The sequence below is a fragment of the Coregonus lavaretus genome (genome assembly GCF_964263955.1).
Source record: "Coregonus lavaretus genome assembly, contig: HAP1_SCAFFOLD_160, whole genome shotgun sequence".
NCBI classification, from domain to species: Eukaryota; Metazoa; Chordata; class Actinopteri; order Salmoniformes; family Salmonidae; genus Coregonus; species Coregonus lavaretus.
The window spans coordinates 434,224-506,312 of record NW_028156184.1 but is presented as its reverse complement, the minus strand read 5'-3'; positions in this window follow the sequence as shown (position 1 = coordinate 506,312).

Here is a 72,089-nt window from a genome sequence, read left to right as displayed (position 1 = left end):
ACATAAATGAAAAGGTAAGTATAAAGAATTCCACTAAACAAAAAGTATGCTTACAGGTAGGTGTGAAAAAAAAGAGCTCCTTTTGATTCGTGCCTTTTTAAAAGCACATTGTGTTGAATAAAAAAAAAGTTAAATTGTCACTGTGGTGTCACTTTCATGTTTTCTAACATTATTCGCTGATTATAATTGTGTAATGGACCGACATCAGTATTTCAGTTTAGAATTAATTTTGATTGCATGTCCCACATTATGAGTTGAAGAATATTGAACATTTTGAGTGTATTTCACACATTATATGAGTTGAAGAATATTTAATATTTTGAGTGTATTTCCCACATTTATGAGTTGAAGAATATTGAAAGTTTTGAGTGTATTTCCCACATTATGAGTTGAAAAATATTGAAAATTTTGAGTGTATTTCCCACATTATATGAGTTGAAAAATATTGAAAATTTTGAGTGAATTACTCCCTAATTATAAGTTGAGGAATATCAATATTTATAAGATAACATTGAGATAATTTAAGGCAACTGTAAATGTAATTTTTATTTTATGTAAACTTAAAACATTTAAAAACATCACTAAAATATTTTTGTGTAATCTGTTACAAAATAATTTTTGAGTTATGTGAACTTATTAGGGTTTACAGTGAGTGACTGACTTCACCATCACTTTCAAGCCATCATTGACATTGAGATGAAGATGGTCAAACGTGAAAATATTAAATACATCGTGATCCTAATGGAATATAACAAAGCAATTCTGTTGTCTTTGCCTGCTTTATCTTTACAATGACAGGGGGTGCACCGTTCCTGGAGGTACTGCAATACCAGGTCGATGCGTGGAGTGGACGGAGCAAGCCCCTATTCCATCTCCCTGTTCCAAAAATCAATTTAATATATGGTCCCCAGATATTAAACTGATAAGAACCTACATTTTTTTTTTTTTTTTTTTTTGTGAAAAAAATAATATTTATTTTCATTTCACATTCAAATACAAGTACAAATTCAGTGCATAACGTTGTACATAACATGGATTTACAAAAACAGTACCTTAACCGTATAAAAATAGCAAAACTCCTAAAAAATGTGCTGTTCTGAGGAACCTGACCAGCTAAAAGGCCTACATTCAAGAGAAGCATGTAAACAATTGCCTCTAACAATCTCCCAAAGCTGATCTTTCAAAGGAATAAAAACTATTATAGAAATAAAAACATATATCAAAGGGAACTCTGAATAAACCTCAGTGTATATTGAATATTTACAAAGCCTACATTTCAATTTACATGACAGAATACAGTTATACATATGCCTATATATAGGCTATAAAAAACGTTTACAAAGAAGGGTATATCACTTTCCATCTATGTTTAACAGATGTGATGCCCCACTTATCTATTTCGAATTGTATTTTTTTCCAAATTTCTTGTTTTATAAATTTAACCAATCCCGTCGGTGACCACTTGAGGGTGTCATTGACCGCACCACATCTGGCCTCCCAAAGTTTGGTCTTGATAAGGGACACCAGAGTCACTCATTCTAATAATTGCACCTTTTCCACATTTTTTAGTTCAAATTTGGCTACCCCTTCATAATCTATGTTTTTTTAAATATAAAAATCCATTTTAATTTTCTTCCAAACTATTTGGGCAAAAGAGCATTCCCATATTTCATATATATTGTTTCAATTGCGAAACAGTTGTCCCTGGGACAAAATTTACTCAGGGTCAAATTATGATCATATAATGTTGAACGGACCGGAAGACGTCTGTGTAAAACAAGCCAATTAAAATCTTTCAGTCTGTTGTCTAAACCTTTTAATTGTGCCCGTAGCCAGGTGGAAGGTGATATAGGTAATCGGTCTCTAGGACAACAATTGTCTATCAATTTCACATATAGCAGTCTGTGGTTGATTACATTTTCTTTTACTTTGCAGACAGGGTTTTTCCTTGCCCATTCAACTATTTTCTTAAAATGTAATGGGATCATTTCAGCTTTTGGCTTACTATTATCCCACTCCACCATAAACCTTAACGGTATGGACAACCAGAATTTGATTAATATATGACATTTGTGTACAGAGGACGACAAAATACAACAAACGTTTGAGTAGAACAACGCATCTAGTTTGAGAGGAATATGAGGGAAATCCCTTCCACCAGCCTCTATAGGCTGGTACATCCGATCTCTCCGGATGTACTCATATCCCCCCCAAAAGAAATTAAACAGTACACGTATGAACATTTTCCTTAGAGACACCGGCATGGGAAACACATATGCAAGGTGGAGTAATGAAGGCAGAATGTCCGCCTTCAGCACTAACACCTTGCCACTAAAAGATAGTCGCCTCACTTTCCACAGTCCCAATCTTTTATTAAGCGAAAGTAGTTTTTCTTTCCAATTAACCATGTCATCTTTAATTTCATTTCCGAAAGATATCCCGAGCACTACCATATCCTGTGCACACAGTCAAACCACATAACTGATCAGATCTCCATTTCCACTGTCCCATATATTTTATTTCTGTTTTATTCTTGTTAATCTTAGACCCGGAGGCAACAGAGAACTCATCAATGACTTTGATAACCTCTTTCAAGCTCAGGTCGTCTTGTAAATATAAAATGGTGTCGTCCGCGTATTGTGAAATTTTTAGAATATCCCCTCCAGGTAATATAATGCCTTTGCTGTTCAATATATAAAACATACAATAGCGCAGAGAGAGGGTCCCCCTGTCTGACACCTCGTAATTGCTTGATTACATTTCCAATATTCCCATTAATATTTACTCTGCTTCCCACATTACTATAAATAATTTTTACCCATTTCATAAAATTATTTTCAAAACCACATTTTTTTCAGAACTCTAAACAAAAACTCATGGTTTACCATGTCAAAGGCTTTTTCCTGGTCCATATTTACAGTAATAGCTGGCAGGTGCCTTTCCTCTAAATATGCTTAAACGTTTCTGTGCAATTGCAAGTTCCAGGTTAACTTTCTCCCTACCACACCACATGTTTGGTCTAAACCAACAACATATGCCATGGCAGAAGACAGACGATTAGTTATAGCTTTACTTAATAATTTATAGTCTACACACAACATTGTTAAAGGTCTCCAATTTGCTAGTGTCTTGGGGTCTCCCTTTTTGTAAAGTAGCGAGATTACCCCCTGGCACATTGAACCTCCCATATGCTCCAAACCAAAAATAACTCTAAATACTTCCAAAAGATGACATCCAATTAAATCCCAAAAAACTATGTAAAACTCTTTAGAGAGCCCACCCACTCCTGGTACTTTTATCTTTCATGCTCTTCAGTGCCATATATATTTCATCTAAATTCAATTCCCCTTCTAATTGGTCTCTAATATCTAAAGGTATCTGCACATCCACACATTTAAAAAAAGTAAAAGCGCTTAATCCCTCATTACATGGCCGAGGGTCCCACAGTTTCTGCACCTTGTCTGGGTGCAGGCATCCGCGAGGTGCCCGTACGTGCTGCACTTCCTGCAAAAACGAGGCTGCCCAGCATACATGAGGTAACCCCTGTCTGCACCGATAGAAAAAGACGCGGGAGGATGGAGGTAGCCATCATGGCCGCTCTCGTCTTCCTTTAGCAGCACGCGAAACTGCCTCTTCCCTGTCCAGATGCCTAGGGCGTCCTTAATGTCTCTCACTCCTGGCAAGATGGTCACATACCGGCTGAGGTAGCACACTAGCGTTTCTTCAGTGACCCAGGGGTTGAACATGTGCACCGTTAGCACCCTCAGATTGTGCCTGCACAGGGACTCAACTTGAAAGCTACTGAGGGCGGGTGCTGTCGAGTTTGCTCGGAAGAGCCCTCTCACCTCCTCCAGCCTGGTGATGGTGTAGAACGACACATCATAACACTTCTCCGGTGTGTTTTGTTGCAGACAGTGCACATCGTCTGCTGTCAGGCGTAGAGGTCCAAAAAGAACGTCCTTTCCAAAATTAACTCTTTCCATCAACTTTTCTTTTCCAGTCCATTGAAAACGCAGCGTGTTCTTCAGTCCGGCGGCTGCCGACTGTGACGTGGACGACGACGACATCGCTCCACCTTCAGGATCTCCTTGGTACTGCACTTGATCTTGATCTTAGCCAAAAGGCCGAGAAGCGATACCGCAATGCTTTCGGGAGGAAGGTGCCGTTCTCGGGCACGTCATATTCGATGACGTTTACACAAAACGTAGCTCTGTAAACTGTCCGCCAAATATCAAAGATAATGATTTAAAGAAAATCGTGGCATAGATTGGGAGTTGATCAACGTTGGGAATAACCACTTTTGACTGTTTCAAAGTAACAAATTGGTAGGATCGGAAGTCACGTGGTCATCTGACCTCCAATCGGAAATGACAGAAAGCGTTTATAAATTAAATCCAGATTAACAGCTAAATCGGAATAATAATATATGAAATACGGGTGGGGGAATCAATTTAGAGATAATAATATATACATAACATTTGATCTTATATCACATATCTCTGGTAGCGTTGATGCCACAAGGGAACTGAAGCAATTGTCCACTTGGTGGCGCAAGTGTTCCACCGACCGTCGCGTTTTCCAAGCAGTCCTGTGTGGTCCATCCAACTACATTTGAATGTTGAACCACTTGACTTCAATACATCATCAACGCAAATAATATGAACAATAAAAATAGCCTGTCTTTATTTTATATGTCGGTAGAGCCTTGTACGATAAGACCACGGTGAAGAGGCCTTCATAAAGTTGCCCTCCTAAATTACTAGAGGCCAAACTTCAAAGATGTCCATGGCACTGGACTGCAGTAAGAGCTAGGCCTACAGTGCGGCCTACGGAGCGGTCCTGGTGTATGGTCCTGGCTGCCTAAATGTTTCCTCCACATAATAAACTGTACAAACATGGCACTTTAGAGGGTTACTTTTACAATTAGCCTTACTCAGTCACTACTTCATATCATGGACATAAAATACCATTAGGCCTAATGAAGATACCGTATATGTAAGTTACTTAGTTGGTGTCTTGTGAATCAACTGGTATGCGCAATAGGGTTTAATATTTCCCCGGTGTTTTACAAATGTTCCATCCCGAGAATAAATCACTTTTCTCCTGCTGTGTGAGACTGCTGTCTCCTGGCTATCAGCCCTGTCTCTGTGTTTGACCAAAACTGGCTCTCCTTCAGCGCCATGGAGTGCACAGGTATTACGGTTGCTGTCCTTTCAGCACCACAAGCCTTTCACATCTGATGTGACACTGTTGTTGTCTCTATTGGTGATAGTGTGATAGTGGTGCTGGCTACCATAAGCTGTGCAAACAGTGCATTATGTTCAAATCAAATTGTATTGGTCACATATACATATTTAGCAGATGCTATTGCGGGTGTAGCGAAATGCTTGTGTTTCTAGCGCCAACAGTGCAGTAATATCTAACAATTCACAACAATACACAAAATACACTCAAATCTAAAAGTAAAAGAATGGATTGAAGAAATATATAAATATTAGGATGAGCAAGGTCGGAGTGGCATAAAATAAAATACAGTAGAATAGAATACAGTATATATATATGTGATGAGCAAAGCAAAAATATGTAAACATTATTAAAGTGACTAGTGTTTCATTATTAAAGTGGCCATTGATTCCAAGTCTATATATGTAGGGCAGTAGCCTCTAAGCTGCAGGGTTGCGTAACCGGGTGGAAGCCAGCTAGTGATGGCAGGTGAGTTCCTGCCGCTCTGATATCCAAAAGTTATTTCCGGCTGTAATGTAATAACACAAAAACAATTCTGGCCAAATAATGTAAGAGATAACACACAAAAAACACAAAATACTGCAAAGTTGCTTAGGAGCTAGAAGCAGAGCTGCCATATCTGTCGGCGCCATCTTCAAAATTCTATGTGTCATGTTGTGTCCCATGCGGGTTCTGTCTGTGTCCGCGGCAGCCCGAAGCGCGACCTGTTTGATTAATTCATAATGTCATCAAAAAGCATTGCTCCTCCTTCACGAGAACTAGAATGGGCCGACTACAGAATATATAATGTCTGGCGTATTAAGTGATGCTATGTTTTCTGTTATTTTCATGACATTTTTTTTGATTCAACTTATTGTTAGATTTTTGGTCCCTCTGAAGGCCTTGGTCCTATAGTCACGGTTCGCCACTGGATCTAAGTGAAGGCTTAAATTAAACCTGGCCAGAGGCAGGTTTAACTTCAGATTAATGGATGTTGGCCCCCAGGTTGACCTTGGCAATGAGAGAAAATGGATTACCTGGACTATTTCAATGATCTCAGAACAACTAGTGTTTTATCTGCTATCTACTTCTTTTGATTATTTCTCAAGTGGATGTAAATTCTGGTGTAGGCAATCATTTGGAAAGGTGGAATTATTTAATATTATGTTATATTAGTAATACAAATAATAACAATGTATCAAAAGGAACAATGTATTTATACCTCTAGATTTTATATTTTATTATGAATTCGTTTTACTAGCCATTTACCAAACGTATTACTGTGTTGATAATTTATTTTAAATATTGATAATGCTTTTAATATATATACAGTACCAGTCAAAAGTTTGGACACACCTACTAATTCCAGGGTATGCAGAAGATAGCCTTATTTGGTAAAAGACCAAGTCCATATTATGGCAAGAACAGCTCAAATAATCAAAGAGAAACGACAGTCCATCATTACTTTAAGACATGAAGGTCAGTCAATCCTGAAAATATGAAGAACTTTGAAAGTTTCTTCAAGTGCAGTCGCAAAAACCATCAAGCGATATGTTGAAACTGGCTCTCATGAGTACCGCCACAGGAAAGGGGAAGACCCAGAGTTACCTCTGCTGCAGAGGATAAGTTCATTAGAGTTCCCAGCCTCAGAAATTGCAGCCCAAATAAATGCTTCACAGAGTTCAAGTAACAGACACACCTCAACATCAACTGTTCAGAGGAGAGTGCGTGAATCAGGCTGAGGAAGCTATTGTAGTGGATGCCCCTCAGCCTGTTGAGATACAAAATGTTGTTCGCTATTTTAGGGATACTGATACACTGATTGTAAAGAAGGTGGATTTTGTGACATTTATTGCGCAAGTGAGTATTTATACTGCCCAAACGAACAAGAAGTCTAAGAAACTGGACGTACTGTAATTGTATGTGCGGCTGAATGGTTTTTTGAGTCTTCAGGAATTAACAGCCGAAACGTTGCAGGGAATCCTGCCTGAAGATGTTCCCCCTCCCAGGCCCCTGAGTCGGGATGTGATTTGGATTGGACTGGGACTGAAGATGTTCCCCCTCCCAGGCCCCTGAGTCGGGATGTGATTTGGATTGGACTGGGACTGAAGATGTTCCCCCTCCCAGGCCCCTGAGTCGGGATGTGATTTGGATTGGACTGGGACTGAAGATGTTCCCCCTCCCAGGCCCCTGAGTCGGGATGTGATTTGGATTGGACTGGGACTGAAGATGTTCCCCCTCCCAGGCCCCTGAGTCGGGATGTGATTTGGATTGGACTGGGACTGAAGATGTTCCCCCTCCCAGGCCCCTGAGTCTGTGTAGGGATGTGATTTGGATTGGACTGGGACTGAAGGAGTCGGTTGTTTTTTTGTTGATCTGTTTTTGTATTTTGTGTGATGACGTGAGTCCCCCCCTTGTATTTTTTCTCCAGTTAACTAACCATACAGTAGGTTGTGGCAGACAGATGATGAATGATAAGAGGCCGTATGAGCTCTTATAAGGTCCTTACTACTGAATAGTGTCAGTTCACATTACATTTGTGTGAACGTCATTATACCAGAGAATAATAATTAATTAGTTAATCAGTCTCAATAGATGTTGCTGTGGTTACAGGTGCAAAGCTTATGGGCGTGTGGTAGCAGTGTGTTGGAGGGATATTCGTCCCGTGTAGCTCAGTTGGTAGAGCATGGCGCTTGCAACGCCAGGGTTGTGGGTTCGATTCCCACGGGGGACCAGTATGAAAAAATATATGCACTCACTAACTAAGTCGTTCTGGATAAGAGTGTCTGCTAAATGACTTAAATGTAAATATTCCTAGGTGTGAGAAGTGTGCAGAAGGGGCATGAGACAAATAACTGTGTCGTTTAGTAGTATCAGGAGAATAAGTGTTTTATTTGTACGGGTGCCCATGGTGCTGGGGATCAGAAGTGTCTGGTGCGAGAGAGAAGGGTTAGAGGAGTGCAGGGGGTGTAGTATGCTGAAGCAGTGAAGAAAGTAGAGGAGGACGGGTCAAGGGGGAGGGATCCTGAGAGGATCCGTGTGAGGTCTGTGCCAGCACAGAGGGATAGGCCAACGAGTGATGTAAGGTTGGCTTCTTAACGTTCATAGCAATGGTTATCAACTGTACTGCAGAGATGGAACGTAAATCACAGAATATAAATGTTGTGGTGGCAGCTGCAGAGAAGTATTTGGGTATACGAGATCTGATTTCAGAAGAGCTACAGGGTGTGTTGAGGGGTGGTGTCCCGCCTTCCCATTCCGTTGGCATGGTACAGGAGCAGATAGGGTCAAAGTAGTGGAATGGGTTAGTGGGTTTTTAATTAGTGTAGAGTTAGTTGGAAAGTTTTATTTTTTTGGGGGGGGGGATGGGTGTATATTTTCATTTTTTGTGTAGTCATTTTTTTCATTTTGTATTACAAAGTATAATTGATTTATATTATAGTCCAGCTGGGGGCGGTAATGCAACATATTTGATGCCAACCGCAGTTAAACTCCAAAGGAGAAGAAGAAGTAGTTCCGGGCAGGCGCACACCATTCTTCAGAATGTAGAAAGCGCCAGAACTGTGCTGTCAAGAGGATAACCTTTGTGTCTGTTTGTATTTATTACTAGAGGTATGTAATAGCACGTTTACACTTTATAATATCGAAAGAACATGTCATAACGTGCTAGTTAACAAATCGATCAAGATATTACCACGTTTGGTGATGGCTGCTATGTGTTGTTTTTGTGTCAAACCGAGTGATTGAAGAACGCGAACAAATATTTTACAAGTCACATAGCTAGAGATTTGGGGTTTGTCTTTTTGAAAGTACTGTACGTCAGTTGTATGTATGTAAGTATGCCATTTAGCAGACGCTTTTATCCAAAGCGACCTACAGTCATGCGTGCATACATTATTATTTAATTTTTTAACGTATGGGTGGTCCCGGGGAATATAAATACCTCTTACCAGTAGCGGTGCATGGGTAACATTACTGGGGAAGCCAAAAACACATTACAACCTATGTGTTGTGATAATTGGGTTGTTTGAGCTATAACCTGTTAGTTCATATGCCTTGCCACCGTGATATATAGGCTGAAGGCCGAGACGATAAGAAGACACAGTGGCAGAATCAATTCAACCACACATTTGTTTCATTACCAAACCGGAGAGCAACATCTGTCAGGTGAAGCCTACAAAACATATTACATGTAACAAACAGTTACATGACCTACAGCAGGGGTCAAGCAAGGTCATGTTTCCCACATTTTCAGACTACTAAACAACTATTGATTTAGAACCATGGAGAGTTACCACAAGTCACAAAGAAAACAGGAGCTGCCTCCACTATTCCAGCACCATTTCAATATTTACATTTTAGTCATTTAGCAGAAGCTCTTATCCAGAGCGACTTACAGGAGCAATTAGGGTTAAGTGCCTTGCTTAAGGGCACATCGACAGATTTTTCACCTAGTCGGCTCGGGGATTAGAACCAGCGACCTTTCGGTTACTGGCACAACGCTCTTACCCACTAAGCTACCTGCCGCCCTACAAATCAACATCATCTAATCATCTATGCTTGGTCTAATACAGTGACAACTAAAAGATACCAACAACTATTTAGTGCAATCAACATAAGCTAAATATGATGTGGCTGTCCATGGCACTGATTTCTGTTTGTGTGTGGATGCGTGCAAGTAGAACAATAATGTCTCCCCCTACTGGTAGAGAAACGCCAAGGCCATCCTCCTCTTTCATGTTGCCTAAACGGTCTATGAGGGTTTTAGTTTTTGTTGTCCTAGGCTACCTGGCTAAAATGCTTGCTCGCTAGCCTGACTTCCTTTCATTAAAATACGACAGTTCATTTGGAAAGTTTTCAGACCACTTCACTTTTTGCACATTTTGTTACGTTACAGCCTTACTCTAAAATTGATTAAATATTTCCCCCCCCCCTCATCAATCTGCCCACAATAGCCCATAATGACAAAGAGAAAACAGGTTTTTGGACATTTTTGGAAATTGCTTAAAAAAAAAAAAACGGATACCCTATTTACATAAGTATTCAGACCCTTTGCTATGAGACTTGAAATTGAGCTCAGGTGCATCCTGTTTCCATTGATCATCCTTGAGATGTTTCTACAACTTGTTGGAGCTGTGGTAAATTCAATATTAAGCACAAGTTTTAAATCCTCAAGGGATTCCTGCAGAGCTATAAAATCTGACTGTAGTTTGGATACAGCCAGATCAACAGTTGGGCCGATAACATGCATAGTAGTATAGATGAAGTTAACTTTTTTTTTACAGATTGACCAATGGTGTTTATATAAAGAGTGACGAGAACAGGTCCCGAAATCGATCGCTGTGGTACTTCAAGAAAATAACTTAACCCCATCAATCACGATGGCCTGAGTTCTGTCACTAAGACAGTCATGAAACCATGAACAGGCGTCAGAGCTCAGGCCTATCGAGGACAATTTATTCAACAAAATAGCATGATCAACAGTATCGAAAGCTTTTGACGGGTCCACAAACAAAGCAGCACATTTCATTTTAGTGTCTAAAGCATTGACAAGATCATTAACAACTAAAGTGGTTGCTTTTAATATTGCTATGCCCATGCCCTGATTGGTTTAAATTCAAAATGCATTTCTCAGAAAGAAAAAAAAGTTGTACATTTACCAAGGATTCAATGATCTTATCTAGACAAGGAAGCCTTTGAACTGGGGCGATAAATATTGAGATCACTACTAGCTGATTTCCATACTTTTTGAATATTTCCTGATAACAATGTTAAATAAAACATGTGGGTTATTGAGCCAACAATGATGGGCGCTGCACATTTAATAAGCAGACAGGGATCCAATTGGTCGCCCCCTGTGGATTTCTTGTTGTCTAAGCATCCAGGACTTATTTTTCTGTAAATAGCCTAAAAGAAAAGCTTTGGCTATAATTTTTCTGAACATTCAACCATTTTTCCCCTATCTGCATCCAGCCCAATATCATTGTGAATAGGCTTAGAAGTTCTTTCAAAGAGAGCCCTCTGAAATAAAATGGTGACTAAATGCATCAATGATGCCATTTTTTTTCTCGTCATGAGGCCAGTGTCTGAATTTATTTGTTGTGGAAGAGGGGAGGAATTAGAACCCTTCAGGTATTTGACAGTTTTCCAGAATTTAGCCGGGTTCCCATTACAATCCGAAAGAGCGGTTACATAATAATCAGATTTAGCCTTTCTGATTTGTCTTACACAGTGATTCCTCAGATGCCTAATAGCTTGCCAGTCCGGGCCTAAGCCTGTGTTCCTGGCCTTGACCCAAGCATCATCCCTTTTTATTAAATACTTCTGATAATTCTGAAGTGTACCAGGCATTCAATCTACCTTTAACCCTTCATTTTTTTGAAGGGAGCATGATTATCCACAATAGTATTGAAGACAACAGCAAAAAGGTTCAATGCTAAATCCGGTTCAGAGATAGCTAAAATACAATCAAGGTCACTAAAATCAAGGTCTTAAAAAGCCTGTTCACTGACATTTTTTAAGTTCATGATGATGACACGAGGAATAGAGTTTTGTATTCTCAGATCTGTAACACAAACAACTGGACAATGGTCACTATCTTGGGTGAAGACACCAGTAGAAACATTTCTCTGGTGTATTTGTTAAAATAAGATAAATCAGAGTTGACTCTCTTATGCGTGGGAATACTTGGGAACAGATTTCCACAATTAAAATCACTTGGAGCTGATTTCCTGGTGTTTTTACAGTCTTATGTCCAACAACAATTTACAAAATTATAAAAAATATATTTATATACACATTTTTGCTCAGAAAACTTGAGGCCAAATAAAACCTACTTCAGTCTATAAATAAATAAAATAATTCAAAATAGGCTACTACACCAGAAAGCATGATTTGGCCACCGAGGATCATTCACTTCTTTAAAAAAATGTAAAACCATTCATATTGCCTAGTCAGAAGGACCTGAAATTTGGGCAGCGCGCGGGAAATACCACATAGATGATTGAGTTGCGACTGTCAGTTAAATATCGCAATATTTCATCACAGTTTGGAAAGCAAATGGTTATTGCTGTGAAGAGAAGACAATGAATAGTCTCTAATCTGTCTTTATAGTTAGTCTATAAATTCACATCTTAATTGGTTGAACAGTGTAGCCTTTTGTCTTATTGGCTCCAGTGGAGAGCATCGGCCATATCCCCGGGGAGCGCATATTCACTCTATCATTGTTGGGTCAGTGCCACTTGAAAGTTAGTTTCCTCCTCCAGGTTAGATGGATGTCATATTGTAGGCTTTGTGCGTCCCCCCCTTCTCGTAGGCCTATTATAATGGAGACAGCGTCATTTTTATTGATCTGTTTGTCATTGTTAGCAGAGTAGGCTACGCTACCCTGTAATTTTTGTCGTCTTCAAAAAGATTCTGCTAATGTCTCCAGTCATTTAAAGTGTAGTAGAATTGCATGAAATGTGTTTATAAAAGGCCTAGAAACGTATCTGATATAGCCTGGGCCTATTCTACACAACTACGTGCTCAGCCATGCGTTGAACAGGATTTTTTTTTGCCCACAGTGATTGGTGTTATATTAGTATCCTAAATGATGCCTATCCAATCTACTCATCACATTAGGAATAGTAGGCTATTGGACAGAAGTCTGCGATGATGCATGGAATGCTTTATTATAGAGGTGCATTTTATGGTGAAAATGTGCTTCCCCAAACTGGAAACTCACGTGCCGCCTACGGCTACAGAAACACCACTAGTCAAACAGTCTGTCTGGTGCACAGCTGAAAAGGGTCCCGTGACGTAGTTGAAGCGTTGTTGTTGTGGACTTAGAACATACATGTAGTTGTTACTATATTTGTATTAAAAGTGTGATTTTGATAGAGAACCTGAAAACAACAGGGGGAAATCAGTCCTTCTCCCTGCTTTAATTTTTGCTGTGGTATCAAGTATGTTTTTTTCTTCTAATTCTGCCCTCTAATGGATTTAGCAGAAGAAAACACGTGGTTATTGTCTTTGCTGTTACAGTAAATCTATCAAAATCAATGTAAGAACACAAGGACATGCTAATTTAAAAAGATGTCTAGTCATTATTAGCCTGATTCTGTATGGATTGCAGGCATATTATGGGACACAAGCCAGGTCATTACCAATTATATTTTTGTTTTTATGTAAGAAAATTGGTGTGACCAAGTCATGTGCTAAATGCTGTAGCTTTATAGCTAGTTAACGTTAGCATAGAGGTAGTAAGCTAGATCTTTAACTTAGCATTGGTGTGACCGAATCATGTGCTAAATGCAGTAGCTTTATAGCTAGCTAACGTTAGCATAGAGGTAGTAAGCTAGCTCTTTAACTTACCTGGTGAAGTCATAATGCTCTGTCTCTGCTGCTGCTGCTGGCTGTTTGTGATACTTTATAACCACGTTGTTGGTAGGGGCACCATCCACTTTGAAAAGCAACGTTTTGCTGAAGCCCTCCTTCTATTGTTGATAGCGGTGGAAGTTCTCAAAGATGAAATGTCCCCCGCAGACTGACGAGTAGATGCCCAATTCACCCGCCTCATTCTCACAAATGTATCCCACTTTTTACGGTGTTTCATTTGCGTGGCCATAGAGGAATAGACACATTTGCATAGCAAGTGTTGCTACACCCTGCTAACCACACAAAGCTTGGCCATCTTGATTCATAAAAATGCAATTGTTGGCTAGCTCCATACTACTAACCCACAAGTTAGATTTTTTTTTTTTTACCCATGAGTATATGAAGGTAGTCAGTAGTTACCAAAGCCACAAAGTCATAAACCCTGCCGATTTTCTAGAATTTCTCATCTTAAAATGTGATTTCAAACCTAACACCAACCTTTACCCCAACCACGCTGCTAACCTTATGCCTAACCCAAACTTGAAATGAAGACCAAAAAGCTAGTTATTACGATTTTTTACGATATAGCCCATTTTGACTTTGTGGCTGTGATAACTAGTGGAAGTCGTACGTGAAGGTTGAGAATGGATTTTTTTTCTTCTCTCTGTGACTCTGACCTCTGGGCATTGTGGGATTGTTTGGGAAGTTAGAGCTGATTTGGAGAAAAACCCAAACCCAACTTTTAGAACAATATTACAGTATTATAAAAATGGATCTATGAGTTTGTAATTTGGGAATGTTTTCTGGGGGTGCTCTAAGTTACTATTATATGCGTTTCAAGCATTGAGAAATAGCTGCTATATGCCCTTTAACGGACTTCGGTGCCGGCAGTGCAGTAGCTCTCAAAATCCCTTCTCCGTATGTAGAGTTTTCAGCCATTACATTTGCCCACATTTGGCTCTGCGTAAACTACAATTCTGACGCTCTGTTTTAACATTGAGAAACGTCAATAATCATCGCTTTCACAAACGTATGCTAATATGCCCCTTAACTTTCATGTCAGCCAGAACTAATCTTTCAAATAAAGATAACACTTACTGTAGCAGTTTGACACAGATCCATACACTGTGTGTGCCTCCAGTTGACAAACTACACTACAAATCTCCAGAAACACCCCAAAACATCCTTTTTAGAAACGGCAAAGCTCTCAGTATAATGATGCAGGTCTTTAGACGTTGTACACATGACGTTGTTTCATTCCGAAATGTGTCTGCAATGTTATATTCCATATTGGTCGACTCGAGCCGTCTCGAGTGGTTCCATTTCCCATGTAGTCTGCAGGTAACTGCAGAAATAAAGGAAACGCCAACATATAGCGTCATAATTTTATTTATTTATTTTAGCCTTTATTTAACTAGGCAAGTCAGTTAAGAACAAATTCTTATTTACAACGACGGCCTACGAGCCGCCAGAACAGATTCTACAAGTGTCTGGAACTTCCTGTGTGGAAGCACCCCATTCTTTCAATATACTTTGTATCCCTCATTTACTCAGTGTTTCCTTTATTCTGGAAGTTACCTGTAAAATGGACAGAGAGTTATCGCTCGAGTCGCAACAAAATGGAATATAACGTTGCGGATAAAGTTCGGAATGACACAATTTCATTTGTACAACATCTAAAGACCTTCATCACTATACTGAGAGCTTTGCCGTTTCTAAAAGGACGTATTTGGGTGTTTTTTGTGGCGCCTTTGTTTTTTCGGGGTCCACATACTGCTAAACCATGATGAGGAAGTGATTCGCTGGTTGGGGTAAGGTTCTCAAAAGCATGTGAAATCACAAAAAAAGTGTCTGGACCGTTCTATAAAATAACATTTACATCAAAAATACAGATTTGATTGTAAAATAGGAAACTTCTCCTTTTAAGTATTTTTTTGGGGATGTCTGTAATTTACTATTTTATATTTCTGTCAACTTTTACTCCACTTCATTCCTAAAGAAAACTTTTTTTCTGTACTTTTTACTCCCATACAAGTTTCCCTGACACCCAAAAGTACTCGTTACATTTAGAATGCTCAGGCAGGACAGCATTATGGTCCAATTCACTCACCTATCAATATCACGCATTGTCACCCCTACTGCCCCTGATCTGGCGGACTCACTAAACACAAATACTGCGTTTGTAAATGATGCCTGGGTGTTGGAGTGTGCCCCTGGCTATCCATTTTTAAAAAATAAGAAGGAAAATCATGCCGTCTGGTTTGCTTAAAGATACGCTATGCAGAAATCCCTCCCCCATTTCCTGGTTGCAAAAAATGGAATAGTTTTCCTAATTTCAGGTTATGTATAAAAACAAGCAGTCATTGTGTAGAGAATCACTGTACCATCTAAACCGATGTGAAATAACTTTTACATAACCAAAAGTATTGTATATTCAGTTTTTTGAAGCTGGTGTACAAATCCGAAAGTAAAAGACTCAAAAACGAAACTTAAGAACAGAAAGCATAGAAATAGCGCACATAGAACAGATCTACCGCTTGTTAGACTTGCTATGTGCATTTAGTCGGACTGCCCAAAAAAGTTACATATTGGAGCTCAGTTGGTAGAGCATGGTGCTTGCAATGCCAGGGTTGTGGGTTTGATTCCCACGGGGGACCAGTACAAATATGTATGCACTCAATATTGTAAGTCGCTCTGGATAAAGAGCGTCTGCTAAATGACTAAAATGTAAAATGTAATTAATATAAGGAATTTGATGTAAAGCATTTACTTTTTACTTTTACTCAAGTATAACAATTGAGTACTTTTTCCATCACTGACCAATGGTTTTTGTGAGTGAAATAATACAGTGAAGACAAGGTTATTCAGTACAATAGTACATAGTGCAGCCTAAAACAAACTGCAACCTTGCACTAAATGGTTTGAGTCAAACAATGCATTTATATTAATTGAGGAAATCTACTATAGGTTACGTGCACTTATGTTGTGTAATTTAAAGTATGTACTTTGTCTAATGTGAATGAATGTATTTATGTTTTGTTGTCAATGCTTAGCTACCTGATTTATTGTCATGACATAATTGACTAAGAAAAAATATAATATATATTTTTAGAGAATAAAGAAAGTGCCAGAACTGTCAAGACAATAACTTTTTGTGTCTGTTTCTCATTGTTACTACAGGACGACTAGAATTCAATCTGAGGCCGGTAACATCAACAGTGAGGACAAACCCAGCCTGCCTCTCCTTCCAGTCCAAACCTACAGTCACTGGGTCCTGATTGTGACAGTGGAGCCCAGTTTACTGCAGGATCCAGAGATGGCATCAGTGAAGCTGGAAGACTGCAGTCAAACACTGGAGCTGAATGTCAACATTAAAGATGAAGAAGAGGAGGAGAAGATTGGGAAATCTGTTTCTCATGGTAAGAGCAGGTTTTATCTATCTGTAAGTTATCTTCATAATATCTTCATAAAACCTCCATATTTGGTTTACTTTCTCAATTGACTCGAATAGAAATGGAATTGACCCCAACCCTGGTAGCTGCTAACTTGTGATAGTGAGTGGAGGATGAATTGAAATGGAATCCTGGTGGTTGCTATGTGATGGTGAGTGGAGGATGAATTGAAATGGAATCCTGGTGGTTGCTATGTGATGGTGAGTGGAGGATGAATTGAAATGGAATACTGGTGGTTGCTAAGTGATGGTGAGTGGAGGATGAATTGAAATGGAATCCTGGTGGTTGCTAAGTGATGGTGAGTGGAGGATGAAATGAAATGGAATCCTGGTGGTTGCTAAGTGATGGTGAGTGGAGGATGAAATGAAATGGAATCCTGGTGGTTGCTTAGTGATGGTGAGTGGAGGATTAATTGAAATGGAATCCTGGTGGTTGCTACGTGATGGAGGATGAATTGAAATGGAATCCTGGTGGTTGCTAAGTGATGGTGAGTGGAGAATTTTCACTCCTTTTGCTCCTTTTTGCCGTCGACTGTTATCCACTTTTAGAATAGTTTTATTCCCCTTTTGTATTGAACAGCCTACTGATATGAAGTCATATGTATATCACACCAACTGACTGGTTCTTCTGATGTTGTTCACACAGGAGACCACGTTGAGACATTCAATACATCCAGAGAGCAACAGCAGGAAGATCACAGAGCTAAGAGGTCTCACCACTGCCCACATTGTGAGGAGATTTTCCCAATTCTATCAAAGCTAGAAATACACAGAAAAATACACACGGGAGAGAATCTGTATTCCTGTACTGACTGTGGAAAGAGCTTCAAAACATCAAGGTCTCTGACAGTTCATCAGAGAGTGCACACAGGAGATACGCCTTACTCCTGCTCTGACTGTGGGGAGAGTTTCTCTGGATTGGATACCTTAAAAACACACAAACGTATACATACAGGAGAGAAGCCCTATTCCTGCTCTGACTGTGGGAAGACATTTTCTCAACTGGTCCATTTAAAAGCACACCAACGTATACATACTGGAGAGAAGCCTTACTTCTGCTCTGACTGTGGGAAGAGTTTCTCTCAACAGAGCAGCTTAAAATCACACCAACGTATACACACAGGAGAGAAGCCTTACTCCTGCTCTGACTGTGGGAAGTGCTTCACAACATCATCTGAGCTAAAAGTTCATCAGAGAACACACACAGGAGAGAAGCCATACTCCTGCTCTGACTGTGGAAGGAGTTTTTCCCAACTGAATACCTTAAACTGTCACCAGCTAATACATACAGGACAGAAGCCTTACTTCTGCTCTGACTGTGGGAAGAATTTCTCTCTACAGAGCAGCTTAAAATCACACCAACATATACATACAGGAGAGAAGCCTTATTCCTGCTCTGACTGTGGAAAGAGTTTCTCTCGACAGGGCAGCTTAAAATCACACCAACGAATACACACAAGAGAGAAGCCTTACTCTTGCTCTGACTGTGGGAAACGCTTCAAAACATCAGCTGAGCTAAAGGTTCACCAGAGAACACACACAGGAGAGAAGCCTTACTCCTGCTCTGACTGTGGGAAGAGTTTCTCTCGACGGGGCAACTTAAAATCACACCAACGGATACACACAAGAGAGAAGACTTTTGCAGATTAAAACTTTACATTTTGGTGGATGGACAATGGATCCCTGTTTAAAGTATCCTCCTTTTTAAATTAAGTTATACAGAGTTGGCTACAATCTCATCCTCCAGATAAGGCAGATCTAATAATACAGCAAATAATATGACTAAACTCCAATGTACTGATAGAGAAAGAAAACGATTTTCTTGTAAAAGATGGGTATAATATTTATGAAGGACATTGTAAACAAGAATGGTAAAAAACTAACAACAGTGTATAGAGGTGTATACTCAATACAAAATTATAACCAACTCATCGTGGCTCTGCCACAAAATTGGAAGAGACAATTACTTAAAGAGGAAATTAAAGAATTAGTCTGGTTGCCTCCCATTAAATCAGAAATGGCTTAAAATGATTAGTATAAATAGAAAAATGTATCAGTTTCACTTAAAGTCATAAGGTTTGACAGCAACACCCTATACAATTCAAGTAATTTGGGAACAGGTTTTTGGTGTCCCAATACCTTGGCATCGGGTCTATGAACTGACAAATAAAACAACAATTGACACAGCAATCCGTTCATTTCGAAATAAGCTATTATACAAAATGCTCAATAAAGAATGCTCAATAGAACAGTCAGCCCTGTGCAGACACTGCCACAGGGAAACAGAATCAATAGAACAGTCAGCCCTGTGCAGACACTGCCACGAGGAAACAGAATCAATAGAACAATCAGCCCTGTGCAGACACTGCCACGAGGAAACAGAATCAATAGAACAGTCAGCCCTGTGCAGACACTGCCACGAGGAAACAGAATCAATAGAACAGTCAGCCCTGTGCAGACACTGCCACAGGGAAACAGAATCAATAGAACAGTCAGCCCTGTGCAGACACTGCCACGAGGAAACAGAATCAATAGAACAGTCAGCCCTGTGCAGACACTGCCACAGGGAAACAGAATCAATAGAACAGTCAGCCCTGTGCAGACACTGCCACGAGGAAACAGAATCAATAGAACAGTCAGCCCTGTGCAGACACTGCCACGGGGAAACAGAATCAATAGAACAGTCAGCCCTGTGCAGACACTGCCACGAGTAAACAGAATCAATAGAACAGTCAGCCCTGTGCAGACACTGCCACAAGGAAACAAAATCAATAGAACAGTCAGCCCTGTGCAGACACTGCCACGGGGAAACAGAATCAATAGAACATATTTTCTGGTACGGTCCATCGGTGGCTCGCTTGTGGAGTCAGGTCCAGGAAGGTTGTTATGTCATAATATCAGGGTTCAGATGGACCTGCAAACTGTATTGTTAGGGGATCTGAAAGACCACGTTCAGTCAATGGAAATATAATTATACTCTTGGGTAAAGTATTTATTTTTAGGACAACATCAGTATAAATGTTACAAATAGGGAGGATCAGGACCCTCGTAAGACATCATAGTAAAATGGAGGGATGTATTGCAAAAGGAAATAGCAAAATGGTATTAAACTGTGAAAGATGGATTAATCTGTGGACATGGGAGGGTTGGAGTTAAAATCAGAATGGCATTATACTGGGAAAGATGGGTTAATCTGTGGACATGGGAGGGTTGGAGTTAAAATCAGAATGGCATTATACTGGGAAAGATGGGTTAATCTGTGGACATGGGAGGGTTGGAGCTAATATCAGAATGGTATTATACTGGGAAAGATGGGTTAATCTGTGGACATGGGAGGGTTGGAGCTAATATCAGAATGGTATTATACTGGGAAAGATGGGTTAATCTGTGGACATGGGAGGGTTGGAGTTAAAATCAGAATGGCATTATACTGGGAAAGATGGGTTAATCTGTGGACATGGGAGGGTTGGAGCTCATATCAGAATGGCATTATACTGGGAAAGATGGATTAATCTGTGGACATGGGAGGGTTGGAGTTCATATCAGAATGGTATTATACTGGGAAAGATGGGTTAATCTGTGGACATGGGAGGGTTGGAGTTCATATCAGAATGGTATTATACTGGGAAAGATGGGTTAATCTGTGGACATGGGAGGGTTGGAGCTCATATCAGAAGGAATGGTTGGTTGTTCGCTGTGGGTGAAAATCCAGCACTTGAAGAAAGAGGACATTAGCAATATATGTATAATGATTTCTTTACAGGTACCCTAGACGTGAGGGAAAACAGCTGTACATAGCAGTAGAAGTATTGTTGTCCGTTAGTTTACTATAACCAGGGGAGGGATGGTAGGGTAGTTTACTATAACCAGGGTAGGGGTGGTAGGGTGGTTTACTATAACCATAGGAGGGGTGGTAGGGTAGTTTACTATAACCAGGGTAGGGATGGTAGGGTAGTTTACTATAACCAGGGGAGGGATGGTAGGGTAGTTTACTATAACCAGGGTAGGGATGGTAGGGTAGTTTACTATAACCAGGGTAGGGGTGGTAGGGTAGTTTACTATAACCAGGGTAGGGAGGGTAGGGTAGTTTACTATAACCAGGGTAAGGGTGGTAGGGTAGTTTACTATAACCAGGGTAGGGGTGGTAGGGTAGTTTACTATAACCAGGGGAGGGATGGTAGGGTAGTTTACTATAACCAGGGGAGGGGTGGTAGGGTAGTTTACTATAACCAGGGTAAGGGTGGTAGGGTAGTTTACTATAACCAGTGGAGGGGTGGTAGGGTAGTTTACTATAACCAGGGGAGGGATGGTAGGGTAGTTTACTATAACCAGGGTAGGGGTGGTAGGGTAGTTTACTATAACCAGGGTAGGGGTGGTAGGGTAGTTTACTATAACCAGGGTAAGGGTGGTAGGGTAGTTTACTATAACCAGTGGAGGGGTGGTAGGGTAGTTTACTATAACCAGGGTAGGGATGGTAGGGTAGTTTACTATAACCAGGGTAGGAGTGGTAGGGTAGTTTACTATAACCAGGGGTAGTTTACTCCAAAACCACTGTGACTGTGGGGAGAGTTTCTCTCAACACGGCAACTTAAAAGTGACTGTGGGGAGAGTTTCTCTCAACACGGCAACTTAAAAACACACCAATATATACATACAGGAGAAAAGCCTCATCATATGTCTCCGACCAGTTAAGATTAAAGTCACTCCATCGCTTAATTCTCATCTCGTAAGAGAAGCTGTAACGTTGAATTGGATCATGAAGAAAGCGTAGAAAACTATTGTAATCCTATTGTTTCTCAAATCAAATTGTATTAGCAGCGTATACATATTTTGCAGATGTTATCGTGGGTGTAGTGAAATGCTTATGTTCCTAGCTAGTAGCTAACAGTAGGCGGCAGGTAGCTTTAGTGGTTAAGAGCGTTGAGCCAGTAACCGAAAGGTCGCTGGTTCTAATCCCAGAGCCGACTAGGTGAAAAACTGTTGATGTGCCCTTGAGCAAGGCACTTAACCCTAATTGCTCCTGTAAGTCGCTCTGGATAAGAGCGTCTGCTAAATGACAAAACATAATAATACAAACCAACAGTGCAGTAGTAGCTAGCTAGTAGCTAACAATACAAACCAACAGTGCAGTAGTAGCTAGCTAGTAGCTAACAATACAAACCAACAGTGCAGTAGCACCTAGCTAGTAGCTAACAATACAAACCAACAGTGCAGTAGTTGATAGCTAGTAGCTAACAATACAAACCAACAGTGCAGTAGTAGATAGCTAGTAGCTAACAATACAAACCAACAGTGCAGTAGCACCTAGCTAGTAGCTAACAATACAAACCAACAGTGCAGTAGTAGATAGCTAGTAGCTAACAATACAAACCAACAGTGCAGTAGCACCTAGCTAGTAGCTAACAATATAAACCAACAGTGCAGTAGTAGATAGCTAGTAGCTAACAATACAAACCAACAGTGCAGTAGCACCTAGCTAGTAGCTAACAATACAAACCAACAGTGCAGTAGTTGATAGCTAGTAGCTAACAATACAAACCAACAGTGCAGTAGTAGATAGCTAGTAGCTAACAATACAAACCAACAGTGCAGTAGCACCTACCTAGTAGCTAACAATACAAACCAACAGTGCAGTAGTAGATAGCTAGTAGCTAACAATACAAACCAACAGTGCAGTAGCACCTACCTAGTAGCTAACAATACAAACCAACAGTGCAGTAGTAGATAGCTAGTAGCTAACAATACAAACCAACAGTGCAGTAGTAGATGGCTAGTAGCAAACAATACAAACCAACAGTGCAGTAGTAGATAGCTAGTAGCTAACAATACAAACCAACAGTGCAGTAGTAGCTAGCTAGTAGCTAACAATACAAACCAACAGTGCAGTAATACCTAGCTAGTAGCTAACAATACAAACCAACAGTGCAGTAGTAGATAGCTAGTAGCTAACAATACAAACCACAGTGCAGTAATACCTAGCTAGTAGCTAACAATATAAACCAACAGTGCAGTAGTAGAAGCTAGTAGCTAACAATACAAACCAACAGTGCAGTAGTAGATAGCTAGTAGCTAACAATACAAACCAACAGTGCAGTAGTAGATAGCTAGTAGCTAACAATACAAACCAACAGTGCAGTAATACCTAGCTAGTAGCTAACAATACAAACCAACAGTGCAGTAGTAGTGGGGCTAGTAGCTAACAATACAAACCAACAGTGCAGTAGTAGTGGGGCTAGTAGCTAACAATACAAACCAACAGTGCAGTAGTAAGGGGGCTAGTAGCTAACAATACAAACCAACAGTGCAGTAGCACCTAGCTAGTAGCTAACAATACAAACCAACAGTGCAGTAGTAGATAGCTAGTAGCTAACAATACAAACCAACAGTGCAGTAGTACCTAGCTAGTAGCTAACAATACAAACCAACAGTGCAGTAGTACCTAGCTAGTAGCTAACAATACAAACCAACAGTGCAGTAGTAGATAGCTAGTAGCTAACAATACAAACCAACAGTGCAGTAGTAGTGGGGCTAGTAGCTAACAATACAAACCAACAGTGCAGTAGTAGTGGGGCTAGTAGCTAACAATACAAACCAACAGTGCAGTAGTAGATAGCTAGTAGCTAACAATATAAACCAACAGTGCAGTAGTAGATAGCTAGTAGCTAACAATACAAACCAACAGTGCAGTAATACCTAGATAGTAGCTAACAATACAAACCAACAGTGCAGTAGTAGATAGCTAGTAGCTAACAATACAAACCAACAGTGCAGTAGTAGTGGGGCTAGTAGCTAACAATACAAACCAACAGTGCAGTAGTACCTAGCTAGTAGCTAACAATATAAACCAACAGTGCAGTAGTAGATGGCTAGTAGCTAACAATACAAACCAACAGTGCAGTAGTAGATAGCTAGTAGCTAACAATACAAACCAACAGTGCAGTAGTAGATAGCTAGTAGCTAACAATACAAACCAACAGTGCAGTAATACCTAGCTAGTAGCTAACAATACAAAACAATAACGCAAATAAAATGAAAAATAAAAAAAGGAACTAAGAAATGTAGAAATATTAGAACGAGCAATGTCAGAGTCCGGAATATAAATATATGTATATGATGGTGTGTATAGACATTATGGACAGTATATGAATAGAAAAGGTTTGTACAGCAGTAGTTATATAGGATGAGCCTTGACTAGAATACAGTATATACATATGAAGTGGGTAAAACAGTATGTAAACATTATTAAAGTGACCAGTGTTCAATAACTATGTACATAGGGCAGGGTTGAGTACCGGGTGGTAGCTGGCAAGAAACAGTGACTGAAGTTAAAGTTCAGGGCAGGGTACTGGGCAGAGGCTGGCTAGTAGTGACTATTTAATAGTGTGATGGCCTGGAGATAAAAGCTTTGATGCGCCTGTATTGTCTCCGCCTTCTAGATGATAGTGGGTGAGCAGGCCATGGCTCGGGGGGCTGAGGTCCTTGATGATCTTCTTGGTCTCCTGAGACACCGGGTGCCGTAGATGACCTGGAGGGCAGGCAGTGTGCCCTCTGTGATGCGTTGGGCTGACCGCACCACCCTCTGGAGAGCCCTGCGGTTGTGGACGGTGCAGTTGCTGTACCAGGCGGTGATACAGCCCCGACAGGATGCTCTCAATGATGCAGCTGTAGAAGTTTGTGAGGGTCTTAGGGGCCAAGCCAAATTTCTTCAGCCTCCTGTTGCACCTTCTTCACCACGTCTGTATGAAGGGACCATTTCAGGTTGTCAGTGATGTGCACGTTGAGTAACATGAAGTTTTTGACCCTCTCCACTGCGGCCCGTCGATGTGGATGGGGGGCGTGCTCCTTCTGCTGTCTCCGAAGTCCACGATCAGGTCCTTTTTGTTTTGTCGTTGAAGAAGAGGCTATTTTCCTTGATATGACCCTTAACTAGCCTCTCAAATCACTTCATGATAACAGAAGTGAGCGCTACGGGGCGATGGTCATTTAGTTCCGTTACCTTCGCTTTCTTGGGTACAGGAACAATAGTGGACATCTTGAAGCAAGTGGGTACAATACACTGGGATATGGAGGGATTGAATATGTCCGTAAACACTCCAGCCAGCTGGTCTGCGCATGCTCTGAGGACGTGGTTAGAGATGCCGTCTGGGCCGGCAGCCTTACAAGGGTTAACACGCTTGAATGTCTTACTCACGTCAGCCATGGAGAACGAGAGTTAACACGCTTGAATGTCTTACTCACGTCAGCCATGGAGAACGAGAGCTCACTGTCCTCCATGAGCGGTGGTGACCCGCGTCGGCGGCACTGTGTTTTCCTCGAAGCGGGCGAAGAAGGTGTTTAGCTTGTCCGTGAGCAAGACGTCGGTGTCCGGGACTTGGCTTGTTTTCCCTTTATAATCCGTGATTGTCTGGAGTCCCTGCCACATACATCTCGTGTCTGAGCCGGGGGGGGGGGTACGAACAAAGGATCCAATTCAGGATAGTCGTATCTCTGATTGAAATGCTGGTGCGTGACCGCAATTCTAATATCCCAAAGTTATTGTAACGACTAGGTAATAATGCAAGAAACGTTCTGAGCAAATAATGTAAGATATAACACAAATATATACAGTACCAGTCAAAACTTTGGACACACCTACTCATTCAAGAACTTTGAAATAACACATATGGAATCTTGTAGTAACAAAAAAAGTGTTAAACAAATCAAAATATATATTTAGAGTGTGCAAAGCTGTCATCAAGGCAAAGGGTGGCTACTTTGAAGAATCTCAAATATTAAATATATTTTGATTTGTTTAACACTTTTTTGGGTTGCTACATGATTCCATATGTGTTATTTCATAGTTTTGATGTCTTCACTATTATTCTATAATGTAGAAAATAGTAAAAATAAAGAAAACCCCTTGAATGAGTAGGAGTGTCCAAACTTTCGACTGTTACTGTATATATACTGCGAAGTTGGAACAGGGCGAGCATGTCTGTCGGCGCCATCTTGTATCACTGTGAGAGAACTGTGCAGAGGAAAGAGCGCATTATAGAATGTTAGCATCTCTTTACTTTACTGATCAGTGTTGCACCTGGTCAGTTTTGGTGTGTTTTGTTAGCTTCTATTGTAAATATATTGAGATGACCTTGGATTTGCCCTTAGGGTTGAATAGCCTTAGTGAGGTCTGATAGTTGACTGGGTGGTACTGCTTTCCTCTGCAGTTTTCTGTGGGAATGAGCTAGTAGACACAACATGTATCAGACGGAGATGTTGTGATGATCAGTTTTCACCATTAGTTTCGGTGGATAATTTTTTTACTACTAATGACTATTACTTTAATGATAAACAGGCTATGAAACAACTACATGTTTATGAAATTGTATTTTAGTTTTGTTCTTTTAGAAAGCAATTAGTGGTGCGCACCAATATCCATAATTCAATATTAGGTACACCTCTCTGTTTACCATAATGGATTGCTCATATAGACCGTGAGTCACGTGGCTTGCTATATAAAGCAGGCAGACAGGCATCGAGGCATTCAGTTACTGTTCCACTGAATGTTATATTGGGCAAAACCAGTGACCTAAGCGACTTTGAGCGTGGTATGATAGTCATTGCCAGGTACGCCGGATCCAGTAACTCGGAAACAGCCTCCCTCCTGGGCTTTTTCTCGCACAACAGCGTATAAGGTTTCCCGAGAATGGTGCGACAAACAAAAAACATCCAGGTAGCAGCAGTCCTGTGGGCGAAAACAGCTTGTTGATGAAAGAGGTCGAAGGAGAATTACAAGAATCATGCACGCTAACAGGCTAACAGGCTAACAGGCAGGCCACAAACAGACAAATAACGGCACAGCACAACAGTGTTGTGCAGAACGGCATCTCGGAAACGCCCAACTTGTCGATCCTTGTCACAGATGGGCAATTGCAGCAGACGACCACACACCGGGTTCCACTCCTATCATCTAAAAACAAGAAGAAGCGGCTCCAGTGGGCACGCCATCACCAACACTGGACAATTGAGGAGTGCAAAAACATTGTCTGGTCTGACGAAATCCCAGATCCTGTTGCGTCATGCTGACGTCAGAGTCAGGATTTGGCGTAAGCAGCATGAGTCCATGGACCCATCCTGCCTGGTGTCAACGGTACAGGCTGGTGGCGGTGGTGTTCTGCCGTCCAATCTGCAGCAACTGTGTGGACCAGCATCCCTGTGGAACGTTTCTGACATGTAGAATCCATCCCCCCGAAGAATTCAGGCTGTTCTGCAGGCAAAGGGGGGTCCGGCCCAGTACTAGAAGGGTGTACATAATAAACTGTCCGCTGTTAACCTACACTTTTATGTAAAACAGCTTACATGACTGGTTCCCCAGGCAACCCTCTAACAGGCTCTCAACTTATTTAACAGTCTGCCGATTGGCCAATCGACTGCTTCCCATTGTATTTACACTGGTTGGGTGGGTTATGCCCCCAGAACAATCACACTTGGCCCAATGGGCAATCAGCAAGCAGCTGTCTGGACTTCACAAAGCCGTGGCAATTGTGAAGTCCACACAGTCACAGTGTTATTCATTCAAAACTGATAATGATATCGATATCAGTTGAACAAAATTACAGTTCAACTCATATCGATATACTGTAGATTTTCCATATCAGTGCCCATTGCTAAAACAATGTAGTCTGATGGTTGACTGGGTTTTACTGCCTCCCTCTTCAGCGTTCTGTGGGAATGAGCTAGTAGACACAACATGTATCAGGTAGAGATGGTGTGATGATCAGTTTTCACCATTAGTTTGGGGGGGATAATGTTTTACTAGTAAACAACTATTTATTTAACAATACACAAGCTTTGAAATGACTTCATGTGTTTATTAGTATGAAAATGTATGCACTCACTAACTGTAAGTCGCTCTGGATAAGAGCGTCTGCTAAGTGACTAAAATGTAAAATGTATTAAATTGTCTTTTAAAACAAGATTTGTTATTTTAGTCATTGATATGAAAAGTGATTGGATTAATGTATTGAACTGAATCGATCTGCCAATGAAAAATAAAAGTTTGTACATACATATTTGCTGGTCAAACTCTTCTCTTTTGTGTAATTAACATTTGGCCACGTCTCTATCACACTCCAGCCCAGAAGGTCGCAGTGATGAACAGGAGAGAAGAAGAATGCATGCTTAGCTGTCATAATATAGTCTCATAACACTGTCATGACCCATATATTTACACCTGTTGTAACAAATATTGCATTATTTTATGGCTGGTTATGACAACTACATAAGAGTGTCAAAACTCACATTTATTCAAATTAGTTATTTCCCTGCCAAGAAGTGTCCTTTCGTTTGAAAATGTGTCTCTTAAAATCCTTTGTTTTTGTTGTAATGAATTCTTTACAGTCATGTTTTTTTCACATGTTAAATAAATTGTGGAAAATACACTTTTACACTGTCATGAAGCATTATGACCATCCTGTTACACTTTACTTGGACTGAGAAAATACACTTTATGATACTGTCAAGAAGCAATATGACCATCCTGTTACACTTTACTTGGACTGAGAAAATACACTTTATGATACTGTCATGAAGCATTATGACCATCCTGTTACACTTTACTTGGACTGAGAAAATAAACTTTATGATACTGTCAAGAAGCATTATGACCATCCTGTTACACTTTACTTGGACTAAGAAAATACACTTTATGATACTGTCAAGAAGCATTATGACCATCCTGTGTCACTTTACTTGGACTAAGAAAATACACTTTATATGACACTGTCAAGAAGCATTATGACCATCCTGTGTCACTTTACTTGGACTAAGAAAATACACTTTATGATACTGTCAAGAAGCATTATGACCTTCCTGTTACACTTTACTTGGACTAAGAAAATACACTTTATGATACTGTCATAAAGCATTATGACCATCCTGTGTCACTTTACTTGGACTAAGAAAATACACTTTATGATACTGTCAAGAAGCATTATGACCATCCTGTGTCACTTTACTTGGACTAAGAAAATACACTTTATGATACTGTCAAGAAGCAATATGACCATCCTGTTACACTTTACTTGGACTGAGAAAATACACTTTATGATACTGTCAAGAAGCATTATGACCATCCTGTTACACTTTACTTGGACTAAGAAAATACACTTTATGATACTGTCATAAAGCATTATGACCATCCTGTGTCACTTTACTTGGACTAAGAAAATACACTTTATGATACTGTCAAGAAGCATTATGACCATCCTGTGTCACTTTACTTGGACTAAGAAAATACACTTTATGATACTGTCAAGAAGCATTATGACCATCCTGTGTCACTTTACTTGGACTAAGAAAATACACTTTATATGACACTGTCAAGAAGCATTATGACCATCCTGTGTCACTTTACTTGGACTAAGAAAATACACTTTATGATACTGTCAAGAAGCATTATGACCTTCCTGTTACACTTTACTTGGACTAAGAAAATACACTTTATGATACTGTCATAAAGCATTATGACCATCCTGTGTCACTTTACTTGGACTAAGAAAATACACTTTATGATACTGTCAAGAAGCATTATGACCATCCTGTGTCACTTTACTTGGACTAAGAAAATACACTTTATGATACTGTCAAGAAGCATTATGACCATCCTGTTACACTTTACTTGGACTGAGAAAATACACTTTATGATACTGTCAAGAAGCATTATGACCATCCTGTTACACTTTACTTGGACTAAGAAAATACACTTTATGATACTGTCATAAAGCATTATGACCATCCTGTGTCACTTTACTTGGACTAAGAAAATACACTTTATGATACTGTCAAGAAGCATTATGACCATCCTGTGTCACTTTACTTGGACTAAGAAAATACACTTTATGATACTGTCAAGAAGCATTATGACCATCCTGTGTCACTTTACTTGGACTAAGAAAATAAAATGTATGATACTGTCAAGAAGCATTATGACCATCCTGTGTCACTTTACTTGGACTAAGAAAATACACTTTATATGACACTGTCAAGAAGCAATATGACCATCCTGTTACACTTTACTTGGACTGAGAAAATACACTTTATGACACTGTCAAGAAGCATTATGACCATCCTGTTACACTTTACTTGGACTGAGAAAATACACTTTATGATACTGTCAAGAAGCATTATGACCATCCTGTTACACTTTACTTGGACTGAGAAAATGCACTTTATGATACTGTCAAGAAGCATTATGACCATCCTGTTACACTTTACTTGGACTGAGAAAATACACTTTATGATACTGTCAAGAAGCATTATGACCATCCTGTTACACTTTACTTGGACTAAGAAAATACACTTTATGATACTGTCAAGAAGCATTATGACCATCCTGTGTCACTTTACTTGGACTAAGAAAATACACTTTATATGACACTGTCAAGAAGCATTATGACCATCCTGTGTCACTTTACTTGGACTAAGAAAATACACTTTATGATACTGTCAAGAAGCATTATGACCTTCCTGTTACACTTTACTTGGACTAAGAAAATACACTTTATGATACTGTCATAAAGCATTATGACCATCCTGTGTCACTTTACTTGGACTAAGAAAATACACTTTATGATACTGTCAAGAAGCAATATGACCATCCTGTTACACTTTACTTGGACTGAGAAAATACACTTTATGATACTGTCAAGAAGCATTATGACCATCCTGTTACACTTTACTTGGACTAAGAAAATACACTTTATGATACTGTCATAAAGCATTATGACCATCCTGTGTCACTTTACTTGGACTAAGAAAATACACTTTATGATACTGTCAAGAAGCATTATGACCATCCTGTGTCACTTTACTTGGACTAAGAAAATACACTTTATGATACTGTCAAGAAGCATTATGACCATCCTGTGTCACTTTACTTGGACTAAGAAAATACAATTTATGATACTGTCAAGAAGCATTATGACCATCCTGTGTCACTTTACTTGGACTAAGAAAATACACTTTATATGACACTGTCAAGAAGCAATATGACCATCCTGTTACACTTTACTTGGACTGAGAAAATACACTTTATGACACTGTCAAGAAGCATTATGACCATCCTGTTACACTTTACTTGGACTGAGAAAATACACTTTATGATACTGTCAAGAAGCATTATGACCATCCTGTTACACTTTACTTGGACTGAGAAAATGCACTTTATGATACTGTCAAGAAGCATTATGACCATCCTGTTACACTTTACTTGGACTGAGAAAATACACTTTATATGACACTGTCAAGAAGCAATATGACATCCTAATCATATAAGTCAGATAGGCCTATCACCTACAGGCCCTTATATCAGTCATCAGTCAATAAGAGGGTGTCTTGTCCTGCTCCTGAAATCTGCTCCTGTATTCATCCCAGTCATCAGCAACAGAGCATTGGAGTAGGCGCATGTCTGACATCAATGTGTGCTCAATTACAATGATAATTTAACATGGTCAATAAAACAATTTTTTATTATAACAAACATTGTGTTGACACATAGGCTATGGTGTAATGGGATGTTTTACCTTGTGTAGTAGGTTTAGTGGGTTTTGACACTTATGTAGGAGTCATAACCAGCCAGAAAATAATGCAATGTATGTCTCAACAGGTCTAAATATATGTGTCATGACAGTGTTAAGACCATGTTATAACAGGTTATGACAAGTTCTGTCAGCTGTTATTGACATATTATGACATGGTTATGACCGTGTCATAACGTGTTATGATGCTGGGTGTCAAGTAAAGTGTTAGCGATTATTCTAATTCTATAGCTAGAATATAGTAGTGGGCACTTTGAACACAGTGTTGTTTGACATGACAACTAATTTAAATGCCAGGGAGCAGTTATTGTGACAGAGTAGGAACCAAAGTGTTGATAAGTGTTTTTCTCTTAGCTACTTCATGTAGCTAACAATCTTGCTTTGCTTATTCCTCTTTGATTTAGAAGATACTGTTGCTCAAACAACATGCTGATTTAGGTCTACAGCATCACTGGTATTATCAGGCTGTATAGCTAATTACGTTTGCTCGGACTCGGTACATTTATTAGCTAGCTAGCTAGCGATTAGCATTAGTGATTAGCATTAGCAATTAGCTGCTAACAAGATTTAGGCCCAACTTGCTAAGACAAACACAAACTAGTAGTGTAATTATAGAACGCTAGTGGATTTATATTAAGAAGCAAAGAGAAAACAGCATCGGTGTCATCAATATTGTTGCATGCGCTGCGTTGACCATTGCAGACTGAAGTGTCTCGTGGTCGAGGAACAACAAATGCGCTCCCTGAGTGACGGGCGGTGTCTAGGTCTGTGTGGAAAGCGGCATGGAGAGGGAGAGAGATGTGACTAAAGTAGCGAAGTAAACTATAAAAAAATTGACGTTACACACGGCGTATCCCATTTAACAAATCAAACATTCAAATACCGTTATAGAAGGTATATTAAAAACCCAAAACCGGTCCGTGCATCAATACCGGTATATGGTAAAATATGGTATACTGCCCAGCCCTACTTACAAAAAGGATTAATGGCCTTTAAAAAAGTAGAATCTTTATCCCACTGGAAGGGTGGGTTCAAAGAGGAGAAAGGCACTAAAGCTAAGAACTGGGGTGTATTCATTATGCCTTGCAATGGAAACCGTTTACCATAAAAATAATAAAAAAATAAAAAGCAAATGGAACGAAATGGGGAGGGACCTACCTGAATTTGTCCAATAGAAACTCTCGTTTTTTTTGTTGCAAAACTTTTTCCATTTGGAGTAAACGGTTTCTGATGCAAAACGTTTTCCAACACACAAAATGTTTTACAGTAAAATCGGCGTAATGAATCCACCCCTGGATCTGCAAACCTAAGGTTAATTATGTTACATTGTCTGCATTATAGGTGTGTGGTCAGTTGGTACATAGTCTGCATTATAGGTGTGTGGTCAGTTGGTACATTGTCTGCATTATAGGTGTGTGGTCAGTTGGTACATTGTCTGCATTATAGGTGTGTGGTCAGTTGGTACATTGTCTGCATTATAGGTGTGTGGTCAGTTGGTACATTGTCTGCATTATAGGTGTGTGGTCAGTTGGTACATTGTCTGCATTATAGGTGTGTGGTCAGTTGTTACATTGACAATTACAGGCTCTATTGTTTTTTTAATTTGTTACTTCAATTCATGTAGTTTACTCATCTCTGTTTCCATAACAGTGTAGAAGTAGTACCTTTAATTCATGTAGTTTACTCATCTCTGTTTCCATGACGGTGTAGAAGTAGTACCTTTAATTCATGTAGTTTACTCATCTCTGTTTCCATAAGTGTAGAAGTAGTACCTTTAATTCATGTAGTTTACTCATCTCTGTTTCCATAACAGTGTAGAAGTAGTACCTTTAAATTGTGTAGTTTACTCATCTCTGTTTCCATGACGGTGTAGAAGTAGTCAAATTACCTTTAACCAACGTTAAAGGTACATCACTGCCACCTTCTGGGCTGGAGTGTGATAGAGACATGTGGTTCTGTCCTGGTGAGATCACAGGGTCAGAGAAAACTCCTGACTGTTGTCATACCAAAACACTCCAGGCACTCAGCCCATAAGAACCATTCATACTGTCAGATCTAATATGGAAGAACTGAATACAACCATAAGAACCATTCATACTGTCAGATCTAATATGGAAGAACTGAATACAAAAGAGAAGGAGAGGTTGACCAGTACAAAATCAAGTACAAAAGTTATTTTTCATTGGCAGATCAATGCAGTTTTCCAAACATATTCATCATCAGTTTTTTTGTAAGATTTTAACTAACTGAACAAAAATATAAACACAACATTCAACACTTTTACTAGGGTAAAGGAAATACGGAAATCAGTCAATTGAAATACATTCATTAGGCCCTAATCTATGGATTTCACCTGACTGGGCAGGGGTGGAGCCATGGGTGGGCCTGGGAAGGCATAGGCCAACCCATTTGGGAGCCAGGCCCAACCATCAGCCAATAAGAATGCTTTTTCCCCACTAAAGGGCTTTATTACAGATATAAATACTCCTCAGTTTCATCAGCTGTCCGGGTGGCTGATCTCAGATGATCCTGCAGATGAAGAAGCCAGATGTGGAGGTCCTGGGCTTGCACGGTTACACGTGGTCTGCGGCTGTGAAGCCAGTCGGACGTTCTGCCAAATTCTCGGTAGAAAAATTTACATTAAATTCTCTGGCAACAGCTCTGGTGAACATTCCTGCAGTCAGCATGCCAATTGCGCACTCCCTCAAAATGTAGACGTCTGTGGCATTGTGATGTGTGACAAAACTGCACATTTCAGAGTGGCCTTTTATTGTACCCAGCACAAGGTGCACCTGTGTAATGATCATGCTGTTTAATCAGCTTCTTGATATGCCACACCTGTCAGGTGGATTGATTATCTTGGCAAAGGAGAAATGCTCACTAACCGAGATGGAAACAAATTTGTGCACCAAATTCGAGAGAAATAAGCTTTTTGTGCGTTTGGAACATTTCTGGGATCTTTTATTTCAGCTCATGAAACATGGGACCAACACGTTATATGTCAAGTTTATATTTGTTTTCAGTATAGCTTTAGAACACAATTTACACAAATACATAGTCATTTCATTTTAATTGTCACATGCTTGGTAAACAACAGGTGAAGACTAACAGTGAAATGTTGACCAACAATGGAGAACATAAATTATAATAATACGAAAAAACACTAACATGAGGAATCAATACACGATGACCAATGGTAGCTTGGCTATACATGGGGTGCCAATACCTTGTCAATGATAGCTTGGCTATATACATGGGGTGCCAATACCTTGTCAATGATAGCTTGGCTATATACAGTGGGGAGAACAAGTATTTGATACACTGCCGATTTTGCAGGTTTTCCTACTTACAAAGCATGTAGAGATCTGTAATTTTTATCATAGGTACACTTCAACTGTGAGAGACAGAATCTAAAACAAAAATCCAGAAAATCACATTGTATGATTTTTAAGTAATTAATTTGCATTTTATTGCATGACATAAGTATTTGATACATCAGAAAAGCAGAACTTAATATTTGGTACAGAAACCTTTGTAATTTCAGAGATCAAACGTTTCCTGATTAAATCGTTTTTTTTCCCCCTCATCAAGCTACACACAATACCCCATCATGTCAAAGCAAAAGACTGGTTTTTATAAGTTTTTACTTATTTATTATTAACACGGAAATATCAAAGTTACATAACTATTCAGACCCTTTACTCAGTACTTTCTTGAAGGACCTTTGGCAGCGATTACAGCATCAAGTCTTCTTGGGTAAGACGCTATAAGCTTGGCACACCTGTATTTGGGGAGTTTCTTCCATTCTTCTCTGCAAATCCTCTCAAACTCTGTCAGGTTGGATGGGGAGCATTGCTGCACAGCTATTTTCTGGTCTCTCCAGAGATGTTCAATCGGGTTCAAGTCTGGGCTCTGGCTGGGCCAGGTGAACCTTCGCCCCAGTCTGAAGTCCTGAGCGCTCTGGAGCAGGTTTTCATCAAAGATCTCTCTGTACTTTCCTCCGTTCATTATTCCCTCGATCCTGACTAGTCTCCCAGTCCCTGCCTCTGAAAAATATCTGCACAGCATGATACTGCCACGACCATGCTTCACCGTAGGCATGGTACCAGGTTTCCTCCAGAAGTGACGCTTGGTATTCAGGCCAAAGAGTTCAATCTTGGTAACATCAGACCAGAGAATCTTGTTTCGAGATGTATAGCAAAGGGTCTGGAATACTTATGTGAATACGGCATCTGTTGTTTATTTCTAATACATTTCCAAAAATGTCTAAACCTGTTTTCGATTTGTCATTATGGGGTATTGTGTGTAGATTGATGATGGATACAAAATAAAAATAAAATTAATATTACAATAAGGCTGTAACATATTTTTTTGTTGAAAAAGTCAAGGGGTCTGAATACTTTCAGAATGCACTGTATAGACACTAACTATTTCACTTTAAACAGTTTGTTATATTTATGCACAAGAGAAAAGGTTGCCCAGCACAAATTAATGTACAAACATGATTTTTCATTACATATTTGTAATTTAGCAGATGCTCTTATCTAGAGCGACTTATAGGACCAATTGGGGTTAATTGCCTTGCTCAATGCCACAATGACAGATTTTTGACCTAGTTGGCTCGGGATTCAAACCAGCGACCTTTCAGTTACTGGCCCAACACTCTTAACCACTAGGCTACCTGTTAAATACATAACACAATACGTGACATAAGTAGAATACAGAACACTTGAAACATTACAGGACATTTTTCATGATGGAAATTGAAATATTAAAATGTTATTGGAGAAAAAAAAAAGAGTTTTTGGGAAAACCATTGAAGAGCTGGAGTTGTTATGCAGTCTGATAGCAGTGGGTAGAGTGCCGAGTGGCACAGTGGTCTAAGGCACTGCATCGCAGTGCTAACTGTGCCACTAGAGATCCTGGTTCGAATCCAGGCTCTGTCGCAGCCGGCCGCGACCGGGAGACTCATGGGGTGGCGCACAATTGGCCCAGCGTCGTCCAGGGTAGGGGAGGGAATGGCCGGCAGGGATGTAGCTCAGTTGATAGAGCATGGCGTTTGCAACGCCAGGGTTTTGGGTTCGATTCCCACGGGGGGCCAGTATAAAAAAAATATATATATATATATATAAAATCACTAACTGTAAGTCGCTCTGGATAAGAGCGTCTGCTAAATGACTAAAATGTAAATGTAAATGTAGAGTGGCGTTTCACAGGCGGTTTGTACAGACAGTTATACAGGACAGTTTGTGGCTGTTTCTCAGGAGCCTGGTGGTGCAGTTACCTCTTCTTGGAGGGAGCAGGTCATTCAGTTGATGGTCAAGAATGTGCATGTCCTTCACCAGGTGCACTGCAGCCTGTTCTCGCCTGCTCTGCAGTGACGGGAGCTGTGGTTGGACTGCTCCACCTCTGGAGATGATCCTCAAGGCCCTCCTCTGCACCCTGTCTAGTTGGGCCTGCTGCTTTTTACTGCATCCAACTAACAGCACTCCACCATATTCCAGACAAGGCCTGGCCAGTGTAGTATAGACTGTGACCAGATCTTCAGTAGGACATTACTGGCAAGAAATGTCAAAAAGGTGTTTTGTGGCCTTTTTCACTGGCTGCTCCAGGTGTCACCACTGAGGTTAGAGTCTAGATGAAAACCAAGATACTTGGTTGTTGTTACCACTGGTACTTCCTGTCCTCCTAGGATTAGTGGTGCAGGTTGTGGATGGTCTCTAGAAAAACATATCTGAATTTCCACAGACTTTTTCCCATTCAGGACCATGTTGTTGGATGTGGCCCACTCTTCCAGCTGCTGTATCTCCAAGCCCATGGAAGTGTCCTCTTGGATGCTGGTTAATGGTATGGCTCGGGACAGCCCTACATCGTCTGCATACCCAGTGTCCAGAGTGTCACTGAAGACAACTTTTCAGATGGACATGTGAAGGAGAAACAGATATGGTGAAACCACGTCACCTTGTGGCACACCAGAGGTGACCTCTGACCAAGGGCTAAATGTGCCAGTTGCCATCACCCTCTGCCCTCTTTCGGTGGTGTAGCTGTGGAGCCAGGCTAGTAACCTTGGAGACAGTTCAATGTCAGACAGATGTTGCAGGAACTTTGCGTGATCTACTCGATCAAAGGCTTTGGACACATCAACCAGTAACACCCTCACCATTGCTGGTTTTATGAAGTCTGTAGCTGTCAGCCAGGAGTGTGTGGCTTTCACAAGGGCGGTAGTAGTGCTGGACTTTGGGAGGTAGTCATACTGATTTGTGCACTCAGATAAAACTGTCCCCTGCCAGTAGGAGGTGTTAACAATGTGTTTGATGACAGGGGCTAGATCTTCTGCATGCTCTTTAGTAGCCAGGCTGGAATGCCATCAGGCCCACATGCTTTACGTGCTCTGAGTCTGTTCAGAACTTGCTTTAACTGGCCAATGCTGCACAGCTCAACCTGCCTTGTAGACATGGGCAGGGGGAAGATGGCAAGAGGTGTGGTGCTTGTCCATGCCTCAGCAAAGAAGCCATTCAAAACATCAGCCACGTTGTCGTCTTCAATTCCCTCGACCTGTATTCTCCCTCCTGATGTTTTCTTTGGTCCCAGTCCTTTGTTAATGAAGTCCCACCATTCCTTAGGGTTTTTCTTCTTTAGGTCCTGGATTTCAATTTTGTAGTAGCTTGTCTTTGCTTCCTTGATAAGCATTTGCACTGTGTTTCTGTTTTTCTCTCCATGTCATTGTTTCTCCCCATCTGTTGAAAATATTCTGTATTTTCCTGAAGGCAGCCTTTATTCTTTCAGCCATCCAGGGCTTGTCCAGTGCTGTTGTTTTTAGATCAGTGGTAAGACTTCTCTCATTTTATGTTTACCTTGGTGTCTTTTTAAATGGCCTATTTGAGAGAAACTTTTTCCACAGTCAGAGCAGGAGTAAGAATTCTCTCCTGTATGCATACGTTCATGTTGTTTTAACTTGCCAGGTCGAGAGAAACTTGCCCCACATTCAGAGCAGGAGTAAGGCTTCTCTCCTGTGTGTGTTCTCCGATGAAGTTTTAGGTCAGTTGATGTTGTGAAGCATTTTACACAGTCAGAGCAGGAGTAAGGCTTCTCTCCTGTATGTATACGTTCATGTATTTTTAATTTGCACCGTTGAGCGAAACCTGCCCCACAGCCAGAGCAGGAGTAAGGCTTCTCTCCTGTGTGTGTTCTCCGATGAAGTTTTAGGTCAGTTGATGTTGTGAAGCATTTTACACAGTCAGAGCAGGAGTAAGGCTTCTCTCCTGTATGTATACGTTCATGTGTTTTTAAGTTGCCCAGTCGAGAGAAACTTGCCCCACATTCAGAGCAGGAGTAAGGCTTCTCTCCTGTGTGTGTTCTCCGATGAAGTTTTAGGTCAGTTGATGTTGTGAAGCATTTTACACAGTCAGAGCAGGAGTAAGGCTTCTCTCCTGAATGTATACGTTCATGTATTTTTAATTTGCACCGTTGAGCGAAACCTGCCCCACAGTCAGAGCAGGAGTAAGGCTTCTCTCCTGTGTGCATCCTTTGGTGCAATGTTAAGCTTTCCTGTCGAGAGAAATTCTTCCCACAGTCAGAGCAGGAGTAAGGCTTCTCTCCTGTATGTATACGTTCATGCATTTTAAAGAGGCACAGTTGAAAGAAACTCTTCCCACAGTCAGAGCAGGAGTAAGGCTTCTCTCCTGTGTGTGTTCTCTGATGACGTTTTAGCTCAGTTGATGTTATGAAGCATTTTACACAGTCTGAGCAGGAATAAGGCTTCTCTCCTGTATGTATACGTTCATGTGTTTTTAAGTTGGACAGTAGAGAGAAACTTGCCCCACAGTCAGAGCAGGAGTAAGGCTTCTCTCCTGTGTGTGTTCTCTGATGACGTTTTAGCTCAGTTGATGTTATGAAGCATTTGACACAGTCAGAGCAGGAGTAAGGTTTCTCTCCTGTGTGTGTTCTCTGATGACGTTTTAGCTCAGTTGATGTTATGAAGCATTTTACACAGTCTGAGCAGGAATAAGGCTTCTCTCCTGTATGTATACGTTCATGTGTTTTTAAGTTGGACAGTTGAGAGAAACTTGCCCCACAGTCAGAGCAGTAGTAAGGCTTCTCTCCTGTGTGTGTTCTCTGATGACGTTTTAGCTCAGTTGATGTTATGAAGCATTTGACACAGTCAGAGCAGGAGTAAGGTTTCTCTCCTGTGTGTATACGTTCATGTTCTTTTAAGTTGCCAGGTTGAGAGAAACTTGCCCCACAGTCAGAGCAGGAGTAAGGCTTTTCTCCTGTATGTATACGTTCATGTTGTTTTAAGTGGCCCCGTTGAGAGAAACTCTTCCCACAGTCAGGGCAGGAGTAAGGCTTCTCTCCTGTGTGTATACGTTCATGTTGTTTTAAGTTGCCAGGTTGAGAGAAACTTACCCCACAGTCAGGGCAGGAGTAAGGCTTCTCTCCTATGTGCACTCTCTGATAAACTGTCAGAGCCTTTGATGTTGTGAAATTCTTCCCAAAGTCAGTACAGGAATTCAGATTCTCTCCTGTGTGTATTTGTAGGTGTATTTTTAACTTTGATAGAATTGGGAAAATCTCCTCACAATGTGGGCAGTGGTGAGACCTCTTAGCTCTGTGATCTTCCTGCTGTTGCTCTCTGGATGTAGAGAATGTCTCAACATGGTCTCCTGTGTGAACAACATCAGAAGAACCAGTCAGTTGGTGTGATATACATGTCAATCAAATGTATTTTATGAAGCCCTTTTTACATCAGAAGTTGTCACAAAGTGCTTTATCATCATAACACATAACTATAGTAATAAAAAGAAACGGACACAAAGGTTATCTTCTTGACATCACAGTTCTGGCGCTTTCTTTATACTGAGGAATGGTGCGTGCCTGCCTGGAACTTCCTGTTCCCCCACTACCACAGTGCAGCCACAGATAGAACAATGAGACAGATATTTCACTGGATGTATAATTGTCAAGTTTTGTGGACTTACCTGTTGCAAAAAAAAAAAAGTATCACGTTATTTAGAAGGAACGCAAAGGCGAATTGAGTTATTGCACACGAGCGCTTCACATAGGAGGTATTCCCTAACAGAAATATGCAGATGTATGCTAGAACACGGCAATAGGATCTCGCTAGCTCGTGCTTGGCTCTGCCCACTATGACTCATCTGTTCCCATTGGAAACGACCAGCTGTGGTCTATCTTGGTTTAGTTATAAAAAATCATTGGTGCAACCGTCCGTGCGTTCAGGGATCCTTGAGATGGCCCTACCCCATTATATGAGAAGGGCGGTGCTTAATTTGAGCTGGATCCTCCGGTACCTCTCAGTTTTGTAGTCTATGGTTCCGGAACCCATTTGCCAGAATCAGGTAGCCTACCTCTTGTGGCAAGAAAAAATAATTCCACTGTTTGCAATGTAAAAATCCTAATAAAAGCAATCAGAGTAATTACATTTCGATTCATCTGTAATTGTCATGCCCCCTAAATGAACGTAATGTGAAAACGTGCATGATATTCTAAGAATTGGTTAATGTTGGGCCGTCCCAGGTTTATGGTTTGCGCAACATTGTAGCCTAGACCAAGGCGTGGCCATTACTGTGGTGAGAGAGAGAAGCACGCCTGTATCTCTCACAGAAATACAATGACATTCACTTCCTATGATCTCTCTCCCTCTCTGTGCTGTTATAGACATAAGCCGGCAACTCTCTTCTCTCCAGCATTGCACTTCATCATTTATCTCCTAATAGAATAATAGCTGTGGGAAGTGTGCTGGAGGTGCTGCAGCACTCTGCAGTCTGTTCTGAAAGAAATTAAATAATTCCCAATACTACACCAGGAGTAAGACTAGAATTTCGCCACAGAGGATCCATTGCTAATTTTAAAAATAGCCTAGCTGTGGATTGTGTGTAGCCAAATCACAAGGCATGCCTAACGTGTGGCAAATCTGTCAGTTAACAGCATGCAGCCAAAACAGGCCTTTCGCAAATATTTCTAATACAATCGCTGGAAAACACAGGATGTAAAGCAAATGGATCCTGCTGAAAACAAAATACTAATGTCTGTATGTTACCAAGTTATCAACTTATAAATAGACCTATTGAGCGAACAGCATTGTTTAAAAAAGTAAAGCAAGAGAGAGATAAGCTTTTGGCCGGTGAGTGAGCTGCTCATCATTGGGTGAGTCAGTGAAACTGGAAAGCTTTTTTAGGACTATATCTTCCTCCTCATATTGCACAATGTGTTTCTCTGCACACTTAGGGGCCTCGGCTATTGATGGATTCAAGACAAGGTCGTTTTTATTGAGCTCAGATTCTCAGTGTCAAAGTAGCCTGTCATTTTGGTCATTTGTGAGATCCATTTCTGCAGTACAATTGACAACCATTGCTATAAATGCTAAAACCCCACCTTACTGAAGCACATATTCTTCCCATCTCTCTCTTGGTAAATAATAATAATAATATGCCATTTAGCAGACGCTTTTATCCAAAGCGACAAACAGTCATGCGTGCATACATTTTTGTGTATGGGTGGTCCCGGGGATCGAACCCACTACCTTGGCGTTACAAGCGCCGTGCTCTACCAGCTGAGCTACAGAGGACCATTTATAGCAATGGCAGTTTGTTTACCAGTTGAGCTACTCACACGAATCCTCTCAAGATCCCTCACCCTGTACCCATCTTCCTTTACCACTCTCTTCACTGCTTCTGCATACAACACTTTTTGTACTACTGTAACCCTGGCAACCTCAATCTGCCTTTCTCTCACCTGACACCTCAGATCTCCAGCCCGTTAGCACCCCCACAACTAACACACAGAACTTTCTCCACCGATACCACACATTTCTTCATCTCATGCCCTCCTGCACACTTGTCACATCTAGGCATCTCACGCCTACACACTGCTGCAACAGGCCCATAACCTTCACCCCTAAAACACTGTAGTATTTACGGAACAAAATCGCTCACGGGATAACTGACACTTCCTACCTTGACCTTATCTGGCAGAGACTATGCATCAAAATCCAGCTTGACAGATAATGTATTCTCTGTTCCCCACGCTCTACACCGGATCTACGTCTCACCAAACGGAGGGCGTCACAGACACCTGGAATCTTCAATTTCAACTGCTCATCCTCAACACTTAAACTTAACCCCGTTATCACTCCTTTCAATGCCACCCTGTTCCGGAGAGCAATTCAAGTCACAATTCCTGTCTCTAATCACGTAAAGAGGGAAGCTTTTTTGGATAACTCAGTAGAAGTAAACAAGGAATGATTTGGTCTTAAAGCTCAGTATGATGAACTTCCCACCTCAAAGGCTGCAAACAGCTTAACTAGGCTAAAACAGTCCTTCTATGATCAAGGTGAAAAACCTGGTAAATTGCTGGCCTGGCACACTAAGAAGTAAAAGTCAGCCTTTAATGCAATTCATAATTTACAAGGACAATTATCAATGGATCCTGTAGAAATAAACCAAACATTTGCTTCCTACTACAACACACTTTACAACTCTGAATCTCCTGAGAACTGAACTAGTCAGGTCTTGATTTTCCCTCTATTTCAGAAGACTCTCATTTGGATCTGACTAAATTAATTGGATGGTTTTGAAATATCTGATGCTATTTTCGATATGAAGGGAGGTAAAGCGGAACGTCCAGATGGGCTCCCAATAGATATTTAAGGACAAACTTCTAGGTCCACTTTTGGATATGTACAGTGCATTCGGAAAGTATTCAGACCCCTTGACTTTTTCCATAATTTGTTACGTTACAGCCTTATTCTGAAATGGATTAAATAAAAAAATGATCCTCAATCTACACACAATACCTCATAATGACAAAGTGAAAACAGGTTCTTAGACATTTTTGCAAATGTATTAAAAATAAAACAGTAGAAATACCTTGTTTACATAAGTATTCACACCTTTTGCTATGAGACTCGAAATTGAGCTCAGGTGGATACTGTTTCCATTGATCATCCTTGAGATGTTTCTAAAACTTAATTGGAGTCCAACTGTGGTAAATTCAATTGATTGGAGATGATTTGGAAAGTCACACAGCTGTCTATATAGTTGACCAAGAACATGATGGTCACTGACAGAGCTCCAGAGTTCCTCTATGGATATGGGAGAACCTTCCAGAAGGACAACCATCTCTGCAGCACTCCACCAATCAGGCCTTTATGGTAGAGTGGCCAGACGGAAGCCACTCCTCAGCAAAAGGCACATGACAGCCCGCTTGGAGTTTGCCAAAAGGCACCTAAAGGACTCGGACCATGAGAAACAAGATTCTCTGGTCTGATGAAACCAAGATTGAACTTCTTGGCCTGAATGCCAAGCATCACGTCTGGAGGAAACCTGGCACCATCCTTATGGTGAAGCATGGTGGTGGAAGCATCATGCTGCGGGGATGTTGTTCAGCGGCAGGGACTGGGAGCCTAGTCAGGATCGAGGGAAAGATGAATGGAGCAAAGTACAGAGAGATCCTTGAGGAAAACCTGCTCCAGTGCACTCAGGACCTCAAGACCGGGGCGAAGGTTCACCTTCCAACAGGACAACGACCCTAAGCACACACCCAAGACAACGCAGGAGTGGCTTCGGGACAAGTCTCTGAATGTCCTTGAGTGGCCCAGCCAGAGCCGGAACTTAAACCCAATCGAACATCTCTGGAGACCTGAAAATAGCTGTGCAGTGACGCGCCCCATCCAACCTGACAGAGTTTGAGGATCTGCAGAGAGGAATGGGAGAAACTCCCCAAATACAGGTGTGCCGAGCTTGTAGCGTCATACCCATTAAGACTTTGGCTGTAATCACTGCCAAAGGTGCTTAAACAAAGTACTGAGTAAAGGGTCTGAATACTTATGTAAATGTGATAGTTCAGTTGTTTTTCTGCAACAATTGTTAAAAAAACAGTTTTTCCTTTGTCATTATGGGGTATTGTGTGTAGATTGATGAGGGGAAAATGTTTAATCAAGGCTGTAACATAACAAAATGTCCAATAAGTCCAGGGGTCTGAATACTTTCCAAATGCACTGTATATAGACAGGTGTTTGCCTTTCCAAATCATGTCCCACAAACTTAGTTAGATAGAACCTGCTCTTACCATGAGAAACAGATTTCCCAATCTTCTCCTCCTCTTCTTCATCTTTAATGTTGACATTCAGCTCCAGTGTTTGACTGCAGTCTTCCAGCTTCACTGATGCCATCTCTGGATCCTGCAGTAAACTGGGCTCCACTGTCACAATCAGGACCCAGTGACTGTAGGTTTGGACTCAGTGTGGAAGGAGAGAGGCAGGCTGGGTTTGTCCTCACTGTTGATGTTACCGGCCTCAGACTTACCTGAATCGGCCAGTAGTAATAAAGAGAAACGGACACAAAAGTTATTGTCTTCACAGTTGACACTTTCTCTATTCTCTAAAAATATTTTCATTCAATGTTTGACTTGGACTGAAATAGGTGCTAATACTCATTTTGGGTGCCGGTACTGTTTATATTAAGGTGCAGGTGCTCCACAATATTTTTGAGCTAATACCTAACCAGTGGCGGTTTTACACGGAGGCCAGGGGAGGCCCGTGCCTCCCTGGAAATGTCCCTGGCCACCCCTGTGGCCCCCCCGTGCTGACCAAATAAAAAACTATGAATTTATAACTATTTTACACGCGAGCGCCAAAAGCGGAACTTATGCAACGCTCTACACAGCAACGTTCTACACGGGTAAATTACAGTGGCGCACCCAAAAACTGTATCTGTGAATGAGAGCTCAGCAACTACTATTTGCGAGAGGAGCTACGATTTGCAGGAGTCGAAGGTAAGAAAAACGATTTAATATCATAAGTGACTTGTTGTTCTTGCACATAGCCTACATGTTCCTTTTGTTCCTCACACATAAATCAAATCAAGTCTTTAAATGTCTGGTCTCGATTTGTTTAGAAATGTAATCATATCTAAGCAAACTCATCGAAGCAGAAGCAAATATCCAAATGTTAGTAGGCTATCCTTGCTAGGTCTACACAATGTTGTGATGTTAACCACGTAACTTCATCCGTCTTGGCTGTTGCATCGCGATAACAAATACATTTTTAGTAAAGTAATCAACAGGTTATCTGCCAGTGTTAAGTAGGGAGGGATGGTTAGGTAACAAAATGTAATGCATGCCCCTACGTTTTTTCTTCTTCTAATAGTTATCATGAAACGAGGAAGGGACATAAAGTCATTTTTTTGCCCCAGCAAACAAAAAAGTGAGAGAAACAAATCGAGGTTTTGAGAAAGTTGAGGAAGAGGGAGAGCCAGCATGTGATGAAAGTGAGAGGTCTGACAAAGAGAGGGAAATTCCAGAGGGTGAGGAGGATGAAGAAGAGGGTGAGGAGGATGAAGAAGAGGGTGAGGAGAATGAAGAAGAGGGCGAGGAGAATGAAGAAGAGGGTGAGAAGCATGAAGAAGAAAGCATACAGGGACAGAGAGATGAACAGCCAGAGGGACAGCAAGTGGATCCATGTGGATCAAGTACTGCACCATCAGGTTTGTGATGAGGAAGGTTCTTACTATTTGCAAAGCAATGCAATTACAATGTAATGGTAGGCCTGCTGGGTGTCCTTAAAATGCTGCTTTCTGCTGTTAATTCTTTTTTGTGTCAATATGGCTCTGTTTTTTTTTTAAAGTAAATACTTTTGCCTACATTTTGAAATACATGCAGATATACAGTAAATAAATGTTGTAGTTGTGCCCTATGCTTACTGTCCATCTTCTTCAGATATCAGCAAGTCTAAGTATGACGTACCAGTACAGCCGAACTTGAAGATATTCCCAACCACACTGATGGGGGACAGAAGACGAAGCTTCAGACCAAACTGGTACACTACTCATCCATGGCTTGAGTATTCTGTAATGACGGACTCTACATGTTGCTATGCATGTAGACATTTTAGCACACCAAATGCCCCAGACACCGTTTTTGTTTCAACACCTAATGTGAACTATGGTGGAAATGTGCTGTCCTAAATGGACTTGCCCATATATGTTGTAAAGCTTTTTTTTGTACACCTGCTCATCAACTGACAGTGAAGTACACAAAGACACAGACACACCTGTAATATTCTTGTTTTCATGTTGTTGCTGATATCCATCAGTGTTGTTCATATTGCTACATTGTGTTGACATGATTGTTGCTTTTAAACGAATGTTAACTTAATGTTTATTGTCTGCATCCTATTGGACTACTGGATGTTAATGTGTAACACGTTTCCCTGTTTATGTGCTTTAGCAATACTGTATGTCAATATGGTCATGCTAGTAAAGCCTCTTTGAATTGAATTTCTTTTCTGATTTGGTTTATTTTACCTAAATGGATACAGGGTAGTGTGTTTTGTTTATAAATCACTCAGAACGTTTTCTTTCTTAAAACAAAATGTGGAATCAACTGTCCACAGTAGTGGGGCTTCCATAAATAGGAAATGGCACATTGTTGTACCCTTTGTTGTATCCTGGAGTTTTGTTCACATTGAATATGAACCCTGTATTTGTACCCTGTACTTTTTAAATTTTTATTTATTTATTTTTTCATTTTTTATGGCACTATCTCTCTTGCATCTGCACTCTTGTACAAAATACGTGTTATAATAAATGCCATATGATTTTAAAGTAAAATAAAGTTTATAATCTTTGAATATCATGTGTTGCCAGTTTTTTTATGTGTGCCCCCCTGATTAAACACTGGCCCCTCCTTGGCCCCCCTAGTAAAATGTGTCTAGAACCGCCACTGTACCTAACCTATAGTAGATGAACGCTTAAATGACTCAAAATCCATTTAGTACAAGGTTACAGTTTGTTTTAGACAGCACTGTGTGCTAATTTCCTGAATAACCTTGTCTTCACTGTATTACTTCAATCAAAAACCAATTGTATTTCCTGTTCACACCATTGCAACATTTATTGATAAAAGACAGAAACAACTGAATGTGTCTGAATATTAGTACACATGTAGAAAACTGATAATCATTACATTCAGCTTCAAAACAGTAGTCCGACCGTGAAATTGTCTCTATCTGATGCACCCGCACTGTCCTCACTGAAGTCCGTTGACGCTGACCGAGAGTAGCCGCCATTTTACCAGCTTGGGAATTTTACACAAAACCAATAACATGCTAAACGAACTCAGAAATCTCAAATAAATTGATTATTTATTAAACTAACATGAGAAAAGTATGTACATTCACTCAGACAAACCCAACATCTCTAGCTATGTGACTTGTAAAATAGTTTTTATCACGTTGTTTCACTCACTCGGTTTGACACAAAAATAACACATCAAACCTTTACCAAACGTGATAATACCTTAACGGATGTGTTAACTAGCATGGTATGACATGTTCTTTCGACATTAGAAAGTTTAAACGTGCTATTACATACCTCTAGTAATAAATAGAAACGGACACAAAGGTTATCTTCTTGACTGCGCAGTTCTGGCGCTTTCTTTATTGTGAAGAACGTGGGATGGACGCGCCTGCCGGAACTTCCTGTTCCCCCACTACCACAGTGCAACGGTCCGTGCATTTCGGGATCCTTGGGATGGCCCTACAATTTCCATTTTACATTTTAGTCATTTAGCAGACGCTCTTATCCAGAACGACTTACAGTTAGTGAGTGCATGCATTTTCATACTACCCGTGTTGCCAACTCATTTTCAGGTGAAGTTGCAAGAGGCAGGTCAATTTGTTGCTAATAGTTGCTGTCATTGCATGATGAAGTTATCATGTATTAAGGTAAAATTGCATCATTAAGTAGAATACACAATAACGTTACTCAAATTGACTGGCCATCTCGTGGACAAATATGATTCGACATTTGTTCGTTTAGATTTGTTTGTTTATTATCACATATTTGTATTTGTAAAAGTAATATAAACACAACACATTTTATATGATCAGATATTTTTTTATTTTTAAACACAACACATTGAATTATTGAACAATTACACATTACACATTATTGAACAATTACATTTTATTTATTTTCTTATTAACTAATAAACCTACACATTCTGAACAATTATAGTTTTAAGCAGTGAAATTGGTAGTTAGTTAACATGCTACTTAACTGATCTACAATTATAGGTACAAGCTAATAACAAGGTATATATGCTATTTTATTGAACAAGCAACTTAACTCAAATAATGATGTGTGCGCTAGGCATCTCTCTCCAGCTCTCTCCAGGTTGTTGTGCTGCTTGGCTGGCCTGCTGCTGCCTGTGCACGAGCTGAGCGCCTGCTGCTGACGTCACTCACAATGCACTTTTGCAGCCAGCCATGTGTGTTGTGACTGAGTGTGTGACGGAGAAAATCGTTTTAGTGTCATTTAGAGGGAAAATGTGTGCATTTTAGCATTTGAGTCACTTTTCAAAAGTTGCTAAAAGTTCCAAATACATTTTTTAAAGTAGCTACATTTGTTGCTAGGTGCTGTTTGAAAAAAAATAATTTCCAGGGCAGTCTGAAAAGTTGTTAAATCTAGCAACAAAATTGCTAAATTGGCATCACTGCTCCCCTGTAGCCAGAAACTTAAATGTGGTCGGACGTGATGTGTGCCAACTTGATGTTCAAGGGCTCAGAAGTTGTACAGCCCCGCCCCCTCCCTTTGTTTTTACACCGCTGCTACTCGCTGTTTATTATCTATGCATAGTCACTATATGTCACGGATTCAGCCGAGGCTGCTCCTCCTCCTTGCTCGGGCAGGTGTTGATAATCACAAGTTTACTGGAGAACTGAGACCAAGTAGAGACTTTGGACATGGTATAATAAAGGCAGTTTATACGACACGGGCTTCGGCGTTCGTCGTCACCGGAGTACTAGCTGCCACCGATCTATGTTTCTGTGTTCTACTTGTTTTGTCTTCATTGTACATTTACATTACATTTTAGTCATTTAGCAGACGCTCTTATCCAGAGCGACTTACAGGAGCAATTAGGGTTAAGTGCCTTGCTCAAGGGCACATCGACAGATTCTTCACCTAGTAGGCTCAGGGATTAGAACCAGCGACCTTTCGGTTACTGGCACAACGCTCTTAACCACTAAGCTACCTGCCGCCCTGTATTGTACACACCTGGTTCCCATTATGTCTATGATTTGTTTCCTATTTAACCCTCTGGCTCCCACTGGGTTGTGTGCATGTTTGTTCTATGTTTGGTGTTGTCGTAGTAAATATAAAATGTTATAGATTGATCTGAGTAATATGTTGTGTAAGATGTTGTGCAAGACCTATTTGGGTTAGGAGCTTGTTTTCAATAACAGCGTACTGTTCTCTGTGCATAACATTTGAGTAACAAACTAAAGACAGAAAAGAACACCATATCTTGTCACCAGATGGCCTAATCTTACAGGAGTGCAATAACAGGACAACACCCACACCACAGGCCCCAACCACCAGTTCCTCCTCACGAGTTTTCCTTGACACACAGACATTTCTCCGTACAAACACTCACACTTCACTCCCCTTTCTACTGGTCGGGTGCCAAGGGCAGAGGACTCTGCCGTGCACCAATGGGGCATCTGCTCTGGACAGAGCAGATCCGCCTCCCACGCCTCTGGAACCAATCGAGGGACTAGGAGAAGAATCCCTCCCTTTATGTTACATTGTATAAGTAATGCTGTAAAACTCTGTAAAAAACACCCTTCTCAGCTGACTCTATAGAGAGCCATATGATTAGGTCCATGCATGTTAATTAGCAGGACAAGATATCTCTGTTTGAATAAACTGCCTTTTGCTTAAGCAAATTCCACTCTGTCTAGCGTCGTTGGTTTGTACTCCCTCTCCATATAATTTAAACACCAACAAATTGGTAGTAGAGGATGGTTTCTATTTCTATCTAAAAAGGTTGGTGAGAGAGGACAAGGCAAATCATCGATTTAAAAACAGACGGAAGAGTGACCTGAAATCCAGGAGACATCAACTATTCGTCTTGCCTCAGGAACCTGATCAGAGCGCGCTTCTAAATAAAGGTAAGCAGAGCCTGTTAAAACAAAATCTTGCATATTGTATTATAGACCAATACCAAATTTTGATCAGAAGTACTGAGTGTGAGTATGAATACTTGTTAAATAATTTCCATCCTAAATGAATTAAGGCATAAATGAGATATCTGGTACTGTGACTGTATTGTTAATTTATGGGAGACGAGACAGAAACAGATAAATAAATAAGTTAAAAGTATCCTATGGGTTAAATTGCGATTTAACACATGATGTGGATAAGATTTGACCCATAATCTAGATTCCTCATGGGACCCAGTTTGTTCTGAAACCTCTCACATAAAAGATCCTATAAGGGGAGGTCCTACCCTATAGGTTGCGAGAGGAGGGTTAAAGTTAAACTGCGGCAGTGTTCTAGAAGATTTAAATGGGAGAGAATCAACTAAATTGACCAGAGGTGCTAAATTCCTACGGGATCCAGTTGTTTCTGTAATTCCACATTTAAAATCGGTCCCATATGGAAAGGGTTATGTGGAAGGTGCAGTTAAACTGAGACTATGTTTTAGGACATTCTGGTAAATCTAAATTCTTAAGTGTTGAAATTCCAATTGGCTGTGCCTGTGTTTTGTTGTATTATAACATGTGATGGATGATGGGAAGTTATAGTGAGACTTATGAAACTGAATACCAAACTGTGGAACTAAGTGAATTTGACCTAGGCTTTCAGGAACCAGGGATTGGGGGAGCTGATATTGGTTCTGTGCATAATTCTAGAACAAGAAGTGAGACAAACTAAAACGTGTTGTGTGCTGTGGAGGAATTACTGCATTGGTGTATGTGACTGGAATTCTGATTTTTATGATAATGATTGCATTACAAATAATATAAAAGCACCCCTTTATATGCGAGGGTGTCATACATGAGATAAGTCTGTATTGATACCGATAATACATCCCTGGAAATAAAACACCAGGGACGGGATAAGTATATAAAGATAGTAAAATAAGATGGCAGGACCAAACCCAACCAAACACAAATTTAATGAACACCTAGAACAACGAATGACAGACAGAGCAGGGGGAAAAGTACAGTATAGGAAAGTTAAAAAAAAGTGTGGGAGGAGGTAAAGTTAAGATGGACACAGGCAGGTTACCTTAGAGGGGGACCTCCTTCAGAGGAAGAACTCAAGATTATGAAGAAAGGACTAGAGGTGGCAGTTGAGAAAGCCGAGGAAGAGCTGAGAATAGGGACATGGGCAATAGAGGAGAGCAGGAGGGTGCAACCAAAGAAATCAGATACGATGTGTGTGGCCACTGAAGCGCCAGTAGAGATGAAAACTCCATTTAAGGGTTCTCCTACAGCTTCCCCAGAGGCCAGTACCAGCACCACTCCTGGCCCCACCTCACTATACAGCCTAAAAGGCACCATGACTTTTGGCCCACAACCACAACCATGGCCTCAGCAAGGCACTCCACCAGGTCCTAGAAGAGGGAACTACCTGTGCTACAACTGTGGGAAAGCTGGACATTTTAAAATATATTGTAGAGGAAGGGGAGGACCCCCACAACAACCATAAACCCACCTGTCTGAACTCCAGGTGCCCGAAGGCGTGATCCTCATCCAATACTACTACCACCGATATCACAGACTGAACTCAACCAAGGCGATATAGCACAGTTACAGAGCTCAGCAGGACCCTATGAGCACTCAGTCTGGGCCCAAAAGGGGACAACAAGAGGACAGGACGAACTCTGGAGGTGCCATGATGGAAGACTAGTTGCACCAGCTAGACTCTGCCCTGAACTGTAGCGTGAGGCCCACGGGCCCACGCACGAGGGGAAGTTTAAGACCCTCCAAAAGGTCTCACACATCTGGTGGCACCCTCACATGAAAGAAACTGTAGACAGGTTTTCAAAATGGGTAGAGGCAATTCCTACAGAAACTACAGAAAAAGAGGATGCTAGGTCAGTCATTAAGTGGCTACAAACTGAGTTAATACCCAGATATGGTATACCAACGCAGATAAGATCTGACAACCACACATTTTAGCAAAAAACACCTGAAAAAGGTGGAGGTAAGATTCGGAGTCGTGCACAGATCCGGTTCAGTACCGTCCTCAGTCCCAGGGACTCGTGGAACGCGCCAACCTAGCCAAGGAAGGGAGGTCATATGCCCGCCCTTGATGTACAACAGATAGAGATGACTGATTATGTGATGAAATTGACGGAACTCTCTGCAGCACTCTCTTCTCAGGTGCGGAAGGCCCAGGAGGGGGAGCTGTCGGGAAGTACGCTGCCACTGAAGGTAAAGGTGGGAGACTGGGTGAGGGTGAAGGTCCACAAGAGAAAGTGGCTGGAACCCAGGTGGACTGGACCGTACGAAGTGAAGGAGGTTACTTCACACTCAGTCCAGGTCAGAGGTAAATCAGGCGCACCCTGGCACCATCTAACACATTGCACACCAGCCCCCACTCCTTCTAGATCACTGACAGAAGTCAGGGCTGATTTGAGCAGCCAAAACCAAAATTTGACACCAAAATGAAGGTTCCCTTATGGGAAAAAGTGGTAGTGTTTTCTTTTAACCATGTTTTACATAATGGATCACGTCTGGGAGACGTGAAGAGGGGGATTTGTCGTAGTAAATATAAAATGTTATAGATTGATCTGAGTAATATGTTGTGTAAGATGTTGTGCAAGACCTATTTGGGTTAGGAGCTTGTTTTCAATAACAGCGTACTGTTCTCTGTGCATAACATTTGAGTAACAAACTAAAGACAGAAAAGAACACCATATCTTGTCACCAGATGGCCTAATCTTACAGGAGTGCAATAACAGGACAACACCCACACCACAGGCCCCAACCACCAGTTCCTCCTCACGAGTTTTCCTTGACACACAGACATTTCTCCGTACAAACACTCACACTTCACTCCCCTTTCTACTGGTTGGGTGCCAAGGGCAGAGGACTCTGCCGTGCACCAATGGGGCATCTGCTCTGGACAGAGCAGATCCGCCTCCCATGCCTCTGGAACCAATCGAGGGACTAAGAGAAGAATCCCTCCCTTTACGTTACATTGTATAAGTAATGCTGTAAAACTCTGTAAAAAACACCCTTCTCAGCTGACTCTATAGAGAGCCATATGATTAGGTCCATGCATGTTAATTAGCAGGACAAGATATCTCTGTTTGAATAAACTGCCTTTTGCTTAAGCAAATTCCACTCTGTCTAGCGTCGTTGGTTTGTACTCCCTCTCCATATAATTTAAACACCAACAGTGTTATCGACTGGTGAGCGGGATTGTCCTCCCTGCGTGGAGTTTATGTTCATTTGTTATTTACGAGTAAAGTACGTTGTCTACTAGCTCTGTGTCCTGCGCCTGACTCCGTCCTACTGCTACACCCTGACGTCTGACAGAAACAAGCACCTCAAATGGAGTCAGCAGGTACATTCCTTCCGGAGGAACGCGTCCAACAGCAGGCGACCATGATACAGACTCTCGGCACAGCAATGGAGCGTGTGTTGAACACCATGGAGCAATGGGAGAGAGGGGGTTTTCCTACACCTCCTCCAACTACACAGCAGCCCACACCGCTGTCCACCCCTTCGTCACCTGGGTCCAGTGGGATTCGGCTCTCGCTCCCAAGGGCATATGATGGTACAGCTGCCGGGTGCCAGGGTTTTCTGCTCCAGGTAGAGCTCTACCTGGCTACCATCCACCCGGCTCCCTCGGGATACGAGAGCGTGTCTGCCCTCATCTCCTGTCTGTCGGGGAGAGCGCTCGAGTGGGCCAACGCAGAGTGGGGAGGAATAGACACTGCGTCGGTGCGCTATGAAGATTTCCCCCGCCGCTTCCGGGCGGTATTCGATCATCCACCGGAGGGGAGAGCGGCGGGGGAACGTCGGTTCCACCTCAGACAGGAGAAGAGGAGCGCTGGACTTCAAGACCCTGGCTGCCAGCGCGGGATGTAATGAGAGGGCCCTGATTGACCACTACCAATGCAGCCTACGGGAGGACGTTCGTCGGGAGCTGGCCTGCAGGGACACCTCCCTTAAACTGGACCAGCTGGTGGATATGTCGATAAGGCTGGATAACCTGCTGGCGACCCGCGGACGTCCGGATCAGGGTCCGTCCATTCCATCCCCCAGCACCTCCGACCCTACACCGATGGAGCTCGGAGGTGCTGCTCTCAGGGAGACCGGTAGGGGGGCCGTCTCCTGCACCAACTGTGGCCGCAGAGGACACACTGCTGGTCGGTGCTGGGGAGGGTCCTCAGGGAGTTGAGGCAGCAGGCAGAGCACTGGTGGACCGTCCCAGGTGAGTAGGCACCCGACTCACCCAGAGCTCCCTGTTGCGCACATGTGTATTGACATCGAATTTCCTGAGTTTTCCCCGCATTCCCAGCATAAGGCGCTCGTAGATTCAGGCCCAGCTGGGAACTTTATTGATCGTAAGTTTTCCTGTAGTTTAGGGATTCCTATTGTTCCTGTTGATGTGCCCTTCCCTGTACACGCCTTAGATAGTCGCCCTTTAGGGTCAGGCCTGATTAGGGAGGTCACAGCTCCACTCTGGATGAAAATGCAGGAGGGTCATGCGGAGAGAATTAGTCTCTTTCTGATTGATACTCCTGCGTTTCCAATGGTGTTGGGGCTTCCCTGGTTAACCTCTCATGACCCCACGATTTCATGGCAACAGAGGGCTCTCAAGGGATGGTCCAGTCAGTGCTCAGGGAGGTGTGTAGGGGTTTCCTTAGGGGCTACTACGGTGGAGAGTCCAAACCAGGTCTCCACTATGCACATTCCCCCTGAATATGCCGATTTGGCTCTCACCTTCTGTAAAAAGAAGGCGACTCAATTACCACCCCATTGACAGGGGGATTGTGCGATAAATCTCCAGGTAGGCGCTGCACTTCCCCGGAGTCAGATGTATCCTCTGTCACAGGAAGAGACGGCTGCTATGGAAACATATGTCTCCGAATCTCTGGGACAGGGATACATTTGGCCTTCCACTTCACCTGTCTCCTCAAGTTTCTTTTTTGTGAAGAAGAATGATGGAGGTTTACGCCCTTGCATTGACTACTGTGGTCTCAATCAGATCACTGTTAAGTACAGTTATCCACTACCTCTCATTGCTATGACGGAGTTATTGCACGGGGCACACTTCTTCACTAAATTGGACCTCAGGAGCGCTTACAACCTGGTGCGTATCTGGGAGGGAGATGAGTGGAAGATGGCATTTAGTACCACATCTGGGCACAATGAGTACCTTGTCGTGCCGTACGGGTTGATGAATGCTCCGTCAGTCTTCCAATCCTTTGTTGATGAGATTTTCAGGGACCTGCACGGACAGGGTGTAGTGGTGTATATAGATAACATTCTCATATACTCCGCTACACGAGCCGAGCATGTGTCCCTGGTGTGCAAGGTGCTTGGTCGACTGTTGGAACATGACCTGTACGTCAAGGCGGAGAAATGTCTGTTCTTTCAAAAGTCCATCTCTTTCCTAGGGCACCACCTGTCCGCGTCAGGGGTGGAGATGGAGATTGACCACATTTCGGCTGTGCGTAATTGGCCGACTCCAACCACAGTTAAGGAGGTGAAGCGATTCTTAGTGTTTGCCAACTACTACCGGAGGTTTATCCGGGGCTTTGGTCAGGTAGCGGCTCCCATTACCTCCTTGCTGAAGGGGGGACCGGTGCAACTGCAGTGGTCAGCTGAGGCGGACAGGGCTTTTGGTCACCTGAAGGACCTGTTTACCTCGGCTCCAGTGCTGGCTCATCCGGATCCCTCCTTGGCATTCACTGTAGAGGTGGATGTTTCCAAGGCTGGGATAGGAGCTGTACTGTCTCAGCGCTCGGCTACGCCACCAAAGCTCCGCCCCTGTGCTTTCTTTTCGAAGAAGCTCAGCCCGGCGGAGCGTAACTATGATGTGGGGGACCGGGAGCTGCTAGCTGTGGTTAAGGCTCTGAAAGCGTGGAGGCATTGGCTTGAGGGGCTAATCACCCTTTTCTCATTTTGACTGACCACTGCAATCTGGAGTACATCCGGGCCGCGAGGAGACTGAACCCTCGCCAGGCAAGGTGGGCCATGTTTTTCACCCGTTTTGTTTTCACCCTTTCTTACAGACCAGGTTCCCAGAACGCTAAGGCAGATGCTCTGTCCCAACTGTATGACACAGAGGAGAGGTCTATGGAGCCCACTCCCATACTTCCGGCTTCGTGTCTGGTGGCACCGGTGGTGTGGGAAGTTGACGCGGAAATCGAGCGGGTGTTACGTACAAAGCCCACTCCCCCCCTCAGTGTCCAGAGGGTCGTAGGTACATGCCGTTAGACGTCCGCGATCGATTGATCTATTGGGCTCACACGTCACCCTCCTCTGGTCATCCTGGCGTCGGTCGGACAGTGCACTGTCTTAGTGGGAAGTACTGGTGGCCCACTTTAGCTAAGGACGTGAGGGTTTATGTTTCCTCCTGCTCGGTGTGCTCCCAGTGTAAGGCACCTAGACACCTGCCCAGAGGGAAATTACAACCCCTCCCTGTTTCACAACGGCCGTGGTCCCACCTATCGGTGGATTTCGTTACGGACCTTCCCCCGTCACAAGGGAACACCACGATCCTGGTTGTTGTGGATTGGTTTTCTAAGTCCTGCCGTCTCATTCCTCTGCCCGGTCTCCCTACAGCCCTACAGACTGCGGAGGCCCTATTTACACACGTCTTCCGGCACTACGGGGTACCTGAGGATATAGTGTCTGATCGGGGTTCCCAGTTCACCTCAAGGGTCTGGAGGGCGTTCATGGAACGTCTGGGGATCTCGGTCAGCCTGACCTCAGGGTTTCACCCCGAGAGTAATGGGCAGGTGGAAAGAGTAAACCAGGATGTGGGTAGGTTTCTGCGGTCCTATTGCCAGGACAGGCCGGGGGAGTGGTCGGTTTTCATCCCCTGGGCAGAGATGGCCCAAAACTCCCTCCGCCACTCCTCCACTAACCTTTCTCCATTTCAGTGTGTATTAGGTTATCAGCCGGTCCTGGCACCATGGCATCAGAGCCAGATTGAGGCACCTGTGGTGGATGAATCGTTTCGGCGCTCGGAGGAGACCTGGGACGCTGCCCATGTACACCTGCAACGGGCCATCAGGCGACAAAAGGCGAGCGCTGACGGCCACCGCAGTGAGGCCCCGGTGTATGCACCGGGGGACCAGGTCTGGCTCTCGACCCGAAACCTGCCCCTTCGCCTGCCCTGCCGGAAGCTGGTTGGCGGTTTGTGGGGCCATTTAAAGTCCTGAGGAGATTGAACGAGGTTTGTTATAGGTTACAGCTTCCTCCTGAGTATCGTATTAACCCCTCGTTCCATGTGTCTCTCCTCAGGCTGGTGGTAGCTGGTCCACTCCAGGAGTCTGAGATACGGGAGGTTCCTCCGCCCCCACTGGACATCGAGGGGGCACTGGCGTACTCGGTCCGTTCCATCCTGGATTCGAGGCGTCGGGCGGGGGGCCTGCAGTATCTCGTGGAGGGGTACGGTCCGAAGGAACGGTGCAGGGTCCCTAGGAGGGACATCCTCAATCCCTCCATGTTGAGGGCTCCTGGCCGTCCCCGAGGCCGGTGTTGACGCGACGCACCGGCTGGGGCCACGCGGGGGGGGGGGTTACTGTTACGGATTCAGCCGAGGCTGCTCCTCCTCCTTGCTCAGACAGGCTTCGGCATTCGTCGTCACCGGAGTACTAGCTGCCACCGATCTATGTTTATGTGTTCTACTTGTTTTGTCTTCATTGTACACACCTGGTTCCCATTATGTCTATGATTTGTTTCCTATATAACCCTCTGGCTCCCACTGTGTTGTGTGCGTGTTTGTTCTATGTTTGGTGTTATCGACCGGTGAGCGGGATTGTCCTCCCTGCGTGGAGTTTACGTTCATTTGTTATTTACGAGTAAAGTACGTTGTCTACTAGCTCTGTGTCCTGCGCCTGACTCCGTCCTACCGCTACACCCTGACGTCTGACACTGTACCCCTACCTACATGTACAAATTACCTCGACTAACCTCTACCCCCGCACATTGACTCGGTACCGGTGCCCCCTTTATATACAGTTGAAGTCGGAAGTTTACATACACTTAGGTTAGAGTCATTAAAACTCGTTTTTCAACCACTCCACAAATTTCACAAAGTGAAATATAAAAGAATTAAGAAAATGTATGCATTCACTAACTGTAAGTCGCTCTGGATAAGAGCGTCTGTTAATTTACTAAAATGTAAATTACACATTATTGAACAATTACATTTTATTATGTGAGAAAGACAAATGAGATGATCGTAAACTACAGGAAAAGGAGGGCCGAACACGCCCCCATTAACATCGACGGGGCTGTAGTGGAGCGGGTTGAGAGTTTTGAGTTCCTTGGTGTCCACATCACCAACAAACTATCATGGTCCAAATACACCAAGACAGTCGTGAAGAGGGCCCAACAACACCTTTTCCCCCTCAGGAGACTGAAAAGATTTGGCATGGATCCCCACATCCTCAAAAACGTATACAGTTGCACCATCGAGAGCATCCTGACGGTTGCATCACCGCCTGGTATTGCAACTGCTCGGCATCTGACCGTAAGGCGCTACAAAGAGTAGTGAGTACGGCCCAGTTCATCACTGGGGCCAAGATTCCTGCCATCCAGGACCTAAATACTAGGCGGTGTCAAAGGAAGGCCCAAAAAATTGTCAAAGACTCCAGTCACCCAAGTCATAGACTGTTCTCTCTGCTACCACACGGTACCAGAGCGCCAAGTCTAGATCCAAAAGGCTCCTTACCAGCTTCTACCCCCAAGCCATAAGGTGGTCCTCTGTAGCTCAGCTGGTAGAGCACGGCGCTTGTAACGCCAAGGTAGTGGGTTCGATCCCCGGGACCACCCATACACAAAAATGGATGCACGCATGACTGTAAGTCGCTTTGGATAAAAGCGTCTGCTAAATGGCATATTATTATATTATTATTATAAGACTGCTGAACAATTAATAAAATGGCCACCCAGACTATTTGCTTTGACCCTGCTACTCGCTGTTTATTATCTACTGTACCCCTACCTGCATGTATAAATTACCTTGACGCACATTGACTCGGTACCGGTGCCCCCTGTATAAAGCCTCATTATTAACTGGACTAACCTGTACCCCCACACATTGACTCGGTACCGGTACCCCCTGTATATAGCCTCATTATTAACTGGATTAACCTGTACCCCCACACATTGACTCGGTACCGGTACCCCCTGTATATAGCCTCATTATTAACTGGACTAACCTGTACCCCTCCACATTGACTCGGTACCGGTACCCCCTGTATATAGCCTCATTATTACCTGGACTAACCTGTACCCCCACATTTATTGACCTATCGAAGGCATTTGATATGGTTGATCATTTCTTACTTTTTCTAAGGTTGTCTGAAAATAAGCCTAGATCAGGCATCTTGTAGTTGGCTCAAGAACTATCTAACGGACATAATGTGTGCTTGCTTAATGACGTTATCAAATCTAGAGTCATTAATAATATGAAAGGTGTGCTGCAGGCAATGTTCCCTCTAAACTGCGCAGCCGCGCACTTCCTCCAGGACTGCAGAGAAGAAGAAATGCCATGCCGCGCAGAGACGCAGGAGATTGAATTTAACTAAGTTCGCCCCATTATTTTGCACTATATAGATCAATGTGCTTTCTGTGATCGAATCGATATTATATCAGCCCTTTTTCAATGCAACAAACAAAAAAATATATAACTTTGCAAGATTGAGTCTGTGATTTTGTTGTAGGCAGAGCCAGTCCGAACCGAGTATTTTTTTGTGTTACTTTTAAATATTTTGTCATTTTTTAAACTTTAGTTTGTGTAGTAAATATTTTTCTTAACTCTATTTTCTTAAAACTGCATTGTTGGTTAAGGGCTTGTAAGTAAGTATTTCATGGTAAGGTCTACACCTATTGTATTCGGCGCATGTGACAAATAAAATTTGATTTGATTTAAAATCCATGACTTACAGAGAGATAAATATTATATCCATGACTTACAAACAGAGTAGCCTCGTACGAGCCGTCCTGATCTCTTGAGCTTACATTCTGTTAAGTTAAATGTATCAGTGAGATCAGGATGGTTCCTACGAGGCTACAAACAGAGAGTCCTAGAGGCCTTAATGATGAACTCCTGTTAGGTTTCTTCCTGTGATCAACAGAGAGTCCTAGAGGCCTTAATGACGAACTCCTGTTAGGTTTCTTCCTGTGATCAACAGAGAGTCCTAGAGGCCTTAATGATGAACTCCTGTTAGGTTGCTTCCTGTGATCAACAGAGAGTCCTAGAGGCCTTAATGATGAACTCCTGTTAGGTTTCTTCCTGTGATCAACAGAGAGTCCTAGAGGCCTTAATGATGAACTCCTGTTAGGTTGCTTCCTGTGATCAACAGAGAGTCCTAGAGGCCTTAATGATGAACTCCTGTTAGGTTTCTTCCTGTGATCAACAGAGAGTCCTAGAGGCCTTAATGATGAACTCCTGTTAGGTTTCTTCCTGTGATCAACAGAGAGTCCTAGAGGCCTTAATGATGAACTCCTGTTAGGTTTCTTCCTGTGATCAACAGAGAGTCCTAGAGGCCTTAATGATGAACTCCTGTTAGGTTGCTTCCTGTGATCAACAGGTACTCTTTTCTTTGTTTATTATCTTTTTCTTGTAGAAAAATGTTAATAATGATTGAAAATAATGAATGTAAATAATGATTGATTGTAAAGAATTAAACAAATGTGAAGTCATCTATCAATATCCAAACACTGAGGAAGGCCACCTCCATTTGTTTTGACCTCTGCTGCTAAAAAAGAAGACATTAAACCTGAAAGAATATTTCAGTGAGTGGGTTTTTCATTTCTTCCAATCTGGTTTTAGACCTGGACATATTTTTCAGCGGCTACACTAGATGAGGTGCTATATTGTTTAGGGGTGTCAAACTCATTCCATGGAGGGCCTTGGATCTGCAGGTTTTTGGTTTTTCCTTACAATTAAAACCTAGACAACCAGGTTCGGGAGTTCCTTACAAATTAGTGACCTTAATTGATCAATCAAGTACAAGGGAGGCACCATGGAATGAGTTTGACACCTGTGGTTTAGACCACAAAAATCATTGCGCTGCTTTATTTATTGACCTGTAGAAGGCATTTGATACAGTTGATCATTTCTTACTTTTTCTAAGGTTGTCTGAAATAAGCCCAGATCAGGCATCTTGCAATTGGCTCAAGAACTATCTAACAGACACAATGTGTGCTTGCTTAATGACGTTATCGAATCTAGATTCATCAATAATACGAAAGGTGTTGTAGTGTCGAGTAAACGTTGCTAATTATGCTGTGTGACAAGGAGAACCCGCTGACACTGTATTTTTATCATAAGCTTTATTCATAACAAAGGGTTACAGCGTCGATTTACAGATACCTGCAGATACCTGGAGAATAATCGCCCCATCTCTAATATGATTATTCTGCTTCTCCTCTGTCCTGTGGTATATATCCTATGTAATCTGATATGGGTGTTCCCCTACAGAACAATCACCTATCTCCACACAACAGACTTCCTCTGTTCTATGGTGTTCCTCTAAAACTGAATAAACATCCTCTCAGGTTCCACTTGAAAACATTAGCAAAGTCATAATTCTTCATACACTACAGTGTGCTGCAGGCAATGTTCCCTCTAAACTGCGCAGCCGCGCACTTCCTCCAGGACTGCAGAGAAGAAGAAATGCCATGCAGCGCAGAGACGCAAGAGATTGAATTTAACTGAGTTCGCCCCATTATTTTAAATTAAATAAATACATTGGTAATTTAGCAGACGCTCTTATCCAGAGCGACTTACAGGAGCAATTAGGGTTAAGTGCCTTGCTCAAGGGCACATAGACAGATTTTTCACCTAGTCGGCTCGGGATTCAAACCAGCGACCTTTCAGTTACTGGCCCAACACTCTTAACCGCTAGGCTACCTGCCGCTCCTATATAGATCAACGTATTTTCTGTGATCGAATCGATATTATATCAGCCCCTTTTCAATGGAACAAACCAAAAAATATATAACTTTGCAAGATTGAGTCTGTGATGTTGTTGTAGGCAGAGCCAGTCCGAACCGAGTAGAATTCTATTGGCGGGAGTAGCCCACGAGCGGTCTTTCAATCACCCGCGAGTGAATGCGCAGTTCAGATCAGACCGCAGAGCCGCGCGTCTGCACATTTGTTGATATTCTTTGCTAGTTAGCGAGTTATTAGCCCAGTTATACATAAGTATAGGTCAGCAATGGGGAATTACTGCTTCCTACAAGAGAACAAAACGTGTAGGCTACATTTCAAGCTGTCTTTGAAAAGCCAGTCAGATAAAATATGTCTTAATTAAAGAGGCAGTGTTGTATTTTGAGACAGGTTTGAATATGCAAATAAGCCAATAAGCAGAGGGGTAGCCTACATTGTCTAATTCTCTGTATGGTAATAATAATTAATATTATTTTGTAAAGTGGTTTCTTCCATCATACAACACAATACAATTTACAGTCACCTATTTGGCAGATGGTGTTACAAACCAAGTAAAAAAAATCAAGAATTCATGTCAAGCCCTTCATAATGTAAAAACGTGTTTTAAAGTATCCTGCAATGTAGGCCTGCATTGAACACCACATATAGGCTACTGTAGGCTTTATCATAGAAATAAAAAGCTATCTAAAACTGGAAGAGTACAGCCTCAGTGTTCACTGGAAACGCGCGCGGGAAGTTGCGCAAAAGTCTCACAGCCTTCAAGTTTCCGCTCATAAGACATAGAATTTGCTCAGTTGCCAAAAAAACTAGGTATAGAAATAAATCCTGCTTCACTTTGGAAAGTAGAAGGAAGATTGTTCAAGCAACGCTTCTCCCAGTGCTTAATTATGGTGACGTAATCTACATGCATACGGCAGCTTCTGTTTTAAAACCTTTAGCACTGTGTTTTATCACTGGGGAAAATGTTCATATTAAAGTTAAATTTAAAAAATCTATATAAATAAAAAATATGCCTTTTGAACACAGCAACCAAATACTTTTTTTTTTACTAGAAACATTTGAACTATACAATTTCTCTTCTATATTATGTATCTAGTCAAAACATGTCACTACACCTCAACACATCACCATTGGGACAATCCAATTTCCTAGTCCCCATTATTTTCTATAATGCATATGAATAGATTTTTTTCAGTATAAAGGACTTAGACAGGTTTTGTTCTTAGGTAACAATTAAATAAAACAACAAATATATTATTTGTATTTTTTTTCCCATTTTTAAGTGTTTCCACTTACTATTGGGGAGTGGAATTAGAGGGGAAGCTTGTGTTACCTTTCTCACACCACTACAGTATTCATTTCAACAGACCCTTTCCATCCCCCATTGTTAGAGTTCAATATATGCCCAGGACGATATTGAGGTTCAGGCTGTTGTAATGTGCCATTGATTATGTAAATAGTATTGTAGAACTCTGGTATTGATGGTCCATTTGAGGGTGATTCATTGATATGAATATTCAGAGTGAAAGAGCCGAGAATTCATGTGATGGCCCACATCTAACACAATATTTCCTGTTGTGTTAGTAAGGACCACAGCATTTTAGGCAGCAATTGTTCAAATTGATTAACAGATTAACAGTGAGTACAAACCCAGCCTGCCTCTCTCCTTCCACACTGAGTCCAAACCTACAGTCACGGGGTTCTGATTGTGACAGTGGAGCCCAGGATGCACTGCAGGATCCAGAGATGGCATCAGTGAAGCTGGAAGACTGCAGTCAAACACTGGAGCTGAATGTCAACATTAAAGATGAAGAAGAGGAGGAGAAGATTGGGAAATCTGTTTCTCATGGTAAGTGCAGGTTGTTTAGTGATCATAAATACAGTACACCTCACCTGCGACTCATGAAAATACTTCAATGTATGTATTAACAAAGTCTAATAAAATGTTTATCTGACACCATAAAGACGATTAAAATATGCAAGCAAGCATTAGGCAATGAGTTGATGTTGACTAGCAAGAATTGGTCTGATAGTGGAATACTAAAGGAAAATAGATTTAATGACATTGTAAAATTAACGATTTACTTAAAAACATTTACTTTTCAGAGGAACTAGGGTTATGTGCCTTGCTCAAGGGCACATCGACATATTTTTCACCTCGTCTGCTCAGGGATTCGAACCAGCAACCTTTCAGTTACCTTCTGCCAAGGGTGTGAAGCCTAAGTTACAAGTCAATACTGATATTAACAAAACATTAAGTACCTAAACATGATCAGACAGGAAGAGAAAGACAAAGAATCCATAGCTTGTGTCGTGGCCCATAGCTCATGGGATAGAGAGAATCCATAGCTTATGTCGTGGCCCACAGCTCATGGGATAGAGAGAATCCATAGCTTGTGTCGTGGCCCATAGCACATGAGATAGAGAGAATCCATAGTTTGTGTCGTGGCCCACAGCTCATGGGAGAGGGGTAGAGAGAAAGACGGTGTACACAGTGTATTAAACATTAGGAACACTTGCTTCTTTCCCTGCCATAGACTGACCAGGTGAAAGCTATGATCCCTTATCGATGTCTCTTGTTAAATCCACTTCAGTGTAGATGAAGGGTTAAAGAAGGATTTTTTGTGTATGTGTTTCATTCAGAGGGTGAATGGGCAAAACTAAATATTTAAGTGTCTTTGAACAGGGTATGGTAGTAGGTACCAGACGCACCGGTTTGAGTGTGTCAAGAACTGCAACACAGTTTCCAGCAGTTTCAACAGTTTCCCGTGGGTATCAAGAACGGTCCACCACCAAAAGGACATCCAGTCAACTTGACACAACTGTGGAAAGCATTGGAATCAACATGGGCCAGCATCCCTGTGGAAGGCTTTCGACACCTTGTAGAGTCCATGCCCTGACAAAGTTAGGCTTTTCTGAGGGCAGAAGGAGTTGCAACTCAATATTAGGAAGGTGTTCCTAATGTTTTGTACACTCAGTATATATCTCACCACAGCAGGTCAAGAACAAAAGAGAAAGACACATTGAAGCTAAGACCCTTTTATAACCATTTGACCATGTTTGGATTGAAAATCGGAGTTGTTGATCAATAACATTACTGTTGAGTTAACTTCCAATCAGATATCAGACCTACAGTATGTTATCACAACAGGAGCTCAGAGGTGTGACAGAATGGGGGATGGTGAGATAATGCATCATTCAGAATGGGGGATGGTGAGATAATGCATCATTCAGAATGGGGGATGGTGAGATAATGCATCATTCAGAATGGGGGATGGTGAGATAATGCATCATTCAAATGGGAGATGGTGAGATAATGCGTCATTCAGAACGGGGAATGGTGAGATAATGCATCATTCAGAATGGGGGATGGTGAGATAATGCATCATTAATAATGGGGGATGGTGAGATAATGCATCATTCAGAATGGGGGATGGTGAGATAATGCATCATTCAAAATGGGAGATGGTGAGATAATGCATCATTAATAATGGGGGATGGTGACATAATGCATCATTTAGAATAGGGGGATGGTGAGATAATGCATCATTCAGAATAGGGGGATGTGGGGAGCAACACAGAGAAGGCTGAATTCCTGAGAAGACAGTAAAACCTTTGGGTTGATAAAAGAGAAGTCTGGGGTTGGGCCCGCCACTATAGTACTATCTACATCTAGGAGTTATCTCCAATAGTAAGACCTCCATAAGTTCATTCTGTCATTCTGACACCCCTGAAGAACTCAACAGAACAAAGCTTGTTTACCGTTGTGCATGAAAAGTTGTTATAGAACTGTTTCGATGATAAGATATATGTTATTTCATGCTACTGAGACTTGCATGGATGACACCAGTATTGTCAGCATTTGTTTTATTAACTAGGCTATCTGGAGTGATCAGAGAGTAGACTAAAGAAGTGAAGTAGACATAGTGCCAGTGTTTTGAAGTTCTATGAAATGAGTCTGTGTAGTTGCCAGGGTTGGTGTCAATTCCATTTAAATTCCAGTCAATTCAGGAAGTACACTGTCATTCTAATTCCAATTCTATTCAATGTTTTTCAATCAGGAAAATTGGTTTACTGGAAACACCTTTCCTCTTTTGACCTCACCCTTTCCCAGTCCCCTCCCACTGCGTGACCCCATCTTCACTAGAGGCTGTTCTCCTACTAATCTCACTGCAACCCCCCTCCAAGTCTCTGATCCCTACTTTGTTTCCTTTTCTCTCCATCTCTCCTCCAACCTACCCACTCAGCCCTAACCCAGATGGTCATGCTCCTCCCACTCAGCCCTAACCCAGATGGTCATGCTCCTCCCACTCAGCCCTAACCCAGATGGTCATGCTCCTCCCACTCAGCCCTAACCCAGATGGTCATGCTCCTCCCACTCAGCCCTAACCCAGATGGTCATGCTCCTCCCACTCAGCCCTAACCCAGATGGTCATGCTCCTCCCACTCAGCCCTAACCCAGATGGTCATGCTCCTCCCACTCAGCCCTAACCCAGATGGTCATGCTCCTCCCACTCAGCCCTAACCCAGATGGTCATGCTCCTCCCACTCAGCCCTAACCCAGATGGTAATGCACCGCCCCAATCTTCACTCTCTCTCTCCCGCTTCTCTCCCCTATTTTATCCTATCCTCTCTCATGACTCTGACTTTGCCTCCTGGACCCTACTCTACTCCCTTTCTGCACCCTAGAAAATGTAATTGATACGATTGTGATGCGTTGTTGTCTCACCCAGCTATCTGAAGATGAATGCACTATTGTAAGTCACTCTGGATAAGAGTGTCTGCTGAATTAGTCAAATTTAAAAATGTGAATTGATATGGAATTGACCCCAGCCCTGATGGTTACTAACCCTTGTGATAGTGAGTGGAGGATGATATGGCTCGTAACACTTTAGAATAGTTTTGTTCCCCTGTATTGTACAGCATACTTATATTAAGTCATTTGTTACCCAGTACAGCCAGAAGAGGACTGGCCACTGCTCAGAGCCTGGTTCCTCTCTAGGTTTCTTCCTAGGTTCCTTCCTTCTAGGGAGTTTTTCCTAGCCACTGTGCTCCTGCATTGCTTGCTCTTTGGGGTTTTAGTCTCGGTACCTGCACCCTCAGCGGAGTCAACAAACATCGGAAGCATCCGTGTTTCAGGGAAAAGGCAGAGAGGAAGGCAAAGCCTGAAAACCGGAAGCTTCTGGTTTCTGTGGACCTCGTTTAGGCATTTCTTTTACACCTGATACGTTAGGTTAGGGTATCTGTAAAGCACTCTGTGACAACGGCTGATGTAAAATGGGCTTTATAAAATAAATGTGATTGATGTAAATCACACCAACTGGCTGGTTCTTCTGATGTTGTTCACACAGGAGACCATGTTGAGACATTCTCTACATCCAGAGAGCAACAGCAGGAAGATCACAGAGCTAAGAGGTCTCACCACTGCCCACATTGTGAGGCGAGTTTCCCAATTCTATCAAAGCTAAAAAATACACCTAAAAATACACACAGGAGATAATCTATTTCCCTGCTCTGATTGTGGGAAGAGCTGTAAAATATCAAGGGATCTGGTACTCCTGCTCTGACTGTTGGAAGAGTTTCTCTCAACATGGCCACATACATGTGAGAATCCTCATCAGTTGTCTGACTAGCTAAGATTAAAATCATTCCATCACTTAATTCTCAAGAAATCATAGCACACTCTATTGTAATCCTATTGTTTCTCACTGTGAGAGAACTGTGCAGAGGAAAGGGAACGTTATAGAACGTTAGCCTCTCTTTACTTTATTGATCAGTGTTCACCTGGTCAGTTTTGGTGTGTTTTGTTAGCTTCTATTGTAAAGATATTGAGATTACCTTGGATTTGCCCTTAGGGTTGAATATCCTCTGTGAGGCTGGTTGACTGGGTGGTTTTGCTTCCCTCTGTAGTTTTCTGTGGGAATGAGCTAGTAGACACAACATGTATCAGATAGAGATGGTGTGATGATCAGTTTTCACCATTAGTTTGGGTGGATACTTTTTGTTTATTAAATTGTATTTTAAAACTAGATGAGTTATTTTAGTCATTACTAGTCATTAAGGCTTAATTCAAGCCTGTTTAATTTATCTGCCAATGAAAAATAGTATGTATATGAATTTGTTCTAGTCAAGCTCTTCTCTTTTGTGTAATGAATTACCAAAAAACTATGTTTCAAGTGACATATTTACTGTTGTTCTGAAGCTGAACAAGACAGGAAGTTTAAATGAGCATCACGAAGCTAAATCTGACCTATTCACTAACATGTTTTGTCAGCATAAGCAGCTGTGAGACATGCTAGCAGTGGCGGCTCCTGAAAAAATTCTCAGGGGGGGCAATTTTTCTGATGATTTAGGTGACCTACACACATTTTAAAAAAGATATGTCCAGCAACAACATGAAGACAGGGGCAGCATATAAGTCAATACTGATATACACATTACTTGCTTCAAAAAGGCCTCATGGTTGAATTGGAAATATGTGCACCTGAGCAAGCAGGAGCTTTTGATAGAGGCTACTGAAAACATTGATGCAAGTTATTGGTAATAAGAAATTTTTATAGACTTCCATATTCTGCCCTCTTGTATAGATTTGTGAAAATGAACAGTGATAGACATTTTGCCTGAAAACAGAATTTGAAAATAATTTCTAGAAAAGGTAAACACAGCTATCTGTATGGCTTTGTAAATATGAACAACCATATTCTGGCCAATTGTATAGATTTGTAAAAAAAATTGTTTACTTTTTTAAAAATGAAAAATAACTATTTTAAACAACATCAACTGTGAACTGATTTGGGCGTGTGTGTGTTAAAGAGACAGACAGGGAGGGACAAAGAGAGAGAGAGGCTACATTACTTGTACTGAAACTGTTCTCTTCTCTCTTTCAATGCAGCAAAGCGGTCAATGACTTTCTCATTGAAATCAGGCATGCTGAGGACTAGTTTACTAGTTACTTTTTAGCTTGCTGCATGATCAAATTCAGCTGATGCGCATAGCAATGCACGTAATGGCCTTTCTTGAAATGCTCACGCACCTTTTGCCTTCTCTCGCCTCATCACACTGGCTCCATCGTAAGCTTGCGCAATGAGTTTGACTTTCACGTCGTCGGCAAAAAGACCGTTCAGTCTCTCCAAAAGCACACTGGCGATTGAGACTGAGGTTGATTCCGAGATGGGAAGGAACTCAAAAAAGCGCTCCTGCACTTTGTGGTTGTCTCTTTGATGTGAACTTCTTTCAAAGAGACAATCGAGTTGCACTGAACGCTATAGCCATCTTGATAGTAGTACGTGAATTGATTGATGCTGCTACCCGCTCTTTTCTTAGTTACGTTCATGGTTACGTTACGTATGACGAAAGCGCGTAAGTGCAAGCCCTCAGAAACCCATAGAGATTGTATTGAAAGCTCTGAAATTTGAAAAAAATAGATTTTACATGGGAGTCTATGACAGACTTCTGGGCGATTTTCAACCTGACTGAAATCGCCCCAAAAGGGGGGGGGGGGCATTTGAAGCACGACTTTAGCCTGATTGGACATTTAGTGGCAGTGTGGCACTGTGGCAGATCAGACGTCTAGATTACAACACTGATAACTACTGTTGCCGTGATATAATTGATTAGAAAAAAAATCCCTTCCTTTTCCCGTTTGGCAGTGCGTCGCCCATATCGCCCTATTGAACACACCGCCCCTGCATGCTAGAGTACTGTAACATTATTGATCTACTGAATCATTGTAGTTGTTGGGGGTTATCTTTACAGTAAATATAATGGTGGTGGATAAGCCTTCAATGCAAGCTGCAGGGGTTGCCTTTCAACAAGATGATCCTGACATTTTAAAGGTTAAAAAGGTGGACTTTGTGGCCTTTATCACAATGGTGATTAACGGCACTGCCAAGGTGGAGAAAAGTTCTAGGAAGATAGTAATGGGGCGGCAGGTGGCTTAGTGGTTAAGAGCGTTGTGCCAGTAACCGAAAGGTCGCTGGTTCTAATCCCCGAGCCGACTAGGTGAAAAATCTGTCGACGTGCCCTTGAGCAAGGCACGTAACCCTAATTGCTCCTGTAAGTCGCTCTGGATAAGAGTGTCTGCTAAATGACTAAAATGTAATAGAAATCATTGTGGTTGCGACAGAACGGTTCCTGGGGCTGAAAGATTTATTGGCAAAAGAGTTACATGGAATATTGTCAAAAGCCATACTACCATCTCAGGTCCTAGAGACTGAGAAGGGAGATATGGAGATTTAAAGGAAGGAAGAAATGGGAGTTTTGTTTGTTTTGGCAATGTACTATTTTTATTAGGGTGGAGTAAGTTAGTATCACTATTAAGTATGGATGTATTTTTAATTTAATTTATTTTGTGGTTTCAAACCGTCCAGTTGGTGGTGGCAATACAACTTTTGGATGTAGTCTGCCATAAAACCCACAGAAGAAGAAGATGTCGCTGTTGCATTGTGGTAGTTGGGGAACAGGAACTTCCGGGGAGGCGCGCAACATTCTTCATAACAAAGAAAACGACAGGACTGTGCTTTTCCTTTCTCTTTATTACTACAGGTATGTAATAGCACTTTTAAACTGTCTAATATCGAAATAACGTCATAACATGTTAGATAACAAATCAGTCAAGGTATTATCACATTAAGGGAAAGGTTTTGTGTAATGTTTGTGTCAATCCGAGTGATTGAAGAACGTGATAAAAAATATTTTACCAGCACACGGCGAGGGGTCCATTACACGTTTTCATTTGTGAGGCTTTCCAGGTTCGTATATAGGTCAGTGCGTTTCGCCTGGGCATGTTCAGTACAAAAACGTTTTGGAAAGTTGCAGATAGAAATACCCTGAATAGAAGTGACATGATTCAATAGAATCAGAGGCATGTTAGTTCTACATAATACATTTGTATCTGATCGTGGCCAACGTCTCCGTCCTCCTGCTGGACGCAGCCCTGGTACCCGCTTGTCCCTACGGATGTGAAACTAGTCATAATAATGATTAGCCACAATAGTGGAATTTGCGGTTCGCCCTCAAAATAAAAGGCCCTCATTGAAAGTGATGCAAACTGATACAAAATATTGGAATCATGTCAAACCTTGTTACTTAATTTAAAACGAATTACAAAAACTAATTATTTTGAAAATAAACAGGGGGAAAAACGGTTGAAATCCCACTGTGGAGGTATTAGACCACATAATTGCATTGGGGGCATTCATGCACGTATGAAACGGGTTGGATTGTGCTCCCATGGAACGGGTGACACCCACAGAAAACACATCTCAAGAGTTTATACAAATGTTAGCGTCTTAGCCCTTATTGCAGGACTTTGACTGTGAAGAACATTTAGCAGTTTTAATGCTAATATCCCGTAATTCTACACATTTTACGACAGGGCTGAGATGTTTTGTTGTTGCTGTTTTTAAGCAATTCTACATGTTTCCATGTCTTATGTGTGTTTATATGATACCAGGGGTTGAAGCCCAACCAAAACAGTATTATTATATACTTTTTTTGTGACCCGTGGTCCATATCGACCCC